Below are 72,089 nucleotides of genomic sequence, written 5' to 3' on the forward strand. Positions count from 1 at the left end.
GCTCGCAGATGAAGGGAGGAGCTTCACCCAAGATGATATCCAAGTTCCCGCTAAATTTATAAAAACTATGGAAGGAGCAAACAATCTTAGGAGATGGAAAGTCAGCACTTTGATGCATCTATGGTCCAAGCATTCTGGAGGATAACTGACAGTATAATTCAGAACTTTCTTTATTGCTCATACTCCTCAGCCTAGCAATGCTATAACATGGTACAGCCAGGGCCCCCACAAAAAGGGGTTTGTAACGCGGTCCAGAACTCAGGGTGTCCAGGAAATATAAATATATAGGATATCCCCTCTCCCACAAGTCTGGACTGGGGGATGGGACACATAGAGCAGGGCCATTGAGAGTTGTTTTGCATATTAACAGTTGGCCAGCTTCATACCTGATATGCAAAAATGCTTATTTTGCATCTCTATAACAACTGGCTAGCTTCATAGATATGTTAAGTACCTGTGGCTGTGCTTTGAGCCCAGGAGATGAGAGTGACTTCAACCCATGCTGTGACTGGAAGGCAGCTCCCCTTTACAGCACTTGCATGAGAGCTTGGAGATGGTTGGCTCCATGCCATGGGGCTACGCCTGCCCAGACTCACTATGGCAGCCCAGAAAGGCTAGAAAAACATGGAAGTGCTGGCAGGTGTAGCTAGTTGTGGGAGGAGTAGGAAATGGGTTTGCAGAGGAAGATTCCCACCAGGATTTAAACCCAAGCATGACAGGCATCCAGGGACTAACCTGAGGTTTTGGGTCTCCCTTTACCACCTGGCTTAGGAAGCAGGAAAGCAAGATGTACCAGGAATGCAGAGCCCTCTTAGTAGTTTAGAATAATGCAGGAGAGACAATGCAGGATTAGGAATGGAGACAATGCAAGACCTTGCAGGGAAGGAAAGTGGTGAAAGGACTCTTGTTGGTGGACCATGAAAAGGTGCCATGTGGGTTTGGATTAAGAACTGGAGATCAGGGCAACATAGCTGATGTGGTGCTGGGAACTGCAGGAGGCCTGTCAACTAAGCACAGATTACTGACAGGAACCAGGAGCTACCAGAGCCACAGACTTCTATTTTTTTTACCTGAGATGTGGTATCCCTGACTGGCCTGACTGCGCAAAGGGGGGAAGGAAGGAATGTGTCTTTGTGGGTGTTTTAAGGGCCTTTGAGAATTTTAATAGTGAATTCCATCATTACTCTAAATCTGTATAACTTTTGAATAAATAGTTCACTCCCTTTTCACCAAACTCTGGCATTGAGAGCTATAATTCCAATTCCCTGGCAGTGGGCAAAGAATCCGTTGACAGAGGGACCTCATAACCCCTGGGTCCATTCTATAACAATGCTGTTGAAACAAAAATTTCCCCAAATCAATTAAGGATGTGCACAGATACTAGCTATCAAAATTTTTATTCAAGTATTCAGGATGTTTCATTAAGAAACAAACTAAATCCCTAATACTAGAAGGGTTTGTTATAAGCCCTTGGTATAAGTAATGCATACCATGGAATACAACACAGCCATTATAAATGAAGTGGCATCAGCTGTATTGACATGAGAACGAATCTCAATAAAGGGTTGAATGAAGAAGGTGGGTTGTGAAACAGTATGTATTATATTTTAATTTTTTCAAACCATTATATAAATGCATAGGAAACACCCATAAAATTATATACTGAAATACTAACAGTGATTACCTCTGAATAGTGGTGAGTGGGATTAGGTAGGATTTTAATTCCATTATTTTTATTTTATTTATTTATTTAATGCTTTACAGAAAATACATATTTACTGTATTATTGAAAGGCCAACAAAATTATTTAAAAAATAAATGCCTCTAGCTGTCCTCAATTATAAAATGTGTTGATAAACATAAGTCTTTTTTCATTAAAGTTACCCAACTCTCAAATAATCCCTATTTCAAAGACAGAACATCAACTTTCCTCATTATATTTGTATTTAACTCTTGTCACATGTATTTAGGTGGAGAAATATTTGAGTGAGAAAAATAAATTTTTGGTCCTCACAGAAAGGCCAACCTCAATATTGTGGGCTAATGTTCATTTTCAACTTTTTCACAATGAATAACCAAATGGTGTCCTGGTTAATCCTTATCAATGAATCAAATTGATATGTGTGCCTGGTTGATTAAATTTTTGTGTAATAATCAGTATATTATTTAAATATTCAAAGTAAGCAGTGTTTATATTTGTAAAGCCACCTCTAGGCTCTTTTTACCTTCTTTTGCACTCAAAAAAAGTTTTCCATAGTATTTTTTCTCCTTTTCCATGGAGAGTTTCATTTATAACCCACCTCCCCTAAAGAATTACTACTATGCTGAGAAGGTAAACTAGGCTAGCAATGCCTTTTAATGGCCTTTCCTAAGTTCTTTAGTGTAGAAGCCATGCTGAATACCCACCTGGCTTCCTTAAGGTCCAAAGGGGTTTCTGCTGATATGGGGTTTCTGTCCATACAGCAGATATGGACAATGAATATTTTATTGATACTCTTGGGTAGGTCAATCTATTGGATTCCTTTAACTCTGTTGACCAGGAGTAGCAGTGCAGGCGAAGTTACACTTTCAGGGAGAGATGGGTGTTTGTTCTCTTCTTCCCCTCTCACCGACCCACACACCTCACTTCTGTGTCCCACAGCTATAGGGATGAAAGAAAATTATTTGTTTAATTATCCTCTCTGAGAAGCAGGGACAATGGTACATCTAAAGGAGATTTAACTCCTAAGCATTCAGACTGTTCTTTTACATTCCTGAGTAGTGTGAATGGACAGGTGACCATAGTCACCTTTTCCAGACGCAGAGTTGGTGTGTGGCAGTAGTGTCATAGCAGACTGATGACCAGAGGTTTTGGATCTTCCACCTTAGGCCCACAGCCTCCTTGAAAGGACCAGCAGAGAATCTTGGCCTCGGGTTACCTATGATGTCCTGGGAAGTGAGACAAGCACCACAGCCACAGGTGTAAAGTACTTGGGGTTGACCAGCTGGTACCTCCATCATGACAACAGAAACTCTGTTCTGGTGCTACTTAAAGGGTGCTGATGGGAAGCATCATGAATATTAAATCCAAGTATCTCTACCACGGCATGGTAACCAGAAAACAAGGATCCAGACATTGTTTGCCTGCCTTTCCTTTTTATTTATTTATGTCAACATTATCTTATTTTCTAGAGTTTATAGCTAAAAATGGAGCAGAAAGATTTTGTTTTTAAAAAAACTCATTACAGTTTTCCATACCCTACTTTTGTAGATTGTTCAGAAGTCCCCCTTTGTCACAAATATTCTTCTACAAATAATAAACACATAAAGATCTTTTAAACATTCATTCCCCTTGCTCTCCTCCTTAGATAGAAGCATATTTTCAATCACATTTTTAAAAATTGCTAAGACTCTAACTACAAAAATCAAACTGAAAGAAAACATATTGTAAACAAATTAGGTGCTTTGTTTGCAATATGGCATTTATTTTACCATGCACATACAGGTCAAAATGAAAAAAACAAAAGCACATTTTCTTCCCAGGTGGAGCTCTTATGGAGTGTGCACACAGGGTACTCCGAAGACAATACACCTTTTTTTTGATCAGCTTTTGTATACCTTCCATACCAAAGGGCATTTCTACTGCTATGGCTTGTAGTGGCTTAAAAAGGAAAAACTGAAGCATATCATTAAGAAAAAATGCTGTGGGATGTGTCTATAAAGAGTACTGTTGTTAAGACAAGGGGTGTGTGGCCTTCCATAGTCTGGGCAATGCCTAGCCTCATCCTGAGAGTAAGTCTTCATTTTATAAAGCAGATAGCTTACACTCTTTTCGGGTTTGTTCTCTTTTGGGCACTTCTAGCTTTAATGTTCTTCTTGGGGATGGCTGGCTTGGGAGCAGGTGGCTTTTCCTTTGGTTTCGGAGGATTACTACGACTGGTACGCGCGGCTGTTGGCTTCTTGGCCTGGATTGTTCTCTGCTGTTCCCGCAGCCTCTCTTCCCACTGCTGGGAGGCATTTGCAAACATGACTGTCAAGTACATCTCACCCCTTTATGCTATTAATCTAATATCAGAACTAATGGAAAATTTCCACTGTTACATATGAATCATGACGGAAGTTACAATAGCTACTCTACATTGTTGAGCACTTATGTACCAGAGACTGGGAAGTGCTGAATATTTGACATGCACTCATTTCATTGAAACTCACAACAGCCCTTCTAGGTGTGCACCATTGTCACGATCAGGAAACAAGCACACCAAGGTTATTTGCAGAAGGTCACATGGGTGATAAATGTCAGAGGTAGAATTCGAATTCACCAGTCCAGCTCCAGAGCCCAAGGACCTAACTAATTCAATTTTTCCAATTGGCCCACTAATGCAACATTCCTACACAGCAAAGCCTTATAAAAAGGGTTGACAGGGCTAAAAGCAGAAATTTATCCAGCCTCACCAGAAATCAGGGGCCTCCTCCCACACTTATAGATTCACTTAATTCTCTCACATCTAATAGAAGACAGAAGTGCCACCCACATCTGATAATCCACTCAGTGTTAGCTATCCAGAACTGATGGTAAATGTGTCACTCTGGACAGTCAAGTTTCCTTGATAGAAAAGGACTTACTATTTATAGCATAAATTAATACGATTTATTTAAATAGCTGCATATAAGAAAAAATGAAAAAGTGAGTCCATTTAAATAGACATTACTTTTTATTTAATACACATGTCCCTACTTTGTTAGAATGTATCTCAATCCACAGAGTTTGAGCACAACTGTAGGCCAAGCATTCTCCTAGGCATGAGAAACACAATGAAATGGAAAACCCTGTCCCCATCCTCCTAAGGTGTTCTAAGTAATAAACTCATTACTATACATAACTATTGTGTGGTAATATTTTCAAAGTCTTACTGAAGTATATTGTTAATGCTTGTTGTCAAAGGAAATGCTCCAAACAGCTGATTTTTTAAAGCTTTCTTTCCCTTCAGGTCCTTATGGTGGACTTAACTTCTTCACTGATGCTTCTAATCTACTGCAGTCTTGGAAACCAGCTAGCTAATTTTTCCAGAATTTTCTGTCTAGTGACACTGAGGCATACTCTTGAGCAACTAATAAATTTTTAGCTCAGATATAACAATAGTGTTTGGTTCTTTTATTCAGAAATGCACTGCGTAGGAGAGACTTTGTTACATAACTCAGTATTAACATACGGTCTCCCATTAACCTAGTGTTTTATTTGTGCAAAGAAATCATAGTCAGTGGCAATACCTTTGTGAACCTTAAAACAAAATCTCCTGAATATATCTAAACATATTTCAAAAGAGGAGATATTTAAAAAATTTCAAACCACTGACTTTATTTCCTAGGTTCTAGTATGTATGACTTCACATGTCTGGGTAACAAATTATTCTAATTCCTCTAATTGAATTACCAGTATGTTGATGATATTACCACTTAAATCATGGATAGTACAAAATACAAAATAGTTACTTTTTGTATATGATTTATTTTGATAAAAGTCTTAAAATTATTTTAAATACAGGGAGAGATTCTGCTTTGTACAGTGATAGGATGAGTTTTAGAATTAAGTATTCACACCTCTGCACATATGAATAAAACATATGTCCATTTTAATCCCTCTGGACATTAATTCTGCTCAAGTAACTGACTGCTAAAACAATGAAATGTAATACAATAAAGAAACCAAAAAAATTTTAATCTGGAAATAACCAATAGGTCAGTATCAAATGCAACCAAATTGACTTTGAAGTTGAGAGAGATTTATAATAAAAATTCCAAGTGAGAATAGTTATACTCATAACTACCTTTTCAAAAGAATGGGAAGAATTCCTAAATTCTACAGAATTTCTTTACATGCACTCACATCCATATTCCCAGTATTACTAATTATACTTACTATGGATCTTTTACTAAGCTGGTCTCTCCATTTTTCAACTAAACAATTTTCAAGAAGCATCATCCTGAAAAAGAATAATTTATCTTAATAAGCGACTTCTGATTATGAAAGTAAGAAGTTTAAAATTGCAAAAATTTAAAAAATTCTTCAATAACCTCACAATCTACCATTTGTGTTTTATTGATATATCTTTTCATTCTTCCTTATACCTACATATTTTATTTTTTCTCATGTAGAAGTTATTCTTTATTTTTATTTCTATTTACTGTATGTCTCTATGTATTATAGACCACACTGTAAATTTAGATCATACTGTACCTTTCTTTTTATCACTGTATTATACAGGGTGGACAAAAGTAGGTTTATATTTGTTCATATGGAAAATAACACAATAATTAATAAATAATGATATAAGAATAAATTTTGTTTTATGTACTCACAACTATAAACCTACTTTTGCTCCACCCTGTATGCATTCTCTGATATATTTAGAATTCAAAAATATAACTTTAATAACCAAATAATATACAACCATGACTATCTAGAACATATTCTATTTCTTCTCTCTCCCTCCCTGCCTCTCTCTCTTTATATATATATATTTTATATATATACAAAACTACCTTTACTTAATATATATAAAATTTTGAAAATAATCTGGCACTATGCGTTGTGTATACATTGTTTTGTGTATCTGTGTTTTCAAAATGATTGAATGTTCATTCAATTCACTAACATTAAGACTAAGTAAAAATTAAATCTTGTTTTTATTTGGATGGGAGAATTAAGGACATAAAAATTTTTTTTATGAGCAACCAAATGTCTTTTATTAAGGCAGACATTTACAAATTTGAGCCAGATAATTTCTTTTTTTTTTCATTTAATTGTTGTTCAAGTACAGTTTTGTCTTTTACTCCCATCCCAGCCCCGCCCCCACAGTGCTCCCCACCTCCCTCCCATTTCCACTCCACTTAGTTGTTGTCCATGTGTCCTTTAGGACATATAATTTTTAATGTTTTATTTACTAGTTGTATTTCTTGTGAATCATGTCTCTATAGACATATGTCCACAAAGTGAAATAAGCCATAAAGTGAAGGCAAATACCATATGATCTCATTTATATGTGGAATATAGTACACAAAACAACCTAATGTACAAAATAGAAACAGAAGTGTGGATGCAAGGAACAGACTGACAGCTTTTGGAGAGGAGGCAGGGATGGACTGAAGGAAAGAAGGTGAAGGGATTAGCCAAAGAACATATTTGCATGACCCATGCTTGCTGACAACATATTGCCTGAGGGCAGGAAGGGTGGGGATGGGTGAAGGTGGGCAAAGGGGGAAAAATCAGGCATGACTGTAATAGCTTAAACAATATAACGCAATAAAAAGTTTTATGTACACATATTTTTTATGTTGCAGACTTAATGTTTTAAATATTAACTTATATGAAATCTTTAGAGAGTAAGATTACCATTCTTTAGTCATATCTGTTGTATTTTCTCAATTTTGGTCTTTCTATTTATTTATATTTTTTATTTTTGTTCAAGTACAGTTGTCTCCATTTTCCCTCTACCACTCTCTGTTTTTCTATTTTTATTTGTGATTTTAATATACATGCTAATGTGTGGTCAAATATGTGTACTGACATTTTCCTTTGTAATTTCGTTTTTAAAAATTTATTTCCTTGTAATTTCTGACATTACTTTTGTGTTTGCAAAGTATTTTTCCATTTAGATATTATACATTTATTTGCTTAATTTTATCTTTTTTGATTATTTAAATATTTAATCTCTTTAATATATTTGAAATATATTTTAGAGCATAATGTAAAATTATTTCGCATTTTTCCAAATAAAAATAATGGCATCTTTCTTTTTTTTTTTTTTTTTTTAAATTTTATTTGGTTACTTTTCAAGTACATTTTTTTTTCTCTTCCCCCCCCCGCCCGGTCTCCCCCCTCCCTCCCATTCCCCCCCCCCAGTCCTCATCTCTGTGTCATTCATATATATTTTAATTTTTTATTGACTTGCCACATTGTTTACATAATATAGGTTCTTTATGCATCAGAATCTGTTTCAAGACTTTTGCCTCTGCTTTATTTATCTTTATGTCTACTCTTATACCACATTATTTTAACAAGTGTAGCATTATACCAATCTGACAAGATCAGACGCATTCAGGATGGTATGGCTATAGATGCATTACACCAATCTGAATGTCTTATAATGCAAATTTCCTCTCATCCCTCTTATTTTCATAATAATACTCTTTACATGTTCTTACCAGTTTATTCTTTCCCAATGACCATTAGTATCATTTGTGAATACATAAATTCCAATTGTCCACAAATTTTGGGGGGACTTTGATCAGAATGACATCAAATTTACAAAGTAACTTGGGAAATTTAATTAATTTATATTCATCCATTTTTTTAATAGAATTTAATGACTAGCAACATGGTACATCTCCAGAACTGCATCTAATACTGTAGCTGATACAAATACCATGCAAGAGATAAGATCAGAAATATTCAACATTCATTCATTCAGCTTCTTTAGAGGGACAGGATATAAGTAGAATAGCTTTAAAACCAAGAACACAAGGTGTGGTATGAGGAGGATACCCAAGTACTGGTAGAGTACAGAACAAGAAAGTTTTCAAGTGAGGTGAATTTTCAATTTTTTTCCTGAGAAATAGAGTTTTGCTTGAGCTGTATCTAGAAGGAGCAAACAGATAAGCATTGACAGAGAATCAAAGGGAAGACCTGTTATAAAAAATGAATAAGACTGCTGGAGAAGTATATTACAGCAAATATCGGGCTCATCCTGGAACCTGTGCTGAAGTGTTTGATTTTTATGCTGTGAGGAATACACTGACATATAAAAAGATGCCAAGAAAAGAAATGTGGCGAGGCACACTCTCAGTTAGGGATATGAGTACATATGTTTGTGAGCATATGTGTGTGATACTGTAGCAAAAATTGTAAACTAAGTGCACATAAAAGAAAAAGTGTGGAACTACATTTTCAAATGGCCATCTTTACTTGATCTGTAAGTTATTAAAGAGACCTTTAAAAATTTAGTATTTACCACAGTAGCATTGATTTGAATGATTTGAAATGAATTGGTTTTACTCAATTTATCTTCCTATATATTTTTGAAATCATATAATAAATTCTGAAATTCATTTTTAAAGATTCTACTCAAAAAACTCAAATTCTACTTTTTTTAATTCTATGAAGAATTAATATTTAAAATATATGTTATCTCAACAATGGCATCTATTGAAATAGCTTTTTAAAAAGCTGGTGCCATTTTTTTATCCATGGCTACTAAATAAGGCTCATATTTTTGTAAACCGTGTTGCAATTTCTTCTACCCACCCAATGCCTACCGTGAACGCCACTCATAACACATGATGAGAACATCTTGATGAGGCAGGATATGAGGACACTGGCAAGAAGAATTCGTAATGAGTGGGACTTGAGTTCGAGGGATGGGTGATGAGGACTTGAAGATCTCTTTCACATCCACCACTGTTGTTACTTCATTACAGCCACTCCTCTGTACAGCTTTTATTTTGGCATGGATGACTGAAATTTAAAAATTGATGTAAGTGTTGTTGAAGTCTTTAGAGAAAAATAAGGATAGCATATTCATGCCAACTCCGGAGTCTCTCTTAAAGAATCAGTCCTGTAATTATGGTCATGTCCAAGTTGCCCAAATGCAGAGAAAAAGCCCACAATTCCATGCTAAATATAGGCCTCACATATTGTCAACATTGTCTTGAAAGTTGTGAATCATGCTGCAAGACATACAAGTAAATTGACAAGCAGGCTTATTTGGGTCAGTGACTGCTCACTGGGCAATAGATAGGCTTTGATTAGAGAATTCCTTAGGTTCTTCTGAGCTCTAAATTTCTATAGTCCTAAAATTAGGTGTTCTTTTTCTTCTTCTTCTTCTTTTTTTTGTCAAAAATATGTCAGGAAATTTAGTTACATAAAACTATCAATAAAATTTCATAGAAATAGATATTTGTTTATAATCTGCCTTATGATATTTGAAATGAGAATCATATATTCTAGGACTCAGAAGCCAACTTAGAGTTTGTGTGGTTCAATTACCCATTTGAGGCTTGAACTTCCTCTGTTCCAGTGTAAGTCATTAGAGTCAAAACATTTTAGATTGGAAGGAGTCTCCAAAGACCACTGTTCTCAACCCTTAAATTTCCCACACTGTCAAAGTGAGGTCTGTGGTGAGTAGAGGCAGAACTGTTATTACAGATGGCTGTTTATGTTACTGTGTCTGATCAAGCTTTAAATTCTGTTTTTTTTTTGTCCCTTGCTCTTACTGTATGCCATGGGGTTCTAATCAGACTAGTATGAATCTGTTTTGGATTCCATCCTTGGAAGATAGATAGTTGATGAAGACACCAAAGGATATAAATAGAAATGGTTTCATCATCAGAGTAGTTATGAGGCCATGATGCCCCAGAGAACAGCATGATAGTAAAACTCAGATGAATGGACTAAGTAGATCAGATTAAGACAATATGAGTATATTTACACAGAAATGGTTTTAAACAACAGCAAAAAGCTAATAGAAAATAAATTATTTTTTGGTTGAATTACCTACATTAGTTATGATGATTCTCAAATCTGACAACCTAAAAGGAAGGTTATTTTTTCAGACTTTAATATTGCCATAATTTTCTTACTTTCATGTGTATATATAGTATAAAGATTCTTATGATATAAAATATCACTCCAAATATGGAAACAAAGTTAGCAAATAAAATGAACATTTTTTCCCCAAAACAATTTTGTTGTTTCAGCAAAATTATTTAAGAAATTCAAAGAACCATAAAAAAGCCCAAATGGATGTTTTAAAATAAAAACATATTTTAATTAAATTTACTTTTAAATGATGATAGCAGAATTAATTTTACTTAAAGCATTCAAAATAGAATGATTGACTTATTCTTCAAAGAAAGTGCTGACTGGTTTTGTTTTTTCAAATAAAAGAGAAGAGGACATTGAAGCTATGTTAATAATTGTAGCCATAGGCTCTTGTGATTAACATATTTCTACAGCTTTTTTAAGATGTTAAATATTCATAGCTATTTATAAGTAAAAAGATATGAGGCAGATCTTAATTACTCAGTCTCTGGAGCCTAAGATAACCAAACCCATGGATCACTTGCCTATCCCCCCTGTAGCAACTAGAGCTTATGAAAAGAACAGGTGGGGTATGCTGTCCTGGCTGAACAGGACCTCTTACCCAGACAAGTAGGACCAGGATGTCAACCTTGCAATCTGAGCCACATCACTATTTTCATCTGAATAATTTACTTTTGTATTTACTTGATTTACCCAGAAAAGCAAGAAAGTTTACAGTTGTTAGTTATGCCATGTGAAACCCTCACAGTTAAGCAGAAAAATCACCAAACCTCTTGTTTTACTTTCTGACCAGCAGATCTGGTTTTGGAATGTGCCAAGTCCCAAAGAGAATGGTCTCATTAGATAACTTACCATAACTGTAGTTTTTGCTCAGATACGTTGCTAGAGTTGGTTTCACTTTTCTGCACTTGCACCTGTCTAAAGAAGACAAGAAAGAAACAAATTTTGGAAAAGGATTCAGAGAAACCATTCTGGGAAGGAGGAAACTGAGCACTGAGGACAAAGAACTCACCTGGGCTTAGGTGTTTACAATCAATGTCAAGAGGCCTTTCTTGTACCATCATGTCTGGTGTAATATCTATCCACTTAGCATCTGAAACACACAGGGTCACATGGTGTGGTCAGAGATTTGATCTGTTCACCCAGCTGGAATAAGGAACTGTCCAGAGACATAAACTAATACAGAGTCACACACACAAAAGATGTGATTGTCAACTAGTTCTTTCATATAGATCGCCCTGGGCTTAGGAAAGACTTTCAGGTGAGACTGCCTATCTAGCACAAATTGATGTGAATGCACATCAATTAACCTGCCCGATACACGCAGCCAACCTGGACAAATTATGTCATTCATTTTCAAATCCATTTAAAATGTTGATCTCATATGGTGACAGCTTACACTCACAAAACAACAAGAGTGTTTCCTCATCCCCATCTTCCATTTTGCAGACACAGTCCGCAGCCATATAATCCAGAACAAGCACAATCCTTTATTGTTCATGTAATTTAAGCAAGAAATAGTTTTTCTCTAAAATTGAGTTAGAGAGGAGTTTCAATCTTTCCCTTCACTTTACTTCTTTTTCTTCATATTTTGGGCAATGCCGTGAGGTACGAGTAACTTGAGAAACTACACCATAATCTCTTCAAATGTTCAGCAATCTGAGTCAGGTATAAAAAAATGCAAAAATATTCTTAGGTTTTACTTCAACAAATGGGTTTAAGCCTGCTCCTTCTTCATAGGGAAAAAGAAAAGCCAAACCAAAACAAAACAGCAAAATGACCAAAGAGAAAAGAAGGAAGTAGAAGATGAGATCCAGTTAACTAAGATGCCACAGATGCTGGCTCCTGGTCAAAGACCATGAGACAGACATCACAATTTTCCAGGGCGGCTACATTTACCAGCTGCAGTGCTGGTGGAGAGTGATGGCTGGAAATGGTTTTTCAAAAAGAGCTTTCAAGGACTAACATTAAATGGAGAATACTGGTGGGGTTGCTTTAAAGATTTTAAGGATTAAATGATACATGTAAAGTGCTTAACACTGGCTCAGACCCACCGTAAGACCTATATACCTGTTTACTCCTCTGCTGCAATTACTATCCTGTTATTACTGTAAGTGAAACTGTCCCCAGTGGCTCCCTTTGTAAGCAAAAGCCCCTTTCCCTTTATGGGCCATGTTCTTCCTATCCAGAAATCAGACTCTTCCAGAAGTAAAGTCACCAGCCCTTCCCAACTCCTCCAACCCTCAGAAGTGGGATGGGGGAGGGGGCTGACAGACCACAGGTGGGCAGCTGTGGGTGTGGCAGCATGGTTCTCACGTGGCAGTGAGAGCCAAGGGTAGCTCCACACCCCCTCAGTCCTTCCCCCCGGCCTCACCCTCTGGCAGGTCGGTGACGATGGCCTCCGGTGAGATACACACTCCTCGGTCATAGACTGGCAGGTCATCGCAGGCTAGGCTCTCGGGCCAGCTGTGGTTATATATCTTCATGAGGGGCTCGCAGTCGTCGCGCGCTCGCTGGCACACCGACTTACAGGGCTTGATGGGGTCGTGCAGGAACTCCAGGGTGCAGATGGGAGCGTACATGGCACAGAGGAAGAAGCGCAGCACGGCGCTGCAGTTCACGTCCACCAGCTCCTCGTACTGCTCGATGGCCAGGATCGCGTTCTCCTGTGTGCTGTGGTGCAGGTGGTTGGGCATCCGCGTGATGTTCCAGGGCATGTGCCTGCACATGGGGATGCGCACCGCCTCGCAGGGCGCACCACGCACACCCAGGGCCAGGCGCAGCCAGAGGCATAGAGCGGCCAGGATGGAGAGAAGCATGGCACTGTCCTCCTGCGCTGCGACTCCAACAGGCGGAAAGGTCTCTTCTCTTCTGTTCTCTCCCTCTTTTTAATCTTTCTCTCTCCCCTCTCCAAGGAGGTAGTTTTTTAGGGCACAGGGCTCCCCAAAATCTCGTAGGCAGCGACGCAAAGCTGCCGGGGCTGAAGGGAGAAGTCCACTGTCTAGGGCACAGTGCACCAGCAAAGCCAACCCTCAGCCTCCGGGGCTTGAACCCCGCCAGGCAGCTCCAGTCCCGGACGCGGCAGCTCCCAGCGCAGCCAGCCACGGCCATTGCAGGACCCTATTTATCCTGATACTTCCCCTGACGTGGGCTCCTAACACTCCCTTGGCAGTTGCAGGCGCGGCAAGGGCTCCCCGCTTCACCCCCTCCGTCGCTCCACCCCCAGTTCTTTCTTTGCAGAAGTGGTGACATCATCTCCTCCGGGCCGCAGCCCGGGGCCGAAATCCGGCTTGCCCCCGAAGTCCCACCTTTTTGATCCAGCCAGTCCCTTCTCCTCGTACCTAGTAAAAGCCTTTGGCAGTCGTTTTGGACACCGGATCCAAAAGAGTGTAAGAGCACTTCAAGAGAGGAAAAGACGCTCTTTTGAGTCAAAGCTGAACTTTGCGTCTTGTGCAAGTATACCCTTGAAGAGTACTGGGAACTTCAGCTGCCCTTTAATTCTCAAAAATACTTGCTTCGTCCAGTAGGGGGCATGAGAAACGCTGTGTAGTGAGATGTGTGGGATGAGAGAGTGCGGTAGTAATTGCTGGAAGAGGATGGACACGTTATGTAAACAAACCAACCCCACCCCCCAGCATGTTGTATAGAGTTTGTTTTGTTGTTATTGTAGTGGCTAATAGACGTTAGTTGGGGCGAAGGTTTTTCCAGAATGGCATTTGGTCTGTTCCTGCTCCAGGAACAGAACAGCCTGAAGGTGCAATAGCATCTTTTGGTTTGAAAAATATCTTCCATCTGCCAACTTTCCCCCTATCTTCTTTTAACTCCCTATTCCGCTCTCCAACGTAAATGAAACCCAGGAGAAAACAAAGAAAAGTCTGGATACCAAAGCCTGAAAGATTTTTTCCCCTTCATGCCAAGTGATTCCAACCCAGCAACCTAAAATCTTGATTTTTAATGTGCTTGGAAACTGTTATTTAAATTGAGTAAGAAGCCATGTACGATGGAAAACAATTATGCATGTTTTGTTTTCTGTTTTATCTCAATTTGAGTAAGAAGAGGTGGTAAAACCACTGCTGGCTAGCTCAGTTGTCCACAGAAAAGGGCAACATTACTGTTGCAAGGATACATGAATCTTCGGGCAGTAAAATTGCTGGTATATGTTATTCTCTTTGGGCATTAGAATATGAAGAATGTCTTCTCTGGATGTTAATCTTTAAAGACATAGTTTCACTGGAAATCTGAACTCAAGGCAGACTGGTATTTCTCTCCAAAACTAGAGCCACCAAGTTAGTTTAGTTTTGACTCTAATCAGGACTGAGGACTAAATAGCCCAAGGAATGAAAAGCACCACTGACATTTCTTGAGCATTTACAATTGGCTAGGCATGGTTTCAAGTACCTTAAATAAATTGTCTTATTGTGGGGGGAGGGTGGTGGAAGGGCATGAATTAAGCATGTAAGTTTAAAGGGTAAATGAGACAAATGTATTTCAGGATTCACCCCAGGAGTCCAGTTTTATTTAGAGGAATTCCCAGCCAGTCCAGAGAGGTATTTCGGTTTTCTATAAGACAGATACCAAGTTTCAAAAATTCCAAGCCAACCTAGTGAGATAGCAAGCAAAGGGGAGTGCCCAATGAGATTTCAAGTATTTCCTGCAGTAAAGTCCAATGAGACTAAATCCCTGGCTTAGTGAAAAAATATTTCCAACCTGAGTTCCTATGAGGGAAGAAAATACAGTTTTGAGAAAGAGCCGAACTGCCTGCCATTTTCCTGTGAGCTGGTTGAGGAGGGAAAACTTGGAGAGGGTTCATACATATACCACCAGTTTGAAGCTGCTGCATTTGTTTAACTATGCAAGTACCAATTCACATTTCAGGTGCTTCCTTGATGTTCTCCATGGCATGTCTTTTAAGAAAAGGTGAGAAGTTAAGAGTTCTTCTCCACAAAGCTCCTCACTCACCTCATTATGTCAGTTGGTAGTCTGTGGCTAGTGTTTCAGGCCAGGGAGAGGAGGAGCAGTGAGGGCTTCATCAAGGAGGTTCTGTCGACCCACTTCCCTTTTCATGTCCTGCTTTAGCACTCAAGCCATTAGTTCATACTTGACACTGATTTGTTAAAAGCTTGTATAACTGAGTTGGTTGCCTTGGTCATTAGCTTTTCTCTGGTGATTTGCCAACTGTTTCCTTGGGGGACAAAGTCACCCTGTGTGGATTGCCACTGTTCTACTCTTTGGCTTCATTGACCCCCTAGATGCCAATGGTTTCCCATCCAGACCCCTACACCTGCTTATTCCATTGTCTGGAAGTGCTTATTCAACTGTCTTTGGGCTTTTTCCACCTATACGTCCCATAATCATCTCAAAAGCAACCAATTCTAAACTGCTTTTATCTTTTCTAGCTCAAGACTATTAGAATGTCAGTGGCCCGAAACCAGAACTCTCTCTGAGTCTAAATCCTCCATAGGTCACTCTGTTCCACACTCTGCCTTCTGGCCACCACCACCTCGCTTCTGACAGCATCTCTTGTCTGGATTATGACAGCATCTTCTTCCCTCCTTCTGCCTTGCCCTTCCTGTTCTCCACAGTGGCACCTGAGTGAGCTCCCTAAGGCATGTATACCTGCTAATGCCTCTCCCTAGCTTTGAATTTATCCATGGCTCCTACCACCCTCATAATTAATGCTAAATCTTTAGAATGGCTCTCAAGGCTCTGAATGATCTGGCTCCTTGTTGCCCTCTGCCTCATAATTGAACCCCAACATTACACTCATTTTCTCTTGTCCCCATGTCTTTCATCTGGAAATATTCTCTCCCACTTTCACCTGGCTCACTCCCCATCATCCTTGAGATGCAGACCAACACAAAACTTTTTAAAAAGTTGCTTCTTTTTTCTTGATTCCACGTTATAGATCCTAACATTACATAGACATAAATCATAAACCCAATGAAGTTTGTCCTTGAAGATGCCAAACTCCCAGACCCACACATATCTAGGCTTGAGGTCTTGTCAGACGGCGGTGCAGGAGGGCAGCAGTGTTACTGCAAGTGTGTCGAGGAGGTAATGCCCCTGGGTCCTCAGGCTAAGGGCGAGGGCCTATCCCCTAGTCCCCTAGGCTCTATGCTGAAAGCAGGAATTAAGGTGTGTTTATGAGTGATTGGTGTCATTTCTTCAGCAAAGGACACTTCTTTACATTTTTAATTTGGTGGAAGAAGATAGCAATTTTAGCAAAAAAGAAACGCATGTGGTACATAATAACAGGCGCAGCCGCACTGCTTTCCTGACCTTGACTTTGGCCCCCAGTATGTGGGTTACCTGCTGAACCCTTAAATTATTGGAGAAACCTCTCCCTTCTCACCATCCCCTCCCCCTACGTGGATGCCCTTCAGGATGCTAGTGGCACCACTGCCACTGCATTTCCTGTTGGCAGCAGAGAGCAAGTGAAAGCGAAGCCGCAGTGGGCAGCAGCCGGGCAGAAATAGCTCCTGCGCGCTTCACCAAAGCCTTCACAGGCCCCTGGCCCCGGCTCCTGGCCTCACGCTTCCCGATTCCCACAGCTGTAGAGGCAGGCGGTCACCGGAATAGACAGCAAATTGGCCGAGACGACATTCGGGCACAGCGCAGGAGAGCCGCCCGCTGCTTAGCCGCCCCTTGGGTCCCAACTGGACTTCGGGGGTTGGCGGGCTTGGTGGACCCCGATGCCAGGGCACACACCCCTCCGCGGGGCCCAGGGGCCCCTGGGCGCCTGGCTGCTGGGCGGCCTCTGGGTTTGGGTGCTGGGCAGTCTCTGCGGGCTAGGGGCAGCAGCGCTGCGAGCGGGAACCTGGGGGTCTCCGGGGACGCTGAGCCCTTGCCAGGCGCCGCAGCAGTGGGAGGGGCGTCAGGTGCTGTACCAGCAGAGCACCGGGCGCAACAGCCGCGCCCTGCTCTCCTACGATGGACTCAACCACCGCGTGCGGGTGCTGGACGAGAGGAAGGCGCTGATTCCCTGCAAGAGGTACGTGGGAGCGGGAGGGGGCGGGCGGCCCAGTGGGGTAAGGCTTGGGGGCTGCTCTAGGGCTCTCGATTCCTGCGATTCGCGGAGCCTCCCATCTATTAGAAAGGAACTTCGCCAGGAGGATCACTCCGAGGTAGCATTATTGGGGGGGGGCGGGTGGGGGGTGTGGAGGGGCTGACCAACCCAGGGCGGCCTGCCCTCGGGCACTAAGCAAGACCTAGTGGGGCGGTGGCTGGTGAAAAAGGAGTCCAGCAGGAGCGGGCTGCACTGCCCGCACCCTGTGCACAGGCCTGAGGTTCCTGCGGCCTTGTTCAGCTTAGGGTACGTCTCCTGCACTGCCACATTAATTCCAGAACAATCTGCGAGGAAGCACCGAGAGCACGTATTTTTAAAGAATAAGTCTTTATATTTTAAACGATATGACACCACTACAAAAAGTATGGGGAATCGACCAAAGAAAACATCACACACAAATTCATCACCCTGTTACAACTATTAAAATTTTGGTCTACTCCCTTAAATTTTTTCAAAGCAAGTTTTACATATTTGGATCAAAAACATGTATTATCTGTATCTTTCTTTATATAACATAATGTCTTTGTCATTCGCCATTTTATTAGTTGGCTTCCTCTCTATTTTTAATGGCAGCACAATATTCCATTAAAGGGCTATACTTTGTGTATATATTTTTAAGCACTGGTCTCTAATTCACCTTTCCATATCTGTTGTGACAAAGGACAACCCCTTTCTGAGGCCTGTCTTACTTCTGACCCCTGTGAGCCCTGGTTTCTATTTTGGGATTGCCACCTGTCAGTTTTCCAGTCTTCCCATTTCTCTGTGTGTTCCTCTCCAGTTATATTAGTTTTTCTGGGTGGTATCTGCCTCATCAGAAGGAGGAGCCATGGGAATGTCCATGGTCTGAAGCCCCAGTGGGGAGTAACATGTGCAGCAAATCCTGATATTAAATCCACCTAAAAACTTTTGTTGAGTGTTAGGCAACTGGGAGGAAATGCGGGATCCTTTCAAAGCAGCACTTTGAAGAGTACACGATAATGCATTATAAACTGTAAAACATGAGTGCTGAGGAGGCCCAGCACAGCCGAGTCATCCCGGGGTCTGGGACTATCTGTGAGGCCTTTCACAGATTTCAGAGAACATGAATGTTTTTTGTTAGATCTCCAAGGACACAGTAATAGTAATAGTAACAACTGAATTTTGAGCATGTTGTATACCAAGCATAGTGCTGAGGACTTTCCACATACTATGTGATTTGGTTTAAAGCTCACAAGAACTTGACAGTTTAAGATTTATGATCCTTATTTTACAGAAAATCTGAGGTCTAGGAAGATGAAGCAACTTTATTAAGATCACACAGCTGGGACTTGAAGAGGAGGGGTAGATTTTTACACCTGTCATATACCAGCTTCTTGTTTGTATTCATTCATTCATTCTACATGCACTCGTATGTGTGGGGGGGCACTGTTTATAAACAGAATGGGTCCTGGGATTCAGGGAGGTCATAGTCTGGGGCTGGAGTCACATAAATAAAACATTTCCATACAGCGAGATGAAGGATGAGCTACAGTGATGAGATGCCTCATATGGCCACCTAACCCAGGCTTCCTGGAGAAGGTGAAACATGAGTGAGCCCCGAAGCTCCCGTGTTAACTGACTAGAGGAGGTGTGAAGGGAAGAGTGGTTCGGGGAAATGTGAGTGTATTGCAGGCTTGCCTTGTGTGTCATCCTGGAGCAGACATTGCTGAATATATTCCAAAAACTGTAGGCCTATCACTGTTAGAACTGAAGCACAGAGTATGACAAGTGGTTGGGGCTTCACTGAAGGATTTCTAAACAGGGAAATGCCATGATTGGATAATATAGAGATCACTAGATGCATGGTTGAGAATGAAGGAGAGCAGGAGTAGAAAGAAGAACGTGCCCAGAAGACTTTTGTAGAGGTCCAGGTGAAAGACAGCTGGTGGCAATGGTGATAGAAGTGCACACACTAAGGAAATGTTGAAGAGGTATATTGAAGGATGTGCAAATAATTCAACAGTGTGCGGCTGAGGTGGTGATAGGGAGGGAAGCATCATTTGATTTCTGAAGCTACCCATATGATGGCATGGAAGAGATGATGCTGGTGACACTGTTCACTGAGACAGGGTTTGGCTTTCTGAACTTCTGGTTAAAGGTTGATTGGTACTCTTAATGTGCATTGATGTGAAGGCTGGGAGAGTAGTGGTGAGTGATGAATAGTCATGCTGAAGATGGACTGGATGGCCCAAAGCACACTGATAAAGCAGAGGAGTGAAGCCAGAAGGATAGAGCTCATCCTCCAGAGGTAGTATTTTCAAAATTTAGAAGAATAAGGTTTAGAGTCAGACAAATCTAGTTCTGAATCCAGATTTCTAATGTGGGCCTCTGGATAAGTTACTAAAATTTCCAGAGCCTTAGGTTCCTCATTTACAACATAGTAATGCCTAATTTGATTGTTGTAGGGATTAAATGGGTTCAAGTGTGTAAAGCACACAATGCAGTGTCTGACACATAGAGGTTGTTCAGCCATGGCTGTAGTTGTCCCTGTCACCACCATCATCATCACCACCCTGATATATTTACCATGGCCCAGAGACTTGCTGCCAGCCCTGTGGTCTCAGAAACCTAATCTCTCAGGGTACTCAAGGGCCCTTCCTTTGGGAGCTGAGTCAAGTAAACAATCCCAAATGCTAAACTGTTTATTTCAATGAGTGCTGTAGCTGGCATGGGGCCAGAATTCTCAAATCTGCAAGACCAAGTTATTTTCTCCCTGTAGGCAGAACTGTATGGGAGCCAATTATAATCAGGAGATTGTGAGCAAAGAGCTGGAACAAATTCACTGACTCGAACATTTGCCCGCTTTAGGCTAGGCTGTATGCTCAATATTGAGCTTTCCATCATGGATAACACAGCCCTGCTCAGAGAAATCTGGCTAAGGTAAAATGATGCACTCATTTTCACCAAAGAGATGCAGTCTCACTGGCTCATTGCTGGTCCAGATTCTTTTGACTCTGCACAGAGCTTTGGTGGAGTGAGTCTATGCAGGCCTGTCTTAGCAGCTCTTCTTCTATAGCTCCATGCTTGGCCTATGTGGTTTTTAGATGTGCATATTGTATCTTTATTGGGACCACACTAAACCTTGCTGGTCTAGAAGCTTTTTTTGTCTCATGTGGTATTATCTTATTTCCCTGCCTTGGTCCATCAATTGATTTTACAGTTTAACATCTAGAAGACAATTTTATTCCCCATCTTTCCAGTTTCTTGGCAAGGTTCTGTCTCATGGCCGAACCTCTGGCCCTAGATCAGACGTAGAAAAGAATGTTTAAAGCATAAGTGAATTTTAAAGCTCCTTAAATGTAGATTGGTTGAAACAAACTCAGAAACTTTTTCAGGTATTAGCAGTCTGGCCAAAAAAAAAAAAAAAACATGTTATTTGAAGAAAATATGGGTGGGTTGTCTCTTCATATTTATTCCTAAATTGACAAGTAAGTTTTAGAATCGGATCAACTTCTTAAGATTTTTATTTTGCATTCAGATAGTTATGGAAAATCCTGCTGGTAGTTATTGTGGAATGACTAGGATTTTCCAGGCTCTCTTTATCCAGAGAAGATGGAAAAGATTAAACAACTTTATAAGCTTGAGATAAGACAAGCCTTAGCAGGGAATGGGAAATGTTAGTAATTGATACTGTTTTGTTTTCTGGTTCCATCTGTCTTTCCTGATCCCTTGACTAAACTCATGAGTATTCTATTTGAAGACAAGGAAAGCAAGAAGATTTATTTTCATTATCAGAAGGTAATTTTCAATATTTCATAATCAGTCAACACATTGAACTTTTTTGAACAAGCAATGTAGATATTGAATGAATTTGTTAGAATATCAATAACTTACTGCTTCCATTACAAAATAATGCCTTGGGTTGTGGTGTTGCAATTAACAAAGCTACTTATGTAGAGTGAGCAGAGAGGCATTAAGATAATATATATTGACAAGTCAAGGATAAATCTTACAAGACTATTCAGCAAACAATTCTAAAATGAGCAGAGAACCTGAAGGAGTAGACACTTCTCCAAAGAGGACATACAGATAGCCAATAGGCATATGAAAAGATGCTCAATGTTACTAATCATCAGAGAAATGCAAATTAAAACAACAATAAGGTATCACCTCACACATGTCAGAATGGCTATCATCAATAAATCAAGAAACAAAAAGTGTTGGAGAGGGTGTGGAGAAAAGGGAACACTTGTGCCCTGTTGGTGGGAATGCAGACTAGTGCAGCCACTGTGGAAAACAGTAAGGAGGTTCCTCAAAAAATTAAAAATGGACCTACTATGTGACTCAGCCATCCCACTTCTGGATATATATCTGAAGAAATTCAAAACACTAATTTGAGAAGATATATGCATCCCTACCTTCACTGCAGCATTATTTATGATAACCACAATATGGAAGCGACCTAAGTGTCCAATGATAGATAATTAGAGAAAGAAGAAGTGGTACATATATACCATGGATTTTACTCAGCCATAAAAAAGAGTGAAATCTTACCATTTGCAACAACATGAACGGACCTAAAGGGTGTTATACAAAGCAAAATAAGTCAAACAGAGGGAAACAAATACCATATAATATGTACAAGTGGGATCTAAAAATAAAATAGAGGAACAAACTAAACAGATACAAACTCATAGTTGCAGAGAACATTTAATGGTTGCTATATAGGAGGAGGTTGATGGCTGGATGACAAAGGTGAAGGGATTAAGTATTACAAATTGGCAGTTATGAAATAGTCATGAGGATGTAAAGTACAACATAGAAAATATAGTCAGTAATACTGTAATGACTATGTATGGTGTCAGATCTAAATGTGAGATTTATAAGGGGGATTACTTTGTAAATTATATAAATGTCTAGTCATCATACTGTATACCTGAACTAATATAATATTGAATGGGAATTGTAATTGGAAAATTAAAGAAAAAAATCAATCAATTCTACCTATCTGGGTATTTTTTTCTTGGTAAATGATGAGAAAAAATATGTCTTAGATGTATTGGCAACTAGTTTTTATTCAAATTCTGATCAGTCCATGACTGCCTTAATTTTCCCATAATATTTTACTTCTTGGAGAACAGAGTATCACTTCTTTTATCTATTTTTTTTTAGCAAATCACCTCATACAGTAGAGAGAGGGTGGGATTCTATTTAGATAGTCAGGGGCTGCCAGCGTGGCTTCTTATCCTGGCTTCACAACAAGGTCCTTAAATTCTCAGAACATCAGTGTTTTCCATCTTTTGATTTGATTTAATGATACCTACAATGTTGATACTAAATATTTAGGTTCTCTTTCATAAGTTAGGTTCAGATAAGATTAAATGATAGAACAGAAGCTAACATATTATTACATCAGGCTAATTCTTGTTTATACGGTGATGTGATGAATTTGACATAGATTCTGAAATTTTTCTAGATTTGTCTCTTCATGTAGTTAAATTCAGTTCTTTTTCTTCCTTCTCCTTTTCACTTAAATTTGTGTTTAGAGGTAGAGAAAAGATGCTTTGGATCCAAACTCAGAAAGCTCTCCTGTCTGTGGAACTCCTTGTATATACTGAAGGACTGAATGGGGCTGCTCACAGAAGTGTTCCTCCAGGGATCTGCTGAGGAAAATCAGCTCGAAGGCATGCTATCACACTGGCTAACTTCAGGGATCATATGTGTTTAAAAATCAAATGAATCATTTTTCTCTAAATATATAATTTTATTTTGAAACTATCTTGTACTTACAGAAAAGTTGCAATTATAGTCCATAGCCACCATTTTTCACCCGAACTATTTGAGTGAGTTGTCAACTTGATATCTCAATAACTCCCAATTACCTCAGTGTGCATTTGCTATTATTAAAGACATTTTTCCTGCATAACTGTATCACAAGTGTAAAAATCAGGAAGCCAACATATGATGAGGCCTGTCCAGAAAAAGTCCAACCATTGTTAATATAGTGAGAATGGTTTGCATGATATCAATGTAACCTGGCAGCCAGGGAAAGTGGACTGGAATGCACTTGCATAAACAATGATGACTTCACTGTACTAGTCTGTGGAGGTGGTAGACACTGTTGAGTGAGCATGAGTACTGTGTAGACATCACATTCAAAATGACTGAATAGAGCAACAAATCTGCATCAAATTTTGCATTGAGCCTGAACATTCCTCCCCAGGAGCTAGCTATTCAGATGACTCAGAAGGCCAGAGCCATAGGCAACTGGTGATTAGCAGCTTCATCACAGCTGCTAAGACTGAGACTTCTGGCTTTTCCCTAAAATCACCTTTGAATGGGGAGAGATTTCAGATTATCGATGAGGTTCAGGAAAATACAACAGGCAACTATTGGTGATGGGAGAATTGTGTGAGGTCCCAAGGTGTCCAATTTTGAAGGAAACTGAGGTGTCATTGTCCTATGTACAATGTTTCTTGTATCTTGTATCTTCTTCAGTAAATGTCTCTATTTTTCATATTACATGGCTAGATACCTTCTGCACAGACTTTGTATATTCATTTCTACCATTTGCAATTAAAGTCTCACTCAGACTTTGGCAGTTGTTCTTTTTATGTTCTTTACAGCAAAAGGATACAGTTTATAGTCGAGCATTGCATTTAGGTGTGTGTTTTTGATCTCTTTCCATCTGGAACAGTCACCCATTCTTTCTTGCACTTCAGCACTTTTGAAGATTACAGTACATTTTTTTGGTAGAATGTTCCTCCGTTTGTGTTTATCTGCTGTTTCCTTATAATTAATTAGATTCAATTACTCACCTTTGGCAGGAATATTACAGAGGTAACACTTTATTCTTTATAACCCTGATATTTACTTTGATCACTTGATTAATTGCTGTTGGGAAGATTTCCTCAATATGAAGTGACATTTTGTAAATAGTATTTTGTAGGGAGATGTTTTGAAACCATGTGCATATTCCATTCTTCATTAAACTTTCAATTTATCCATTTATTTATATCAGCATGGACTCAAGGATTGCCAATGTATATATTTCATTTGCTTTTCTTGTTTATTTGATGTTTCACACTGATCCATATTTGGCTGGTGGAAGCTTCTTCAAGTTGGCTTCTGTGTTCATTTGATGTGCTTCTCTTAGTCTTTAAGGATTTCCTTATTTTCAGCAACCACAAGATATTCCAAGAGCACCTGTACTTTCCCTGCCAGAGTCCTGGAATAACCCATTTCTCAAGAAGCTTTGGTTACTTTTACTGGAGAATAATATTTGGAAGCCAAGATTTCTGCTGTAGTTATGATCTTGGCTGTTGGGTGGGGCTGCTCCAGGCTCTGTCAGTAGACAAAGCAAGAGGCTATAGGTTTAAACACACACACACACACACACACACACACACACACATAGTCGCTTACTCACACACACACACACATTTACATCTACATTTATTTCTAAGCTTCCAATTCTAATTCATAGAGATGTTTATACCAATACCACTAATTCTAATCTACTACCACATGGTATATTCTAGTCATCTCCAGTTCATTTTTGTAACTCCTTGCTGAGTGGAAACTGGTTCTCATTTTTCAGTTGTGATAGGTAACCAATCGGGCACTGCTATGATGTTTCTCCCTGCATGGATGTTTTTCTCACCCTGCTTGGGCTCTGCACACCAGGCCAGGCCATGGGGTGCTTACCTTCTTTGGCACTATCTAAGGGCTTTTCTTTGTTTAACAGAGGAATGGGGAGATCATGTTATTTTTTTACGGTTGTTTCCTTTTGGATCTCTCAAGGTAATAACATTGTAAATTCTCAGATTGTGTCTCTGTGGCTGAGGGAGGTAAATTAGTATGAAGTGCCCAATAAATTATTTGATCACAAACCCTGTTTTGCATGAATGGGGCTTTCATTTTATGAAAGTATGATTTTTAGAATTTCAGAAGAATAGATCCTTTTGACTTTACTTATTCTTCTAGATCCCTAATGGCTGGAGCCAGCCTTTTTTATTAGCTCAGAAGTTTGACTGCTTGTGGTCTTTTGATCCTTGGAAAATAAACCAATACTGAGTTGCAATACTGAGTTTTTCTTCAAGAGTTAGATATTCTTGGAAGCACGTAAAATTTGCTTTTAGTCTTAACTAGATGGGTCTGTTGACTGTGGATTTCAAAGATTGATGTTGGATGATGTGGAGAGGAAGCAGACAGTGAAGAACAAGAAATTTCAAGGAAGATAAGTCCAGGAAAGTAAAAGGACTGGCCAGGTATAAGGCTAACATAAATAGAAGCTGGAAGTAGTCGCCATACTGCTCCAAAAACATAATTTACTTTTCTCTGTTAACCTTGAGCTCTTCCTGATTCTGACCTCAAAGATGATGGTCAGGGGCAAAGTGCCCAAAGATCTGAATATATTCCACCAATTAGTGGTTTGTTTTTCCTGGAGTAAATGCGACGGTCTTTTATTTCCCCAATTCCAGTAAAAATCTTCCATTTCCCCCATTTATAATTTCTTTGATTTTACCCGTCTTTAAAGAACAAAATATTTTTCTCTTGATTCTACTAGCTGAACCCCCATTTTCTCATTATTTTGAAAGCAAATCTCATGCCAACTCCAATTTCTTTCCTTCCATGTTCATTTGAACCCCTTCCAATCAAACTTTACCATCTGAAACTGCTGAGGTCAAGAGAAATGTTCTTTACATTACTAATCAACTGATATTCTGTCAGTTCTTATTTTACAGTTCTTTCATCTTGATATACATTCTTCACCTGACTTTCAGGATACTACACTCTTCTGGTTTCCTCTTGTACCTCCTTTTCTCTCATTCTCGGTGTCCTTTGTTCCTCCTCCTCTTCTCTAGAACCATTAATGGTAGAATGTCTCATGGCTTAGGCTTTCCAGCTCTTTGCTTTTCTGTCTATACTCCTCTCTGTTGATCTTGTCCAGGTTGTGGCTTTAAATGCCATCTTTGCATGGAAGACTCCCACGTGTATATCTCCAGCCTATACATCTCTTCTGAATATGCTTTGTTGAGTTCTTCACTTGGATCTCTAGTAGTCATCTCAAACTCAACTTGTCTAAAACTAATGAATCTCCATAAACAAATAAATAAAAGTTCTTTCTCTTGTTTTTCTTTTTTTAAATCTCAGCCAATAGCAACTCCAGTTGCTTAGGATCAATCCTTGGAGTCATTATTGATTTATTTTTCTCCCCTTGCCACAAGTAATCCATAAATAGATCCTACTGATTTTAATTTAAGTATAGACCCAAAATCTTTACTAAAACACAACTTTACTGTAATCTTGGCCCAAAACTTCACTATTCTTTCCTATACTTTTTGCAATAGCCTCTTCATGAGTACCCCAACTTTTGCCATTGCCTCTTTTGGTCTCAGCACAGGATCTCAAATGATTCTGCTGAAAAATGTTGTATCATGTCACTTGTATGCCCCAAAACCTCCAATGCCTTGCTATCTCTCAGAGTAAATGCCCTTACAATGACCTGACCATCCTGTGGGATCAGCTCCTCCATCCCCTTCACACCTTGTCTATGACCTCATACTCCATTGTGTATCCATTATTACATCATCAGCTCACTCACTTTAGTCCATGACCTCAGCATGCTTCTGACTCTTTGGCACTGTGTTATTGCTCCCCCTGCCCAGAAAGCCTTTTTACTAAAAAGCTGCATGGCCCACTTCCAAATAAGACTGTCTTTCTTCTTCACATTCTCATATACCCCACCTTACTCCCCTAATATGTTCAAGATTCTTAACCACTATCAAACATAATATTTAATACTTTTAAAATTTTTCCTCAAAACATTCTGCCAGCTCACCCATACCAACTAGTTTATTTTTACAATTTTTCAACTCCTGACTCCTCCTCCTTTAGTTTTTTGAAGTATATTTTATTGATTATGATATTACAGTTGTCGCATTTCCCCCCCATTCCCCTCCACCCTGCACACCCTCTGCCATCCACATTCCCCCTGTTTAGTTCATGTCCATGTGTCATAAGTTCTTTAGCTTCTACATTTCCCATACTATTCTTGCCCTCCCCCTACCTATTTTCTGCCTACCATCTATGCCACTTATTCTCTGTACCTTTTCCCCCCTCTCTCCCCCTCCAAACCCCCTGTTGCTAACCCTCCATGTGATCGTCATTTCTGTGGTTCTGTTCCTGTTCTAGCTGTTTGCTTAGTTTGTTTTTGTTTTTGTTTTAGGTGTGGTTGTTAATAATTATGAGTTTGCTGTCAGTTTACTATACATGTTTTTTATCTTCTTTTCCTTAGGTAAGTTTCTTTAACATTTCACATAATAAGGGCTTGGTGATGACGAACTCCTTTAACTTGACCTTATCTGAGAAGCATTTTATCTGCCTTTCCATTCTAAATGAAAGCTTTGCTGGATAGAGCAATCAACTTGTCTAAAACTAATGACTTGGAATACTTCTTTCCAGCCCCCTCTTGCCTGCAAGGTCTCTTTTGAGAAATCAGCTGGCAGTCTGATGGGAACTCCTTTGTAGGTCACTGTCCCCTTATCTCTTGCTGCTTCTAGGATTCTCTCCTTCATTTGAATCTTGGCTAATGTAATTATGATGTGCCTTGGTGTGTTCCTTCTTGGGTCCAAGTTCTTTGGGACTCTCTGAGCTTCCTGGACTTCCTGGAAGTCTATTTCCTTTGCCAGATTGGGGATGTTCTCCTTTAATTATTTGTTCAAATAAGTTTTTTACTTGTTGCTCTTCCTCTTCTCCTTTCAGTATCCTTATGATTCAGATGTTGGAACATTTAAAGATGTCCTGGAGGTTCCAAAGCCTCTCCTCATTTTTTTTTTTAATTCTTGTTTCTTCACTCTTTTCTGGTTGGATATTTCTTTCTTCCTTTTGTTCTAATCCATTGATTTGAGTCCCAGTTTCCTTCCCATCACTATTGGTTCCCTGTGCTTTTCCCTTCATTTCCCTTAGAGTAGACTTCATTTTTCATCTAATTTGTGACCAAATTCAACCAATTCTGTGAGCATCCTGGTCACCAGTGTTTTGAACTGTGTATCTGATAGGTTGGCTATCCATTCGACGTTTAGTCGCATTTGCTCTGCAGTTTTGATCTGTTCATTTGTTTGGGCCATTTTTTTGTCTTGTGACACCTGTTGCATATGAGGGGTGGAGCCTTAGGTGTTCACCAGGGTGGGGCAACCCAGTCACTGGGTTATGATGTTGTATGTGGGGGTGGGGTCCAAGAGGGAACAATGGCACTGTTCTGCTCTCTGCTGGATTTCAGTCCCTTCCGCCACTTCCCCCAAGCAAACTGGGCCCTTCTGGTGCTGATTTCTGTGTGGGCAGGTTTGTGTACATTCTAGAATCCTGTGGGTCTCTCCAGTGAATTCTCCTGTGAGGCTGGGAGTCTCTCCTGGCACCTCAACCACTACAGATGTTTTTTATTGGTGTTTTGAGGCTTTATTTCCCTATGCTGGGCCCCTGGGTTGTGTAGTCTGTCTTGCTCCCCAGTTTCACCCGGTTTATCTGCATGCAAATGTTGGACTACTGGTCAGCCAGCCACCCTGAGTGCCGTGCCCCGCTTTCCAATCACCGCCTTGCAGGTCTGCCCATTGCCACCCTGCGCCCAGGGTTTGCCAGCTGCTGTCTTGCACACCCAATGTCACTGCTTTTTTTTGCTGCCACCCCTCTCCACCTGGCTTCACCCCTCCTACTAGTCTGGATGAATATGTCTATTCCAACTCCTTGATTCTCAGACTTTTGTACAATTCAATTTTCTGTCAGTTCTGGTTGTTACTTTGTTTCTGAATTGTTGTTGTCCTTATTTTGGTTGTGCCAGAAGGCACAGTGTGTTTACCTATGCCTCCATCTTGGCCAGAAGTGCCCTCCTCCTTTAGTTTTCATTGTCATCTCCTCAAGGGGGACTTCTGTGACCATTCCACAAACCTGTCCCCAAAAGCCACTGTACAGTGCACCTCATTCTGTTTTTCTCAGGATGCTCTCACTGTGTAACATTGTCTTATCATTTCGGTCGTCTGGTATTTATTGTCCAGCCATCTCACCTCCCTAAAATGAGGGAAGGATGTTATCAAACTGGTTACCAGCAATTCTCACCTAGAACCTAGAGGTGCTTGGCACATAAGAAGTCTCAATAAATGTGTGTTAAATGGATAAATACTATTTTTATGGTTTTCTGGTTACTAGCATTATACATGTTTGTGGTGGAAAATTTAGATAACACAAAAAAGCAACATAAACAGATTAAAAATTGCTCATAATCTTGTTATTCAGGTTTAGCAACCCTGGTAAATGTGCTTCTGGATTTTTTCCCTATCTTTATATATACAATTTTAAAATTAAAATGGAAACATGCTATGCAGTTTTTTATTTAACAAAATATTGCGTGTATTTCTCATGCCACTAAGTAATCTTTAACAGAATCATTGTTAGTGGCTGTGGTATTCTAGCTAATGAATAGAACATTGTTTCTTTAAGCAGTACCTTATTATGGGACAATTATCTTTCTTTACCCTCAAATTTTCACTAGTATAAACAACTGCATGTATAACCTTGTGTAATATATGTATACCATTTAAAAATATATTTTGGATAAATTCCTAGATAAAAAATGATAGAAAAGGGATTTGCATATTTTAAAAAAATTGATGACTTTGCCCTTGAGGAAAATTGTTCTAATTGACATTTCAACTGGCAAAATATGTGTGCTTGTGTTTCCCATGCCTATAAGGAGTCTAACTATTAGTGATTTCTAACATGATAAGAAACAGAAGGGCAAATTGATGTACCCACAGTGATGTCACACTTCTTTGTCATGATCCGCAATCTAATGTGAATGCCTTTAATACTACAGTTACTTTATTAATACAAAGCTACTCTATTATGCTCGGTAAATATTTTATGAGCTATTTTATGAAGAATTTATTCTAATCAGGAGGATATTAAACTTTAGCAACCTAGTGATTTTAACTAATAGATCACTTTACATTAAACTATCTTTGCATTCCTGAAATAAATTCTAATTTATCAGTATATATAATACTTTAATAGTTTGCTTGATTTGATTTGCTATTATTTTTCTTAAGACTTCTTTTTAAACCATAGCCACAATTTAGCTTGATCTGTAGTCTTTATGTTTATGCTTTATATATTTTAATGTGAGGTTTTTTGTATTTTTGTAAAAGCATTGGCAAGCTTTCTATATTTCTCTATGCTCTAAAGCCTCAGTGTTGGAAAATACTAACTCATAAAACCATTTGGACCCAATTTCTTTTGAAAAAATATCTCTGATTTATTTTTAAGTTCAAAGATCAAAGATGTTAAGATGTCATTAGGTCATTGTAAAGATTTCTCCCCCTCTGGTTATTGGTCCACTTAACTTTCTGCTTCAGTCTGAGTCATTTTTGATGACAAGTATTTACATTTTTCTATGAAATCTTCTATTTCACACAGATTCTATTCATCATATTTGTACATAACTCTAAAACAACTCCGCCCTGTCTAAGTAATTGGTATCTATTGATACCTTTTTCTTCTCAATTACATTTTAACAATACACTAATGGATTTGTAGAATGGTTTTATGGTGTATTATTCATTTATATTTTATATCATATAGCTCCTTTATTAAGAATAGTTTTTGACATCAAATTACACCATATACCCATATTTTTTAAGTTTATAAGCAGAGTTGTAGTGGACCCCTCCCTTGGAGGGCATCTCACAGCTTCCAAAAATGGATCCCCCTTGTTCCTTTCATGCATGAGCCTCTCCCCAGCTGTTCTCTCATCAAACACTATCCCAAGTGTCTCTCTTGCTCCTCAATCTCAGTTTTGGGGTATTTTCCCCAATATGAGTATGGAATGTTTTCAAAGTGTCAATGGTTTTCTTCAGAAGCCATGTTTATTTCCTCTTTTCTTCGTTCCTCTTTGTACTGAGAGGCTATCTGAAAAATCAGACCCCCTAACAGGTGCCTATGTTGCTCTCAGACCCTCCAAAGACAGAAGAAGCTCTCAGGACAGATAGACTCCAAACAAAAGGTAGCTGCCCCAGGAAAACTCTTTGCAGAGAGGCTCTGGAGGAAGTGGGGAGGCCAATGCAGCAAATGTGCAGAAAGCACAAGAGGGTGGAAGCTCTAATTTCAGGAGAAACAGGACAATGGACCATTGGACAAATCTATCAGCCCACACTCCTGGGAGAGAATCTACCCCAGATTTGATATCCATTGAAATACCACATCATGAACACAGAACACAGAACACAGAACACAGGTGCAGTGTTCTGGTGAGGTTCATATGTTTCCTCTGGATGTGGGAGTCCTCTTTCTTTGAATTGAGCCTCTACTTGTCCCCTTTGTCACATACTCTGTATTTTGGACAATTTCTCCTCCTGACCCAGCTCCAGGTGTTGTCTGTCTTACCCATGGGACCCCAGAGGGGCCACTCTTGTGAGGTGTTGGTTATTTTTAAGGAGTTAGAGAATGAAGCTTGGAAATATGCTTTTCTGATGCCAGGAGACAGATTTGCTGTGGCAGTTGTTGTTGTTTTGGTAAAGAACAAGTATTTATTTCTATATCACTAGGTATGTTGAAAAGAACTTAAAGTGTTTGTGTGGTTTCTGTTCTTTTATCATGCAGTTCAAACCTCTAAAAGGTCAAATCCTTTGCCAGTTGAAACACAGTTAAATTTTTCTAATGTGTGTATTTGTACAAATGTATAAGTAACTTTACCACAAGGTCTACTGTTAAAAAAACACATTATTTTACATATTTTATTTGTCACTGTAATTTCTTTTGTACTAATATTCTTATTTACCTGAATCCTTTGTTTTGATTCATGTTTCAGTTAACTAAAAAACATATTCAATTAATTTTCTTCAGACAGAAAACTTTCAGAGACTTTGAATGTCTGAGAACATCTACTTACTGCTATCTTAGATAATGGTGATTTGGGGAGTACACAATGCATTAGATAAAAATAAAATTTTTGCTTAAAAATTTTTATGGCATTTAGAGATTTAGAAGGGGATTCTGATTTTAAAGTAAATTTGGTTTAGTGTTAATAATTTTTTCTGCCCACATTTTTGCAGGTTGTTTCCAATATCCTTGAACTTTATTAATTAATATTTCCAGGGTATGTATGGCTGCAGGGAAGTTTTATCTACTATTTCTGGAGGTTTAATACTCTCTCTTCTCTCTTTGTTCCTTGCAATATTTCTCTACTTACATGTATTGGTTCTCTTACATCTGCCCTCCAAATTTCTTCTCTTTTCATTAACCTTTCATCACTTTGTTTTTCTCTTAGCTGTGGTATACCATCTAATTCACTGCTGCTGTTTTTTTTTTTTTTGTTTTGTTTCCTGTAGACAGTACACTGCCTCTTCTGCATTTTCTATTTTGATAAATCATGTTTTTCACTAGAAAGCTATTCTTGTGGTCACACATTATTCCTTTTATGTAGCATTAAATACTACATAAATGTAGCATTATCCCAAGTCCCAGTGAATGTAAAAAAAATAACATTTATATTTTAGTTTCATTAATTGTTAGCTGGAAGGGTGTGTGTATGTTTGTTTGTATTTCAGTGTGCAGGGAACTGATATATGCTTTTCTACTGAAAAGCATAGTGCTGGTTCTATAAACATGACTATTCTTGTGCCCTCCCAACTTGTTTAATACCACTTGACATGTAGTTCTAGAAATCATTATGTACCAGAGCAAGAGAGATATCTCAATATTAATGAAGCTGTTTCTTTTAGTGGTAGTGGAAAGACAAGTTATGTTGACCTGTTGTCTCATGAGAAGTTTTTTATTATGTTTCATTGGATGAAAGAATATATGCCTACACATCACCAGTATTCATCCAGATACATTTTGGAGGAAATTTTTTCAATTTCTTGAGCAGTTTTCTTCTTTTGAACTAGGATCCAAGTAGTACAGATCCATCACTTTACACATTCTTAAATTGCACACATAATCACACTTTGATTTTACTTTTCCTAGGGATGAATTCTCAAGTAACTTAACTTTCCTTTTGTTGTATTTGGTTGGCATCAGCCTGCACAATGAATTTGTGTCTAACACCACAATTTCAAAATAACGTTTTTTCTTTTATGTTTCATAATCACTGCAGGGTGTAACTCTGTCTTGTTTTACTCCAGAATGGCAAGTGGCTGCAGCTCAATTCTTCCTGCTAAGAGTCAGAGAGCCGGCATGCATTACTAATCTATTATGTTGCACACTAAACAAATCCAAACTTTGTCCAATGTCTTTTATAAAAGCCAAAGTCCTTTTGTAATCACAATATAATATTTGTCCAGTCTCTTTTCTGTAATTTAATATACCTCGGTAGTCAAGAAATTTTACATGGATAGGAAGAATCATTCTTTCTCCTTGTGGAAGGAGGAAAGGAACATGGTGTTAATGCATTAGAATGAGGCTGGCTGGAGATCAGATCTTCGGTTAAATCTTGGCACAATTATTTGCTATTAAGTTATGCTCTGAGCCTCATATTTTTCTCATTTGTTAAAAAAAGAGAAAAAAGTTAATAATGTGTCAGTCAGCTGAATTTTCCAGTGTTTAGACTATTTTTCATTTTTGGTTGTTTGCTTTTTTGGTTTTGTTTTGTTTTGTTTTTTTCTGACTGTACTAATTCAGGTCAGGAAAACAAATGCCTCTTGGCTGTAAAGGCAGTAACTGTTCAGGGTCTTCTGTGCCCAGCTTAGATTCTGGAGTTTTGTATTCTAACATTAGCCAAATTCTTGGGCCCTGCTCATTCTGGAAGTGAAGACTTTCATAGACTTGTAAAATTATTATAAGGAACCATATAAATAATACCTTGTAAAGCAGTGATTTTTACTTATTTCATTTCAGGTGTTTCAGCTGTAGCAAATCTGACTATCAGAGGTTTAAACTATGAGGATGTTTGGTTTCATCAAGGCCCAAGGTTTTTCTCCATTCACCTACTCTGACCTTCTTAGAATGTGCTTGGAGTTGGCTTTTAGTTGCAAGATGACATACTGACTTGTTGCCTCATTGTTTAATGGTGGCTGCCACCACTCTAAGCACATGTCCTTACCCAACTGTGTTCAAAGACAAGAAATTGAGGAGGAAGAATAGGACAGAGACTCTCCTCTTTTTGTTTCTTTTTTTTTTGCACTGAAATTTTTTTAATTTAATTTTTAAATTCAATTTTTAAGGTAATATTGGTTAATAATATTATTTAATGTTCAGGTGTACAATTTCATAATACATCTGTACACTCCATTGTGTGTTCACCTTTCAAAGTCTAGTCTCCTTTAGTCACCATGCATTTGACCCCCTTTGCTCTTTTTGTCCTCTCCCTCCTTCCCTTCACCATTCTATGAGTTTGTCTATTTTGATTGTTTTGTTGCTTTCTCTTTTGTATCCCATATATGAATGGAATTATACAGTTCTTATCCCTTTATGTCTGACTTATTTCACTTAGCAAGATCCATACTTGTTACAAATTGCAATATTTCATCTTTTTATGGCCAAATAGTATTCCATTGTATATATGTGCCACATCTTTATTCTCCTTTTCTTTTGAGAGAAGAGAAACGTCCATAGGATTTCCTCTTCCCACATGTGATCATGTTTTCTTTAGGTTTCCAGTGCCAGAATGATATATAGTCCTAGCTCCAAAGGAAACTAAGAAAATGAGTGTATGAGCATACTTTGTCAGCCTCTATATTAAGAAGCCAGCAAGGGAGAAGGGGTGGGAATGCCTGCTGGTCTTCTACAAAAGGATTCACTATAGCACTCAGAAATGTTCTCTCCTTACCTCTCCATCTCACTTGGATGAGTTAACCCTTCTTTATTACATACTAGATCAAGTGTTAAGTACCCAAGTTAAAAGAGTAGTTTCTTTGTTAAACATTAACTCATTATAGTAAATACTGTAAATAACCAGGCTTTCCTATAAAGCTATAGAAAGTAACCAGGCTTATAGTAAATAGCCAGGCTTATAGTGAATAACCAGGCTTAGAGTAAATAACCAGGCTTTCCTATAAAGCTGTACATCCTTGCATTTATATAACAATTTTATAACCATTATCTCAAATCATATATATAATAATGCTATGACCTTCAAAATTTCAGCCTCTCTTTACATATGATAAATATATTAAAACTGTGATCATACGGCGCATCCATCAGTGGTTGACCAGAAACCTTGATTCTTTGACCTAAGCTTCTTTACAGCACTTTTCACATTGTAAACCTTAACCTTAAGTAGAAAAACTATACGTAAAAGTTTTCTCACTGACTTCTGGTCAAGATGGAGGTATAGGTAAATGTGGTACTTGGATCCTCCCACAACCACACCAAAATTACATCTAAAGCACAGAACAATCATCATTCAGAACCACCAGAAATTTAGTCAAACGGAAGTCCTACTAGGGATTTAAAGAAGAAGCTACCTTGAAACTGGTAGGAGGGATGGGGACATGGAACTGGCTGGTCCCACACCCATGTGTGGCAGATACAAATTGAAAGGGATATCACAGCTGCAGAGGTGCCCCCCTGAGGAGTGAGGAGCCCCAGCCCCACACCAAGTCCCTTAGCCCAGGGTTCCAGTGCCAGAAATAGAAGTCCCTATAAACTTCGGGCTGTAAAAACCAGTGCAGATTATGCCTCTGTGAGACAGAGGGCTTCTGGAATCCCCGGCAGTTTCTCTTAAAGGGCCCATGTGCAAACATACACATACTCTCCAGCGCTGGGGCAGTAGCTCAAAAGGCACCAAGGATATGTGGGGAGGAACTGAATTGTTTGACATCAGGTTGAGAGTTGCAGGTAAGATTTCAGCCAGACAGAAATGTTTCCAGAAGCCACTATTCCTTTTCTGAGATCCCACCTACAGTGCTAGCAGGCAGGCATCATTTCTGAGTACCCATCCATCTGGCTCACATTCTTTGCCCCACACTGGTGATGACCTGAAACCCTGCTATACCCAACTGCCTGGCTCATCCAAGCTGTGCCCAGTTGCTTTTTTTATATGAATGGCATATCTTGGCTCATGCTTCATACTATCCTAAAATCTCTAAAACAAGCACCATCTGGCCTCAGGATGTCCCACACCCCTTGCTAAGTGGCCCCAGGCCTGGCACTAGCAGCAGCCAGCGTTGTTTGGCATCTTGGCCCCACCTGAGCACCTCCAAGACCAGCATAAGCAGCAGCCATCTGCAGATTGCTTTGTAGCTCATGCCAGGTGACCTTTAGTAAAACACAGACAGCGGCTGACTTTGGCCTGCTCCTTCTGGGAGGCCCCAGAGCCAGTGCACCCAGTGGACAGCTTTAGACCACATTGGTATATCACCACCCAACCACCTCTACGGTGACATGGGGTGGACTCAGCATGCACCAGAGCCCTGCTGAAGTAAGTCCTACTATGTGGGGGGTGGGCCCCTGCACAGCTGATCCTCCATAGTAGTTTCAGCCAGTTCTTGCAGCCAATTGGCCTGAGGGTAAATCTCTCCCATTGATGTGTCAACAGCAATCTAGGCTCAAATACAACAGGAGATTGTACACAATTCATGGGGGTGGGGTACACCTGGAGAAGCCAGCTTGGGTGATCAGGGAGGCTCTGCCCCTAGACCCTACAGAACACCTACCACATAAGGCCACTCCGCCAAGCCAGGCAGTTGTAGCAGCTTTACCTAATACACAGAAACAAACAGAGAGGCCGTCAAAATGAGGAGACAAAGAAACACATCCCAAATGAAAGAACAGAACAGGATTCTAGAAAGACAAACATGCCCCATATGAAAGAATAGAACAAAACTCCAGAAAAACAAAAGCACAAGCAATCTAGTAGATGCAGAATTCAAAACACTGCTCAGTGAACTTAGAATATCAACAGCATAAAAAGAACATGGAAACCACAAAAGAGTCAGAAATGAAGGCTGTACTAACTGAAGTGAAACATTTTTTAAATCCGCACCTGAGGACATGCTTATTGATTTTATGTTTATAGAGAAGGAAAGAAAGGGAAAAAAGAGGGAGAGAAACATTGATGCAAGAAACAGCAATTGATTGCTTCTCATATGTGCCCTGACTACAAACTAAGCCTGCAACCTAGGCATATGCACTGATTGGGAATCAAACCTGTGACTTTTTGGTTTATGGGATGATGCTTCAAGCAACTGAACCTCACCACCAGAGCTTAAATGAAGAGTAATTAATCAAAGAAGAGTAGACGAAGCCAATAATCAAATCAGTGACCTGTACTGTAAGGAAGCAAAAAAAGACCTATTAAAATAGCAAAAAAAAAAAAAAGAATCCAAACAAATGAGGTTAGTGTATGGGTTGCCCACTCTGGGACAACATCAAGCACACCAACATTTGCAGCATGGAGATACCAGAAAGAGAACAGAGAGAGCAAGGAACTGAAAACCTATGTGAAAAAATAATAATGGAAAAATACCCTAATCTGGTGAAGGAGATAGACATACAAGTCCAGGGAGCAGAAAGAGTCCCAAACAGATAAAGCCCAAAAGGACGACATCAAGACACATTATAACTAAAACTCAAGGGTCAAATGCAAAGAGAGAACCTTAAAGGAAGCAAGAGAAAAGCAGGTAGTTTTCTACATTGGAGCTCTTATGACTCTGTCAGCTGATTCTGTAACAGAAACTTTGCAGGCTAGAGGGATTGGAAAGAAATGTTCAAAGTGTTGAAAAGCAAGGACTAACAACCCACATGACTCCACTTAGCAAAGCTATCATTTAGAGTTGAAGCACAGATAAAGACCTTCCCAGATAAGAAAAGCTAAAGGAGTTTATCATCACACAAACCAATATTACATTAAATTTTAAAGGGTCTTCTTTAAGAAGAAGAAGAATAAAAGGCTAAAAATGTGAATATGAATAATAAAATGGCAATAAATATATATCTTCCAAAAATTGAATATAAAAAACAAAATGAACAAGCAGGATAGAGGCAGATCACAGACACAGAAAACATTTTGATGGTTGCCAGATGGGAGGGGGTTGGTAGAATAGTGAAAAAGGTGAAAGGATTAAGGCACACAATTGGTTGCACAGAACAGTCATGTGGATGTAAAGTACAACATAGAGAATATAGTAAATAATATTCTAATAACTATGTATGGTGTCAAATGAGTACAGGAATTATTGGGATGATCACTTAGTAAGTTACATAATGTCAAATTACTTGGGTGTACACCTGAAACTAATGTAATGTTGTATATCAACTGTAATTGAAAAATAAAAAATAATTTAAATTAAAAAAAAGGTTTTGTCTTATCATAGTAAGGTAAACTTTCAGATTTCTGGTCAAGATGGAGGGGTAGGTAGATACACTGTGCCTCCTTGCACACCCAAAAGAAGGACAATGACAAATTTAAAAACAAAAAATAACCAGAATTGCCAGAAACTTGAACTGTATGGAAGTCCAACAACCAAAGAGATAAATAAGAAACATTCACCCAGACCAATAGGAGGGGTGGAGATGGGAAGATGGGGCAGAGAGGACTTGAAGCAAGGTGTTGGCTGGAGGACCAGGGTGGGTAAGGTGGTTACTGGTGGGGTGATCCCATGTATGCATGCAGATAAACTGGGAGGGAAAACTAGGGAACAAGACCACATAAACCAGAGTTGCAGCAAGAAGAGATAAAGCCTCAAAACCTTGGAGTAAAAAATACCTGTGGGGGTTGAGGCAGCAGGAGAAACTCCCAGCCTCACAGGAGAGTTCATTAGAGGGACCAACAGGTCCTGGAACATACACAAACCCACCCACCTGAGAATCAGCACTAAAAGGGCCCAATCTACTTGTTTATAATGGAGGAAGTGACTGAAAGTTGGCCAAGAGCTGAACAAGCAGCATTGTTCCCTCTCTGACCCCTCCTCCACATACAGTGCCACAACACAGCAATGTGGGTTGCAATGCCCTGCCCAATACCTAAGGTTTCACCCCTTACTATGCAACAGGAGCACTGAGACAAAAAATATGGCGCAAATGAAAGAACTGATCAAAACTCCACAAAAAATACAACTAAGCAATGAAGAGATAGCCAACCAGTCTGATGCAGAGTTCAAAACACTGGTAATCAGGATGCTCATGGAAATGGTTGAGTATGGTCACAAAATGGAGGAAAAAGTGAAGGCTATGCAAAGTGGAATAAAGGAAAATGTACAGGGAACCAACAGTGAAGGGACGGAAACTGGGATTCAAATCAACAGTTTGGAGCCGAAGAAAGAAAGAAACATTCAACCAGAACAGAATGAAGGAACAAGAATTCAAAAAAAAATAGTAGACATTTAGGAACCTCCATGACAACTTTAAGTGTTCCAACATGTGAATCATAGGAGTGCCAGAAGGAGAAGAAAAGAGCAAGAAATCAAACACTTATTTGAAAACATAATGAAGGAGAGTTTTCTTAATCTGGCAAAAGAAATGGACTTCCTGGAAGTTCAGGAAGCTCAGAGGGTCCCTCAAAAGTTGGACCCAAGGAGGAACACACCAAGGTACATCACCATTATGTTACCCAAGATTAAAGATAAGGAGAGAATATTAAAAGCAGCAAGAGAAAAGGAGACAGTTATGTACAAAGGAATTCCCATTAGACAGCTGATTTCTTAAAAGAACCCTTGCAGGCAAGAAGACTTTAGAAAGAAGTATTCAAAGTCATGAAAGGCAAGGACCTACATCCAAGATGACTCTATCCAGCAAAACTTTCATTTAGAATGGAAGGGCAGATAAGGTCAACTTGAAGGAGTTCATCATCACCAAGCCCTTATTGTATGAAATGCTAAAGGGCACTTATCTAAGAAAAGATTATCAAAAATATGAACAGTCAAATGACAACAAACAACTAAATCTAAAAAGAACAAAAACAAGTACATAAATGAACTAAGCAAACAGCTAGAACAGGAACAGAACCACAGAAATGGAGATCATATTGAGGGTTAACAGTGGGGTGGGGAAGGAGAGAGAAGGGGGGAAAGGTACAGGGAATAAGAAGCATAAATGATAGGTACTAAAACAGACGGTGAAGTTAAGAACAGTATGGGAAATGGAGAAGCCAAAGAACTTATATATGTGACCCATGGACATGAACTAAGGTGGGGGAATGATTGTGGGAGGGGGATACAGGGCAGAGGGGAATGAAGGGTTGAAAAAAATGGACAACTCTAATAGCATAATCAATAAAATATATTTTAAAACTTTTATGTATTGGATGGAAATTAATGAAGCTGTACATTTAGTTAAAAATTACGTGTTTTTTGGGGGGGGTTAACAGTATTATCTTACAAAATATATAATGGGAATTTCCTTTGACCCAACGATATCAGTTCCTAAATTTTCCCTTTTGTTGTAAATACAGGCAAAAGGGTTTGTCTCCCATTTTTTAGTCACCATTGTTAATGTTGTTAATATTGACAAATTGTAGAAATAATCTAATCTCATATATTTCTCATGTAGATGAGAAATATGCATTTAGTAAAATTCTTGTAAATCAATCTCATTTATGAAAATTAAAAAAATCATTGATTAATAATTTCCAAATGCCAAACTGAATCTAGCAGCACATAAAAATAGAAAAAAATACATTATGACCTAGTGAGGCTTTGCTCAGGAATTCAAGGATAATTTAATTTTAAGTAATCCACAAACATCTATGAAAATAAACATGCAATCATCTCTTAGTCTCCAGAAATTCAGTTGATGCAATTAAGCAAACATATCTGATACAAAATATTCACTAGCAATTGATGGACACTTCCTTAATATGATACCATCTGTACAGTTCTTAGTTTACTTAGTATTGGAATAATAGCCTCTTTCCCTACTAAACCCAGGAAGGAGGCAACGATGTGCATTACCTCTATTTTGTTTGATATTGTGTTGGGCTTATTGACCAATATAATCAGAGAGATAAAATAATTAGAGGTGCAAAAGTTATAAAAGAAGAGGTAAAAAACTATCTCTGCCATTGGGTGCAGTATATTTGGAAAACAAAAAGGAGTTAGAAAATAAAACATTCAAACAACAATATATTCAGTAAGGTAGCAGTATATAAAATTAATGTGACATATATTAATTAGTATTCTTAACATATAAATTAGTTATTCTTAACATATAAAAGCAATAATCTGCTATAAACTATAGTGGAAAAGAAGATTTTATTTAAAACAGTATCAGCACCAACAAAAGCCAAACAATTTAGGAATACATTTAAAGAAGATGTACAAAATCTATACAGAAAAAAAATTAAACACTCCTGAAATATACAAAGAGACACAAACCAGTATTTGAAAAAAATTGAAAGTTTTTTGGGGTGGTAGGATGACTCAATGTCATAAAGATATCCATACTTTCTATATTAATATATAAATTAAACTCAATTGCCCTTCCCCCAAATGCAAAAACAGTTAGGTTTTTGGGAGGTAAGTAAGTGGTAAGGCCCTCTTGGAACTGTATTTACAGTGGTGTCTGGTCAGCAAGGAGGAATTTGCATGCTGTTGCTGAACCAGGGCTGGCCTGCCTGCCTTTCCCTCCACATCCATTCCAGCACCTCACCTTGCTTAACTGTACCCCAGGGGCATAGTTTGTGACAGCTTACTTTATTTCAGAGCCAAGCTTTGATCTCACCTCCCAGAATCCAGTTTCTGTTGAAGTTGGTCAGTTCTTTGGGTCTATAGTTATTACCCACACAGGATCCCAAGCTAATGACTCATTTCAACTCTGGCTGACCTCTGCATTTTGACCTTGTGGCTCTGTTGGGTTCCAGGCCCTGTAACCTATTGGCAATGGAGAACCTGAAACTTAATTGTGCGTGTGTTCACATAAATGTACAAGCCACTACAGCATCATGAAGCTTTTTCAAAACTGTGCAGAGCAGTACTCATATTTATATGCACATGTATTTTGTAAAACAAATTTTACAGTTCTATTTTGTTTCTAATTAAGTTAAATTTTTTCTGTCTTACCTAAGATACTCTTGACATAGCTCAATATCAGACTATGCACTCATTAAAATATTTTTTATTTTGAAAATAGAAAAGAACAGAGAACAGTATAACAAACACCTGTGTTCAGACCACCCAGAATTAACCAATGTTAACATCTTGTAATGATTGTTTCAAGTCTAGAATTCTCATTTTAAAATTAAATTGTACTTTTTGGTATAGGCAAAGCTGGCCTCAGGGAAACAGTGAAGTTGGCCATTCCACTCCTGCTGTCACCTTCCCTTCCCTGTAGGGTGACTACCCCGGCGTTGGTGGCCCTTGGTTCTGCAGTAGGTTGTGCTGTGCCTCTCCCAGAACAGCTGTGCTGACAGCTGGGACCCAGGACTCTAGATGGAACAGTGGAATCCTCAACTATATTAGAAATGATTCCTGCTTATGAGTCACACAAAAAGTTCCAACTAGAAAAAGGAAAGTTTATTAGAACAAAGGAAACATACAACTTCTTTGCAAGGGTATCTCTAGGCACTGGGCCTCAGAAAAGAAATGCATCTATGAACTGAACAGCTGTGGAATCCAAGCTTGCTCGTGCTTCTCTCTGCTTCAGTCTTTGTTCTTATTCAGTTCACATGTTGGAAAATAGCCTCCCATGACTTCTGTGTTTACATATGACATATCCAGTCACATGAGACGGACTGGCGAAACTTCTGTTAACATTCCACATGTCTGAGGGAGCGAAACTGATTGTCCTGTTTAGGTCAGGTGTCCATCTCTTGTTGAGTAAGCTCTGCTGAGTTTGACCAAGTCATGTATGCAAACTTGGCTGCCAGGCCCTCACTTCTGTGATCTTGGATTTAGGGGCTGCAGACTATTCTCAAGAAGGAACCTCCTCTCCTGAACATGACTGTACAGCTTCCAAGGGACAATCATGGCAGTTTGAGAAGCACTTGACTGGAGTGTCAGCAAAAGCTAGGAATGACTCTCTTGGTTAAACACCTTAAATTTAGAAAGCACAAGACAATGACACTAATGATGAAGAGAAGAATAGCAAAGGCCACCCCTGAGGGCAAAACATACAGGCATTTTGTGGGGGCCTGCTGCCATTAAAAGGACCATGGAACAGGATTTGTGTAGGCACAAAAATTCCCATGTTTATGAATGGATTATGCTCTGAAGTTGATGCTGTTTTTGTATTCCTTCCATGAATGCTTAAACCCTGAAGTGCCAGGGGCCTAACAAGAATACAGTGACATGAGAAAACAGTGATGACCCAACCCCAACTCCTCCAAAGGGCTTATAGTTTGGTGTGAACCCTGGGTGTGTATTATAAGAGGCTGACTCCATTTTTGAGCAATGTGGCATGAAATGAACACTACCTTTTCTGTCTACATACACTCTCACTTCTAAAGGAGTGATTGAGTTTTACCCTTACAAACCACTTCAAATATCTTCTGTAATAAGCAGGATAGATATATTTAAATATATAAAATGAGGTCACATATATATTTCTATACCAGCTCCTACGAAACAGAAGCCCTAATGCTATTTTCATCATATAGACAGTGATCATTTATAATACTTTTTCTTGAAGAAACTAATTTTTGTGCTCAGACTTGGGATGGTGAGCAGGTACCCTCCATGAAGGCTGTGAAGTGGAGTTACTTGCTCGTGAAAAGCCTCTTCTCTAGGCTCTGCCACCCCCAGATGCTGCAAATTTCACTTTCTGAGGTCAGAGCTGCATCCTCACTCGGCTCAATCAGAAGCATGGCCCGCGTTCTGGACTGACGGTCAAACACATAGAAGCTCCATTGGCATATGATTTCCTTCATGTGGAATTTGAAAAACAAAATAACTAAACAAGGAGAATAGAAACAGACTCATAGATACAGGGAACATTTTGATGGTTGCCAGATGGGAGTGGGGTTGGAGGATGGGTGAAAAAGTACAAATTGGTAGTTATAGAATAGTCATGATGATGTAAAATACAGCATAGAGAATATAGTCAATAATATATGTGTGGCATCAGATGGGTGTGAGATTTATCGGGATGATCACTTAGTAAGTTGTATAATATCTAATCACTAGGTTGTATACCTGAAACTAATATAATATTGTATGTCAACTATAATTTAAAAATAAAAAATATTTAAAGTAAAAAAAAGAAACTCAGTGGGCTTCACTCAGGATCGCTGAGATTTAAAAATGACACGATATGGTTGACAGCACAGTATGTAAATGATCGCAGGTGGTCTGCTGACTCCTGGCACAGCCTGGGAATAGGGAGTGCACAGGGCCGTGAGAAAGGAGGCAGAGAGTGTGCAGACAGTCTGCATGGGAAGCCATTCATTTTGGGGCCCCCTCAGCTTTTGTTCTTGCTTATCTAAGTTTCTTCCCAGTATTGTGAAGTGTGTCCCTTCTCATTGCTGCTGTGTCTCCTCACCAAAGCCTTTTCTTTACTCACGACTGACAGTCTAGACAATGAGGCTGAGGTGCCTGGACCATCAGTGTGTTCTTGTCATTATACATTCAGTAAATGTAATTCCTTGACTTAGTGCTATAAGGAGAACTCAACCAAGCCAATGATCAAATCCTCCTGTATCTGTGTTTAAAGAGGCCACAAATGTCTGTTAATCCAGGGTCAGGTCTTCCTCATGTTTGTATCCTAAGCACAGAGTGTGTGGCATATGGTGCTTGATGAGTAATTGCCCAGTGAATATTCAGTTATGGGCTCTGTACTCATATGTACTGTGTTTACCTACAAGCAAATGATTGCCTACAAGCTATTTTCTATTGTAAGAATAATTTATATCAAAGGCTTTTGGCCTCTGTGCTGATAAAGTCCATGATAATTATCATGTAAATTCCTGAACTATTCTCTTTTACTCTGTCTTTCAGATTATTTGAATATATTTTGCTCTATAAAGAAGGAGTGATGTTTCAGATTGAACAAGCCACCAAGCAGTGCTCCAAGATCACACTGACAGACCCATGGGATCCTCTTGACATTCCTCAGAACTCCACCTTTGAGGACCAGTACTCCATAGGGGGACCCCAGGAGCAGATCACTGTCCAGGAGTGGTCTGACAGAAAGTCAGCTAGATCATGTAAGTGTTCAAAAAATATGAGATGGTTGCATCTCTGAAAGCATCATGGGAAAAAATATTTAAGCCTATTAAAGAAGATAGTTGTTAGGGAAATTTATAAGCATGATTGAATTGTTTAATCCCCATTGACGTCCCCACAGATACTCTACTAGTTGTATAGAACTGGGAACTAAGCATCCTATTTGAAATACCTCAGCCTTCTAGCACCACCTGTACCTTTTTGCCACATTAGCTCTTATGGACTTGGCCTTGACTCTGATATTTAATGGTCTCCCTCACCCCACTTCCCCGGACCAGTGACATGGAAGGTGTTTATCTAAGGCACACATTAGAATTGAATGCCTCCTTTTCCTTCCTATATGCTCACTTCCTAATGTTATAGTGACGAGATTTACTGCCATTATTTTTAGTTTCTGCTTTTATACATAGATGTGAAGCTCCTCTCTGTTCTGTTGCCAATACCGTACCCCAAGACTGTGTCAAAAACGCAGGCCTTTATGCTGTGGAAAATCATATGGCAGCTTGCAAAAAACAAAAAAGCATAGAATTACCATATGACCCAGTAATCCTACTTCTGATCGTATACCCACAAGAATTAAAAGCAAGGACTCAGATATTTGAACATTTATGTTTATAGCAGAATTATTTATAATCACCAGAAGGTGGAAACAACCCAGGTGTCCATCAGCAGATGAATAGATAAATAAAATGTGATATATTCATATAATGGAAGATTAGCCTCAAGTAGAAGGAAATTCTGACACAGGCTACAACATGGATGAACCTTGAGGGCATTATACTAAGTGAAATAAGCCAGTCACTAAAGGACAAACACTGTATAATTCCAGTGATATCAAGTACCAAGTAATCACATTCATTGAGACAGAAAGAAAATGGTAGTTGCCAGGGGCTAGGAGGAGCAGGAATGGGGAGTTAGCATTTAATGGGCACAAAATTTCAATTGGGGAAGATGAAAAATTTTTGGAAAGGGTGGTGGTGATGGTAACACAGCAATGTGAATGTACTTAGTGCCACTGAACTATACTTAAAAATGGTTAAAATGGTAGAGTTTATGTATAATTTACCAAAATTAAAAATACAGGCATTTTGCCTGTTTTTTATATTAAAGAGTCAACTTTTCTTCCTCTTATAGATGAAACCTGGATTGGCATTTACACAGTCAAGGATTGTTATCCTGTCCAGGAAACCTTCACCAAAAATTACAGTGTGGTACTGTCCACACGCTTTTTCGACATACAGCTGGGCATTGCAGACCCCAAGGTATTTATTCCCCCAAGCACATGTCAGACAGCCCAGCTGGAGAGGATGAGCGAGGACTGCTCCTGACAAGCCTGAGAATGCAGGAATGACAGCATCGGACATCAGACACTGGTGGCCTTAGTTCAAACAGATTTGAGACTTGAGAGATGAGAATCATCTTTGGAGATATACAGTGATTTTTTTTGTATATGATGTTAACTACTCAACCTATGTTTACAAGAGAGAATAGGATGGAGATGCTGTGGTAATGTAAACTGGAGAGATGAATACAGGGACTTGGGTAGCCTATCTGGGTGTGCTGCTTTCTACACGCGCAGTGTATAGGAAGTGCAACGTCCTACGCAGGGGTGAGAGTGAGAGCAGTTTGCCTTGACAGAGAAGAATGTTTTATTACTGACATTGTTGAGAACCTTCAGATTCCTGGCACATGGTGATAATAAAAAGCAGAACAGTTCTGGTTAGTTTTACCATTAATTTTTAAGTTCTTTGCAGATAATGACCCCCTTATTGTCTCCATCAGGGAGTTGGCTGGTCTCCCTGGGCCCACCCCATGCTCCCTAGGCTACTGAAAGAGCCTTAAAATCTCAGCAACCTTAAGAATTAATGGCATGAGCCAACTGATATAAACATTTTGGGAGGAAATGAAATGCTATAACACAAAGTAATTACTCCTGTAAAGGGACATTTTAGACAAGAGAATTTGAAAATCTTGATGCCTGTCACTGGGTAAGCATGAGTCATGTCTTTTTCCTTTTTTCCATGCAAGTGTATCTGTACTTGTGCTGAATCATCACATAACTTGTCAGCAGACCTACAGAGACAGGTAGTGTTCTAAAAATAGAATTGAACTGGGAGCAGGATGACTGTTGTCTCCAAAATCCAGGACTAACATTTCCCTGTACAGTAATGCCTTTGGCTAACTAAATGCCCATGCTTTTTCTCACCTTGGCCTTCCTTGGGTACAACCTCTTTGTCTACTTGATTTCTGCTAATCCTTTGTAGATCAGCTCACACGATACCCTCAGAGAACTTCTTCCAAGCCTGGATTGGGTGCACCTTGCAACTTGAGCATGCTGTTTTCACATTACTGATTTAGGCTGCATGTTAATTTCCTGTTTACTGGACACTATCACACACTAGCTTGGCTAGGAGCTCCTTCAGTACAGGAACTGTGCTGTTTACTTTTATATGCCCAGCACCAAGTAAGTGCCTGGCACGTGGTCAGTGCCCTAAAAATTAGTACAGTGGGGAATGCCAGCCTCTCTAGTTCTTAGTTTCCTCACCTATTAATGAGGTTTGGTTTGCTAATCTATATGGAGACTCCCAATAATAAAATTAATTATTCTATAATACTGTATTATTGTATTTCTTCAGCCTATCTATCTATTATCTCTTACCAGGACAACTGTGTGACACCTATGTTATGCTGAAAACAATCTGTAGTACCCACTGTTTATGTTATTTCAATAAACAAACTTAATTGTATTTCAAAGTGTTCCTTGATATATTTGCTTTTGTAATAAATATAAATTATCTTGGTTATAAGGGAGTTAAAACTCTTTAATGAATAAGGTTCTCAATGTGATCTAAACCAAGTTCATTATCTCCTCTTGCTCTTCTGCTTAAATTCCGGTTGCCTGGGTCAGAAGGGTTAGTCATTCTTGACCCATTTTTCTTCTTTAGTTCTCACAATCAGTGTCCCAAGTCCTATCAAAATAGTTCTTAGAGCTGCTGCCTCTTCTCCATCCCCTCAGCCACTGTTTAGGTCCAGGGTATTAGCATCCCTGGATTTGCAAGACCTTAATACCCTCTGTCTTTTCCCTCGTCTTTTCTTCTAGAAGACATCCTCTGCTCATTCAGTCAGACATAAGCCAATACTGACCCTTGTTATCTTTGATGCACATGCTGGTTCTTAGAGTCACAGAGCAGAATGAAGCCCAGATGAAGAATGCACAGATGGCAGACCTTCACAAAGGCCTTCAAGATGGGCAAGTCTGACAGAGCCTTTGACAATGTTTGCCCCACTTCTTATCACTCAACCTGCAGGATGGCTCTGCTGCTCTCCAGAATACACATCTCCCTTAGCTGTGGATCTTTGCTGTGCCTACTCCATCCACACTCCTCAAAGGACAGAGGAAAGGGACTCCTTTTATTTTATTCAGGAACATAGAAAGTGTGTGGCCTTTCATTCTTCAGTTGGCCTGTTTTAGCAGTTAAGCTATTTCATAGAAATGATTATAAAGTCCCTCTTCTAGAAGGATTTTACATCCGGTGGGACCTCTATACACACTTGATGGTGTCCTGTTCCCGTGGTTCTCCGCTGCCTCAATGTAAAGCAGAGTCTCCTTAGTATGATGTCAAGGCCCTTTCCATCAGGTTCCTGACTCCTTTTCCAGCTTCAGTGTTTGGCACTTCCCTCTTTCCCAATTCTCACAGAGCATGAGAAGTGAGGCCTGTGTCACCTGTGGGTGGCAGGAGGGTTTCCTTGGTCACCAATCTTATGTAAAACTCCTAGTGGCCACTATAGTCAGAAATAGAAGAGCTCTTAAGCCCTGGCTGGTGTAGCTCAGTGGATTGAGCATGGGCCTGCAAAGCACAGGGTCCCAGGTTCAACTACCACTCAGGGCATGTGCCTGGGTTGTAGGCCAGGTCCTTAGCTGGGGGCCACATGAGAGGCAACCACACATTGATGTTTATCTCCCTTTCTCTCTCCCTTCCCTTCTCTCTAAAAATAAATAAATAAATAAATTCTTTAGCCCTGGCTGGTGTAGCTCAGTGGATTGAACATGGGCCTGCAAACCAGAGGCAAACCAGAAAGCAAATTTCTGAAATGAAAACTTCAGTTACATGCTAGTTATCAGACATACCCATACTTAAATGACAAAGAATGATTAAAAATAATGGAACATAGCCCTGGCTGGTGTAGCTCAATGGATTGAGCCCAGGCCTGCAAACCACACGATCTCGGTTCGATTCCCAGTCAGGGCACATGCCTGGGTTGCAGGCCAGTTCCCAGCAGGGGACCCATGAGAGGCAACCCATACATTGGTATTCTCTCCTTCCCTTCCCCTCTAGAGATAAATAAATAAAATCTTTAAAAAAAGAACTAGAAGAGCTCTTAAATAGGGCAGAGACGTATCCCATGAATAAAGAGGAGCATCCTGTGTCTCACCTGCAGAAATGGTGTTCCTGACAATGGGCCTGATCTAGGAGTGGGTGCCACTTTGTGGATACCCTGGCCCCTGTGTCTCTGAGCTTCTATGCTACAAAAAATAAAAACAACTTTCTTCCACCTTTCCCAAGGCAAATTGCCAGCATCCATGCAAATGCCAAGGTGTTTACTATCTTCTACCTTCAACTCTGCAGGCCCAGTCCTGGGACAGAGCTGTTCTTTCCTCTCTTACACTGACCCATGTAGAGTCAAAGGGGCCTGGCCTTTCTGCCTCCAGTTGCTCTGTAATCAGGGTGAGTTTCTTAGATGACACTGCTAATTCAGATAATGCTATTTTTCCTAAAATTGTGTTTACACTTTTAAATTATTTAAATATTTTTATAATACTTTATTTTTTAAGATTTTTATTTATTTATCTTTAGAGGGGAAGGGAAGGAGAGAGGGGGAGAAACATCAATGTATGGTTGCCTTTTGTGCATCCCCTGCTGGGAACTAGCCTGCAGGGAACTGGCATGCAACCCCAGTATGTGCCCTGACTGGGAATTGAACCGTGATTGTCTGGTTCACAGGCCCGCGCTCAATCCACTGAGCTACACCAGCCAGTTTTTTTTTTTAAATAAAATTATTTAAATATTTTTAAAAGCAAAAATGTTTAGGTCTCTGAGGAAATTTCCCATGAAGTACACTTAATTTCTTACCAAGCTAAATTCCATAGCATGTGAAAACTCAACACCCACCTCTTGCTGGATTTTCTTTACAAAGTCTACCCTTTCAATGTTCCTGCTGTTATTTTAAATCAATTTGTCTGTGTACTCACCCATAATACATGAGGGTGTTTTTCCATTTTTCTAAGTATATAGCTCTTGTCTTTATCTATGGAAGGCTCCTCAAATGCAGAAATAGTGTCCTTGCCCTTCTTGTTGAGTGAAAATGACTTCAGTTGGAGGAGAGAGTGAGCCATCTCAGCCAGTCTTGTGAATAAATTTATGACATTTAAAGGCCTTATAAATAAACATCTCTTTAAAAGACAATCTTAACTTTGTATATGAATATTCTAGAATCAATAATACTGTCTTTTAAGAACTATGTTAGAATAATAACTGAAATGTATATTTATTTGTCTTAAAGCAGGATTATTAGCTCAGTTACATGTGTAGAAAATTATCGGGCTTGTAACTTGTTATTTATTTTGTTCAGGGAGAGTGATGCTTAATTTTGTGATATCTCAATTTAAAAATTTATATTGCTTTTCATTAGAGCAAAACCTAACATATATTTATAATATCTTTTTCATATTGAAAGGTGGAATATGTAATGTAGCTTCCGCAATTAAGGAGTGGGCTATCATTCTATAAATTAGGAATAATTTGCAGTGGATATGGCATGCACAGTATTTAGGTAACCTGAGTATGTGTGTGTGCTATGCAGCAGTTGCAGCTGTGTCACTCCCAGTGGCATGCTGCATATTTACTTTAGCATATATTTGTTCAAATCCCATAGCTAAGTGCTCCTTTCCCACATCAAAATAATTTTTATGGCAAAATAGGTGCTCTTCTTACCAAAACATGTCTGCTATCATAATTTTCCATTGAGCTCTATAGTTTAAATAAAGAAAATTATTTTAAAAACCACAAATGATCTTATCTTTTGAAATTCTTTTTCAAACCTGAAGTATGTTATTTAGTAACCTCTCAGCCTGGTTGATTAGTTTTATCAGCCTTGAGAAAGGTTGGGAAAACACTAGTATTGGTTTCCCACCAGTTTAAATTACTGGAAAGTTCTCTGTTAACTAAATACAGATATGGAGTAACCTATTTCGTTAACAGTATAGTTTTAGGCTAAGACATATGCAGATTATATACATGTGATATAATAACACACACATATATAAACTTATATATATGCTATATAATATATTGTGTTATACATAAATTGTGTATATTATATAAATATAAATATATAAAATTATACATAAATATATAAGCAGCAAGAGATAAGGAGATAGTTACCTACTAAGGAGTTCCCATCAGACTGTCAGCTGATTTCTCAAAAGAAAATTTATAGGCAAGAAGGGTCTGGAAAGAGGTATTTGAAGTCATGAAAGGCAAAGACCTATATCCAAGATTGCTTTATCCAGCAAAGCTTTCACTTAGAATGGAAGGGCAGATAAACTGCTTCCCAGATAAGGTCAAGTTAATAGAGTTCATCATCACCAAGACCCTATTATATGAAATGTTAAAGGGACTTATCTAAGAAAGAAACATGTACAATAAAATGATAGCAAACTCACAATTATTGACAACCATACCTAAAACAAACAAACTAAGCAAACAACTAGAAGAAGAACAGAACCACAGAAATGGAGATCATGTGGAGGGTTAGCAACAGGGCAGTGGGAGAAGGAGAGAGGGGGCAGAGCTACAGAGAATAAGTAGCATAGATGGTAGATAGAAAATGGACAGGGGGAGGGTAACAATAGTAGGGGAAATATAGAAGCTAAAGAACTTATAAGTATGACACATGGGCATGAACTAAAGAGGGGGAATGTGGGTGGGAGAGGGTGTGCAGGGTGGAGGGGAGTGAAGGGGAAGAATAGAAAAACTGTAATAGCATAATCAATAAAATATATTAAAATATATAATTTAGGGTCTCTTTGTTTTGTTTCATTTCTAGTGGCAGAAATGGCTCCTTTGTTATTGAGTGTTGGTACATCTGTCCTGTCTTATAAACAAGTATATCTTAGCCAAGCCAAGTTCCTCACTAAATTTCATTATAAAATGCAGATTTCTCATACAGGAAATATAAAGTTGTGTAAAGAATAAAGTGAAAACTTGTTGATGAGAAAAAGACTAAGATAAATGTTTCTTTTGAAACACTTCTAATCACCTTATTTGATGAGCATGTGTGATTGGCAGTTGCAATTTAGTTTCTTTTTAGTAGGGCCCCTGGTTTTTGCAGACATTTTTCATTCTAAAGTGACCTTTCCTTAGTAGCTCTCTCCTCCCTAAGGGCTTGGGGATAATAAAGTGAATACTTATATAGGTCTTCTTGCATGATCTTAGGAAATTATAATAAACTATGGTGCCATTAACATAATAAGAATAAGTCAAGTAATGTAGCAAGTCCAAAAAGAGTATGTTTTTAACAAAGTGTTTTGGTGAAATATCCTTTCACTTAACAGCATTCATAATATCCCCTGAAATCAAGAACTCTACATGTGTTCTTATTGCCATAACTCATACTATATAAAAAGCAACCAATAGCACTGCAAAGATTTCAGATAGATTCTAATATGCCTGAGAATTTGATATTAAGGATATTGTTTATATACTTATGTGTCCTACCTAATATCAACAAATATGATTATAGCAATCCTACAAATTCTAGTTCAAACTATGTTCTAAATAGCAAAGATAATTGGAGAATAAGTATATGAGGAGGAGGAGGAAGGGTAAGGAAGGCGAGCAGAAAGAAGAGGAGGAGATGCTATTTGATTTATCATCATAAATTCTCAATCCAAAATTGTTGACAACTATTGATGAATTAACATGGGAACAGTTCAATCCAAACTGTACCAGCACTTTACAGATTTTCAGTTCAGGTATCTCCCCTTTAAAGTTATCCTAATACAGAGCATTTCCAAACCAAATGTTCTTCCCTAAACCACAGACCATTGGCTCCTTCTATCAGAAATTCAGAATGATTCCCATGCCTGTGGCTCTATGCACACCGTAGAAGATATTGCCACTTAATGAGACAGGAAAATAGCCTGAATTAGAGAGCCTACTGGTTTGCGGAATATTGTCTCTGCTTTTCAGTTCAACAAATTTAAAATGATCTTATTTTGTCTACTTAGAACAACTAAAGTTCAGTATTTTGGTGTGTTTATGTGTGTAGAAATTGAACCTTGGAAGACAGTTTTCAATTTAGCTCTGTATGGAAGTTACACTATTCTGTAGATAGTCTTTGGATACTGATAGGTTACCATGTAATTTTGAAAACTCATCAGTCTATCTCACTATCCTAAACCCCTTACCTTCCCAATTCAGTAATGAGAATTTTGCATTTCCTAGGTTAAGGTTTAGAAAAAGAGGGAAACAATTTCATTTAGATATGCAGGTAGTTCAGATAATACAAGAATGATAAAATTTATTACGCTATTTGCAGTAGATGCTCCTGGAATGGGGGTACATTTCCCCCCAGATTCTTGCCCTCTTTAATCTTTCAGTATAACCAGTCTGTTCAAAATGTTTGTTAATAAATTTTCTGTTTAGTTGAATCAATGTGTCTTTAGGAGAGTGTTAGTAACAAATTTCAGTAAGTCAGACATAAATAGGCTAAACTTAGCTGTCTCTAAACTTGAAAATAAAGTTAAGCTATGTAATCGAAAGATTAGGACCAAAGATTAGGAATAGGTAAATGATTGATTTATTTCATTTTTAACTTTTATTGTTTTTAGAGAGGGGTTAGCGAGAGAGAAAGAGAGGTGGAGATACATCGACGTAAGGGAAAAACATCAACTGGTTGCCTTTTGTGTGTGCCCTGACTGGGGACTGCACCCATAACCTAGGCATGTGCACTGATGGGGAATTAAACCTGAGACCTTTTGGTTTGTGGGACAACACTGAGTCATGCTGGCCAGGAATAAATGAGCTACATAGCTATTTAAGCCATGGAAAAAAAAAGTCTGCCTGTTCAGAGCTGAAAAAATGGTGAAATCATGAAGACCTAATAAAGCAAGATTGCCATTGGAATACCATCTCATTAAGTTGTTGTCAGAATGGGTTTTTCTGTGTTTATATTATTTTGTCTGAAGACTGTTTTATCAGAAGGAGGTTGAGTTACATAGAATTTGGACAGGAAATCTAAGACAAAGGATTTGTTACTGTTAATTTAACTGTGTTCAGGAGAGAAAATTATGGAATTTGACAGGATGTTGGGGACAATTTTAAGACAAATGTCATGTGTTGTTACTTTGGCCAAGATCCAGAGTACCCAGATTTTACTCCCTTCTCTCTGTCAAGGATTCATAACCAAGCAAGCTCAGAAGACAGAGATGTACAAACCATCACCATTATACAGCTGGAACTTAACAAAGCTAAACCAAGTGGAAGAAGGTCAAAGTAGCCATGGCCAGAGAAGGCTAAATCACTAAGTTTGTCCATTCTACTACAAATGCTAACTCAAATAGATCTTATAACTCCCAGTTCAGGGAAAGGGCCCACAGAGCAGACCTGCTGACACCAGAGGAAAGGAACAAGGCCATGGAAAGAAAGTATTTGCTTTAATGCCTACTGCTACCTTCCCTTGACCTTGGCTGGTCAGACCAATAGCCAAACTGTATGAAGTGGAACACCCAAAATTGAGACAAAGATTTGGCAAGGCCTGTGAGTCAGCTGAATGACCTAAATGGCAGATTTAAATATTCCACTCACTAGAATATTTTAAAAAAACACCATTGTAAAATAACATAACAGGGTGCAGCCCTTAAGAAGAGAGCCCCAAATAAGGATTTGGAATGGGGTCCAGGATTCAAGGTGTCCAGGAAATATTAGAAAGATATATAGGATGTCCTCCCCCCACCACAGGTGTGAGTTGGGGTAAGGGACAAATGGAGCAGGGCCATTGAGAGCTGTTTTGCATAGCAACAGCTTTGCAGCTAACCTCTGGCATGGTCATTTAATATATCTATAACCTTTAACTGGTTGCATAGATATGTTAAATAGGTGTGGCCATGCTTTGAGTCAGGGAGAAGGGAGTGACTTCCACCCAAGATGTAACTGGGAGGCAACTCCCCCTGGTTACAGCACCCACATGAGAGCTTAGAGATGATTGACTCCACATAATGGGGTCACACCTGCCTAGACTCATGATGGCAGCCCAGTACAGCTGGAAGGATATGGGAATGTGGGCTAGTGTAGACAATTGTGGGAGGAGTTGGAAATGGGGCTGTAGAGGAGGATTGGCACGAGGATTTAAACTGAGACAAGGCAGCCATTAAGGGGAGAACCACATGGCTTTGGCAGAGTGGAGACCCCCTCACAGCTTTGCCAAGGAGAACCACATGGCTCGATCCTGTCCAACAGCACAGCTGATGGTGTTGGGAGCCTGAATCTACTTCTTTTCCTGAGATACAGTACCCCAAATTATGGTAGAGGGAGAAAGAAGGACTGTGCATCTGTGGTTATCCTAAAGGACTTTGATATTTTAATGGAGACATTAGTTAAGTCTATATAGCTTTAAATAAACATATCCTTTCCTTTTCACAAATCTCTGGCATTGAGAAATGTGTTTCCTCCAGCAGTGGACAATGTGAACCTAGCGGGGCTCCTTTCACTAATAGCATATTGTAACCCCCTTGGACCTGTGTTCTGTAACAATAATACATTGTTGTTTTGGTTTATACACTACTCTCGTATCAAAGTTAAGCCACTTAATAATAAATGTCAGTTTCTGAGAGAGGCTACATAGTGTAATAGAAAGGACCAGGGTTTGAAATATACACATCTGAATTCAAATGCTGATTAGATACCTTATCTAAGACAAGTTATTGCAACTTTCTATGAGCCTATATTTTCTCCACTTCCTACTTTAAATGGTTTTAATATGACTAAATGAAATAGTATTTATAAAGTATGCAGCAGATGGTTTTGCAAGGAATAGGCACTCCAAATTTTAGATACTTCCTACCTTTACTGTTTTTCCCCTGAGAGTTAGACCAATCCTCCATGGACCAACACATTCACACTTTTATGACTGTGGAAATCTGCTAAGGCTGTGGTGAACCTTGAAGACTGTGCCCTCTTTGGGCTCCCCTTGGCTTATTATCTGGTCTCACTGAGGCAATTTTGTTTTCCATTGCTTCACACCCATTGGCAAAAGTGTGTACCTATCCCCATACTCGGGTACCATCAGGAATAATAAAAGCTTAGTTTTTAGAATACCAATGACTTTCTCTTAAATATGACTCTTATGGTTCTTGGAATTTTGTACACAACACCTTAAGAACAGAAAAAATAAAAATAGTATCAATCTTAATCTTAGAGAACATTACTAACACTTGCTTTGTGTTAGGGTTTTATCAGAGTTTTATGCTGATTATCTCATTTACTCTCACAGGGCACCCAATCCACGGGCTGCAGGCTGCATGCAGCCCAGAATGCCTGTCCATACAGCTTGACACAAAATCATGAATTTACATTGTGAGATTTTCTTGTGATTACATGTCACAATATATTTAATGTGTGGCCCAAGACAGCTCATCTTCTTCCAGTGTGGCATAGGAATGCCAAAAGTTTGGACACCCTGCTTTGAGCTAGATGACATTATTATTATTATTATTATTATTATTATTATTTATTAATTATCCCCAACATGGAAGTTAGACGTCTAAAATTTAAATTAAATGTCCTTAACTGAAGAAGATAGCTGGTAACAATCTTCAACTATTATTTTACCTACTAGGTGTATGTTATTACTGTGTTACTTTTAAGAGTCACATTTGTTAAATGCAGAAACACTTAATGAATACATTAAAACACTATTCTCTACTGCTGGTTTTGAACATGGTCTCAATATAAACTATGTCAAAATCATCTTTGTTTGATTGACAGCAGTACCTGTGGACTTCTGGGTTGTCATGGCACCTTCTTATCTTTTCCCAAGTTTCATGGTCAAATGATTACTTAAACAAGCAAAGAAACAAAGAAAGATACAAAGTCACAATAGTGCGGGAAACAAGAAATATCCATCAGCAGTTTGCCAATTTGTGCAAGAGTTATCATTAACTAGCCAACAGAGGGGCTAGCTGAGCAGAGACCATGACCATTCCATGGCTAGTCCTTGAAAAGCACCATAACAAGCTGAAATAACAGAAAAATGTTCCCACCCACTGTTACCACTTCTGCCAAAGGTCTTGCTTGATCAGTCAGAAAACCAGCATGTGTCTTCCCTACTGGGAGAGAAAATTTCTAGGACAACTGAAGCCATCCATTCATCCTCTATTTTCACTCCTCAATACCATCACTTTACTGAATCAATTCCACGTAATACTATTTCTAACAGCAGCCAGAGATTAAATAGGACAGGTAAGGTTCTGAGAACTGTAGTTTTCAGGCTGAAGAAGGGCTGCTACCTGTTGAAAAGATAGGAACCCGTCCATTCATTCAACTTTACTGAGACCCTCCTATGTGAGAGATTCTCTGAAGTACTGGAATACCATGGAGGACCTGTTGGGTAAGGACCTGACATCAGAGAACTTCCATTTGGGTGTATGTGTATTGGGGGGTGGCAAACAGAGAAACCATTTAAAAATCCAGAGAGTGAGAAGAACTAAACAGAGAATGAAAAGAGAGTAATGGCATAGAGTGAATAGTTACTTTAGATGATGGTCAGGGAAGTCCTCTCTGAGGAGATGCATTTTAACTAGAGATTTCAACATCAAAGAGAAATAGACAAAAAAAACTGTACTTGAAAAATAACTAAATAAAATTTTTTTAAAAAGCAGCTAGTCATGAAAAGATCCAGAATCGGTTTACAATGAGTTCAGGTTGCTTGAGGAAACATACAGGCCCAAGAAAAAGGAGATTTATCATCAAGACCTTCAAAGAGAGTAATTACGGATGACTATGAAGAGACAGAAAAGGGCAGGATCCTGGATGCTAGTAGAACAGAGCAAGGAGTCTGACTTTATTCTGAGGATGATGAGGAGACGATGAAAATAAAAAAGTCTGATGGTGAAAATGTTATGATGAAAATAAAAAGACATATTTTAAAAAGATCATCTGTCTGCTGTGTGAAAGAAGATGGTAGGGGGTGGGAGAGAAAGCAAGAAAAGTGGAGGCTATTGCAGTCACCTGGGGAGAGAGGAAGGCAGCTTACACAAAGGTGGCAGCAGTGACCTGGGAAGAAGGGGGAGCATCAGCATATGTTTAGAAGTCAGGAGACATGTTTTTTTTTAATTAAATTTTATTTAGTTACTTTTCAAGTACATTTTTTTTTAATCTATTTCTCCCATCCCACCCCACCCCCCTGCCCGGTCTCCCCCCTCCCTCCCATTCCCCCCCCCCAGTCCTCATCTCTGTGTCTTTCATACTTGTTCCTCAAAATCCCTCCCCCTTTTTCCCCTTAAGTTCCCTTCCCTCTCCCCTCTGGTCGCTGCCCACTTGTTCTCTATTTCAGCGTCTTTGTTTTTATTCTGTTTGCTTGTTTGTTTTATTCTTTAGCTTCCTGTCAAAGGTGAGATCATATGGTATTTGTCCTTCAATGCCTGGCCTATTTCACTCAGCATAATGCTTTCCAGTTCCATCCATGTTGTTGCAAAAGGTAGTAGCTCCTTCTTTCTCTCTGCTGCATAGGAATTCCATTGTGTATATGTACCACAATTTTTTGATCCATTCATTTACTGATGGGCACCTAGGTTGCTTCCAACTCTTGGCTATTGTAAATTGTGCTGCTATGAACATTGTGGTGCATAGGTTCTTTGAAATTGATGTTTTAGGATTCTTGGGGTATAATCCTAGCAGTGGAATTGCTGGGTCAAAAGGCAGGTCAATTTTTATTTTTCTGAGAAAATTCCATATTGTTTTCCATAATGGTTGTACCAGTCTGCAATCCCACCAACAGTGAACTAAGGTCCCCTTTTCCCCACACCCTCTCCAACATTTGTTGTTTGTTGCTTTGTCTATTATAGCCATCCTGACTGGTGTAAAGTGGTATCTCATTGTGGTTTTAATTTGCATCTCTCTGATAGCTACGATATTGAGCATCTCTTCATGTGTCTCTGGATATTCTCTATGTCCTCTTTAGAGAAGTGTCTGTTCAAGTCCTTTTCCCATTTTTTACTTGGGTTCGATGTCTTCCTAGAGTGGAGACGTGTAAGTTCTTTGTATATTTTGGAGATTAAACCTTTGTCTGAGGTATCATTGGCAAATATGTTTTCCCATACAGTTGGTTGTCTTTTTAATTTAATACTGTTTTCTTTAGCCATGCAGAAGCTTTTTATTTTGATGAGATCCCATTTGTTTATTCTTTCCTTTATATTCCTTGCTCTGGGCACATATCCGTAAAAATGTTGCTGCGTGGAATATCTGAGATTTTCTTGCCAATGTTCTCCTCTAGGATTTAATGGTTCATGGCTTATATTTAAGTCTTTTATCCACCTTGAATTTATTTTGGTGTTGGTGTAAGTTGGTGCTCAAGTTTCATTTTTTTGCACGTAGCTGTCCAGTTCTCCCAACACCATTTGCTGAAGAGGCTATCTTTACTCCATTTTATGTTACTGCCCCCTTTGTCGAATATTAATTGACTGTAGAGGGTTGGGTTGATTTCTGGGCTCTCTGTTCTGTTCCATTGGTCTATGTGCCTGTTTTTATGCCAGGAGAGACTTGTTTGATAGAGTTTACAGAGAGGGTGAGGAGACATGTTGATGGATTAGGTGCGGAAAGTGAAGAGGAAGAAGGAGTCAAGAAAATCACAGTCAAGTGTAAAGTCATGATTGAATTTACGTCAGATTCAAAGATGTAGATAATGAACAGGAAAAAAATCTTCCCTCAGTGTAGTATCTAGCTGTGTGTGTGTGTGTGTAAACTATTCAAACTTTGGAGAACATTTTATGGATAATATACATTGAAATCCAGAAAGTACCCAGCCATGTGATTTGAAAAATAGAGACATTTATTGAAGAAGATACAAGATATAAGAAACATTGTACATAGGACAATGATTCCTCAGTTCCCTTCAAAGTAAGCACCTTGTGCCTTCACACAGTTCTCCCAGTTACCATCGAGGTGTCCCATCATATTGTCTTGAATCTCATCAATGGTCTGAAATCTCTTTCATTTCAAAGGTGATTTTAGGTTTGGGAAAAACCAGAAGCCACAGGCCATAAAATCTGAGCTATTATGGACCTGAGTCACCTGGATGATTTGGTATTTTGTCAAAAAATTCTGCATGAGATGTGATGCATGAACAGGTGTGCTGTTGTAATGAAGCTGCCAATCACTAGTTGTCCATAGATGCAGCCTTTTGGATCATATGAATAGTTTCTGTGGGGAGGGGAGATGTTCAAGCTTAATGCAAAATTTGATGAAGATTTGTTGCACTACTCGCTCAGTCATTTTAAATGCTATGGCCACAGGACACGTGCTCACTCAATGGTGTCTACCACCCTCATTGAACATTCACTGATAAATGTGAAGTCATTATTGTTCACATGTGTTCATTCCAATCCACTCTCCTTGGCTGCCAGGTTACATCAATGTTGCACAAATCATTCTCATTATATTAAGAATGGCTTGACTTTTTTCTGGACAGACTTTCATCATATATGCATGACTGTGTCTGTCTGTAATACTGTGTAATAAAATATCAATTCAAATTTTTCCTAAATTCATGGAATTATGCTAATGCTAAAAGCTGAGGACAACATTTAGAGGAAGGGTGTCAAACTCATTTTCACCAGGGGCCACATAAGCCTCACAGTTGTCTTCAAATGGCCAAATGTAATTTCAACTACTTAACAGTAAAGGAGTAGTTACATTTATACAGTCCTGAAATTATTTTGGTCCTTTGAAGGCAATCACGAGGCTGATGTAGCCCCTGGTGAAAATAAGTTTGACACCCCTGATTTACAGAGTTACCAGCAGTTGAGGCCAGTCACTTTCTTCTTTTAATAATGAAGAATTGGTCTGTTACAGACTGAATACTGGTGTGCACCGCCCTCCCCTGCATAAAATTCATATGTTGTACATATTAGGAAGTAGAGGTCTTTAGGAAGTAATGAGGTCATGAAAGCACGGTCCTCATGAATAGGGTTAATGCTCTCATAAAACTGGCCAGAGACAGCTCCCTTGACTCTTTCATCATGTGAGTTTGTAACAGGGCACAGCCAAGAGAAGGGCCCCCCAAAAAAGGATTTGGAATGGGGTCCAGAACTCAAGGTGTTCAGGAAATATTGGAAAGACATATAAGATGTCCTCACTTCTTAACCCCCCCACAGGTGTCAGTTGTGGGAAGGGACAAACGGAGCAGGGCCATGGAGAGTTGTTTTGCATAGCAACAGTTTTGCACATAACTTCTAGAATGGTCATTTAACATATCTATAACCTTTAACTGGTTTCATAGATATGTTACATAGCTGTGGCTTTGCTTTGAGCCAGGGAGAAGGAAGTGGCTTCCCCTCAGATGTAATTGGAAGGCAACACCCCCTGGTTACAGCACCTATGTGAGAGCTTGGAGTTGATTGGCTTCACGCCATGGGGCCACACCTGCCCAGACTCACTGTGGCAGCCCAGTAAATCTGGGAGGATATGGGAGTCCTGGCAGGTGTAACCAATTGTAGGGGGAGTTGGAAATGGGGCTGCAAAGGAGGACTGGTGCGGGAATTTGAACGCAGACACGGCAGCCATTGGAGGGAGAGCCACGTGATTTTGGCAGAGTGGGGGACCCTCGCAGCTGTGTGAAGGAGAGTACCACGCACTTTTGACCAGAATGGGGACTACTGCAGCCATGTGTGAAGAAGGAGGAGTACCACTCGGCTTTGCCAGAGTGGTGACCCTACCCTCTCCACAGCCATGTGAAGGGAGAGCCATGTGGTTTGGAGCAGAGTGAGGATCCTCTTTTGCCCAGGTGGAGGAGAGAGCTGCGTGGTTTTGGCAGAGTGAGGACCTTCTCTTAGCCATGTAAGTAGAGAGAACCACGCACTTTTGGCCAGAATGGGGACTCCCACAGCCATGTGAGAATCACCATGTAGCTTTAGCAGAGAACCACCACTCAGCTTTGCCAGAGTGATGACCCTACCCTCTCTGCAGCTCTGTGGAGAGGAGAAGCACTTGGTTTTGGCCAGAGTGCAGACCCCTACAGCTCTGGTAGAAAAGGCCCACACAACTTTGGGGTGCTCCCTTTGGCCACATAGCTTGGGGAGCAGGAGAGAGTTTGCCTGGAAAAATGGGTACAAAGAACCCTTGCCAGTGAACCATGAGAAGGTACCACATGACTTTGGATTAATTGGAGATCCTGCCTGGACAGTGACCTACTAGACGGTGGCAGCAACCTGAAACATGGACGTGTGCTTCTTTTCCTGAGATATGGTATCCCAAATTAAGGCAGGAGGGAAGGAAAGGCTGTGGGCATCTACGATTGTTCTAAAGGACTTTGATATGTTAATGGGGACATTGGGTCACTACTTTAAGTCTATATAGCTTTAAATAAACCTTTCCTTTCCTTTCCTTTTCACAAGTCTCTGGCATTGAGAGATGTCTTTCCTCTGGTGGCAGACAGACGAGCCCAGTATGTGGTCAGAACAGTATTAGTATACCATCCTTGGGAGGGGCCCCTGTTGTTCTGTAGCAGTTTTTGGCATTTATGGGTGGGCCAAATATTGCCCCCCACCCTTGGACCTCTGTTCTGTAACAAGTTTATAGTGAGAAGAAAGCTATTGTCTGTGAATCAGGTAGAAAGTTCTCACTGAATACAAGATCTGCTGGCCCTTGGTCTTAGAATTCGCAGCCTCCAGAACTGAAAGAAATAAATTTTTGTTGTTTATGAGCCACCCAATCTGTGGCATTTTGTTACAGCAGCCCAAGTAGACTAAAACATGGCCCTTCCACTAACTCATTACATAAAATTAGGACCATGGAGAGACAAAGACAAATGTGGTAGGGAAAGCACAGCTTCTGAGTGTAGGTGTGGCTTCCCCTGCCCACACCACCTGTGAACATGAACCTGTCTGCCCACTGTGGAGACTGGCCTATTGTTCCTCAGTTGAGCATCCATTTAGAAAGAAGAAATTTTAATGACAAATATTTGACAATTCAATACTTTTCAAAATGCCAGACATAAGCAGAAATAGAATGAAAACAAAAATTCTATTCATGCTAGCATCAGAAAAACAAAGACCCTTACAAGAAATTTGTGAAGTCTATATTCTAAGAAAACAAATAAATTTAAACTTTATAAACATGTATCAGTATAAAATGGTTTTAATCAATTTTTGAATTTACCTACTAAGTTGCCTATAGAGAATATTTTTTTACCATTTAATATAAGGGTTAAAAGTCTAATTTCAATCCCCAAAAGGTTTACTTTTAAGGAAGAGGAATGAGAGAAGAAAAGAAAGCACAATTCTGGACTCTACCTATGAAATGTTAGTTATAGACTGAAATGTTAAAAGTTGAACAGAATCTATTACAGGTCACAGATAATTCACTGGGTACATAGTCTTATAACAGATACACAAATTTATCACTTTGTAATAAAGTATTATAAGGCCACATAAGGGATGGGTTTTCTTACTGAAAAAGTACTGGAAAAATTATCCATTCATTTTTTTACTTTAAATATTTTTTATTTTTTGATTATAGTTGACATACACTATTACATTAGTTTCAGGTATACAACATAGTGATTAGACATGATATAATTAGCTATGTGATCACCCCAATACACCTATCTGACACCATACATAGTTATTATAATATATAGACTGTATTCCCTATGCTTTTAATTTACATCCACATGACTATTCCATAACTACCAATTTATGCTTCTAAATCCCTTCACCTTTCTCACTCACCCCCTGATTCCTCTCCCATTTGGCAACTGTTAAAATGTTTTTTTGATCTATAAATTTGTTCTGTTCTTTTTGTTTGTTTTGTTTTTTAGATTCCACATACAAGTGGAATAATATGGCATTTGTATTCCTTTGTCTGACTTGTTTCACCTAGCACAATACCTTCTAGATCCACGTATGTTGGTGCAGATGGCAAGATTTTATTTTTTTCATGGCTGAGGCATACTCCATTATATATATGCACTGCTTCTCTTTATCCATTCATCTACTGGTGGACATTTGGGTTGATGCCATATCTTGGCTATTGTAAGTAATGCTGCAATGAACACATGGATGTATGTCTTTTAGATTTAGCATTTTGGAAATTTGGAAAGTGGAATTTCTGGGTCTTTCTTTCTCTCTTGTTATCACATTTATTTTTCTAGAATTTTTGTTGTTGTTGTTCAAGTACAGTTATCTCCATTTCCCCCCCACCATTTCCCTCCATCCCACCCATCACCACCTCCCACCTTCAATCCTACCCCTCTTTACCTTTGTTCATGTGTCCTTTATACATGTTTCTTATGACCCTTCTCCTTTTTTTCCCTGCTATTTCCCTTCCTTCTCCCCTCTGGTTACTGTCAGTTTCTTTATTTCAATGTCTCTGGTTTTGCTTGCTTGTTTGTTTTGTTGATTAGGTTCCACTTATAGGTGAGATCATATGGCATTTGTATTCCACCACCTGGCTTATTTCACTTAGCATAATGCTCTTCAGATCCATCCATTCTATCACAAAGGACAGGAACTCCTTCTTTCTTCCTGCTGTGTAGTATTTCATTGTGTAAATGTGCCACAGTTTTTCGATCCACTTGTTTACTGATGGGCACTTAGGTTTCTTCCAACACTTGGCTATTGTAAATTGTGCTGCTGTGAACATTGGGGTGCATATATTCTTTTGGTGTTTTGGTGTTTTAGGATTCTTAGGGTATAATCCCAGCAGTGGAATTGCTGGGTCAAAAGGTAGTTCCATTTTAAGTTTTCTGAGGAAATCTCATACTGTTTTCCACAGTGGCTGCACCAGTCTGTATACCCACCAACAGTGTACTAGGGTTCCCTTTTCTCCACAACCTTGCCATCACTTGTTTGTTGCTTAGTTTATTATAGTCATTCTGACTAGTATGAAGTAGTATCTCATTGTATAAGTCACAACACCAAAAAAGTCCTGGAGGAAGGAGTACATCCTTCCTAGGCAGGAAAATCTCAGATATTCTATGCAGCAATATTTTCACTGATATGTCTCCTAGAGCAAGGGACATAAAGAAAAGAATAAACAAATGGGGCTTCATCAGAATAAAAAGCTCCTGCATGGCCAAAGAAAGCATCAGCAAAATGAAAAGGGAACCAACCATATGGGAAAACATATTTGCCAATGATACCTCAGACAAGGGTTTAATCTAAATATACAAAGAACTCACATGACTCCACTCTAAGAAGATAAACAACCCAAATAAAAAAAATGGGCAAAGGATCTGAATAAACACTTCTCCAAGAAGGACATACAGAGGGCCCAGAGACATATGAAAGGATAATGAGTATCACTAACCTTTATTTTTATTTACATATATTTTAAATGTTATTTTATTTTAATTGTTGTTCAAGTATACTTTCCTGATTTTCACCCCAAACCCAGCCCTCCCCACCTCCCTCCCATTTCCATCCCTTCCTTGTTTTTGTCCATGTGTCCTTTATACTTGTTCCTGAAAACCCTTCCACTAATCTTTATTTTAAAGTCTGTTTTATCTGGTGTAAGTTTTGCTACTTCAACTTTTCTGTTTGTTTGTTTCCATTTTCATAAAATATCTTTTTCCCTCCCTTTGTTTTCAGTTTGTGTCCTTTGAACTGGAGTTTCTTGTAGACAGCTTGTGTAAGAGTCTTGCTTTCTTATTCATTCAGCCTTCATATATATTTTGTTGGAGCATTTGATCCACTTTCATTTACAGTAATTGTTAATAAATATGTATATATTATCATTTTATTATTAGCATTTTTATTTTTTATTTTTCTTCTTAAAGAAGGCCCTTTAACGTTCTTGTCATACTGATTTGGTGGTGATGAACTCCATTATCTTTTTCTTGTCTGGGAAGCTCTTTATCTGAGCCTCAGTTCTAAATGATAACTTTGCTGGGTAATCTTGGTTGTACATCTCTGCTTTTCATCACTTTGAATATTTCTGGCTTATCCCTTCTGGCCTGCAAAGTTTCTGTTGAGAAATCAGCTGACAGTCTATGGGAGCTCCCTTGGAGGTAACTAACTGTTCTTCTTTGCTTTTATTTTGCTGTTTTTAAGATTGTCTGTCTTTAACATTTTGCATTTTAATTATGATATATTTTGGTATAGCCATATTTGGTATGGGTTCATCTAGTATACCTATTTCCTTCACAAGATTAGGAAAGTTTTTCATCATTATTTTTCAAATAAGTTTTCAATTTCTTCCCCCCCTCTCCTTATTCTGATATCCACATGATGCAAATGGTGGTATGCTTGAAGTTGTCCCAGAGGCTCCTTATAATATCCTCACTTTGGGGGGGTTTTCTTATTGCTCTTCTTCTAGTTTTTTTTCTTTCTTATCTTCCAAATCACTGATTTTATTCTTGGTTTCATCTACTCTACTGTTGGTTTTCTGTAATGTGTTCTTCATTTTAATTAGTCTATCTTTCATTTCTGAATGGTTCTTTTTTATTGTTTCCATGTCCTTTTCTATGCTGTTGAAGTTCTCACTAAGTTCTTTGAGCATCTTCATAACCATTGTTTTGAACCTGTATCTGTTAGCTTTCTTGCCTCCATTTCATTTCGTTCTTTTTCTGGAGTTTTGTTTTCTTTTTCCATTTGGGACCTGTTTCTTTGTTCCCTCATTTTGATGGCTTCCCTGTGTTTGTTTCTATATATGAGGTAGAACTGTTACATCTCTACTATTGGTACAGGGGTCCAATGTGGAAGGTGTTATGCAGGCTCAGTGACACTGCATCCTCAATCACCTGAGCTAGCACTCCAGGTGCTAGACCCCTGGTTGGATTTCATGCACCCTCCTATTGTTTTTGAGCCTGGACTACTATTGGCACATGGAAGGGATTGTTTCTCCAGGCCCACAGGCTGTGAAAACCATCTGGGACTACTGTGGAGGATCTACTATGCAGAGGCCACCACAGAGCAGGACTCACTTCAGTGAGGCTCTGGTGCCTGTCAAGTCTGCCCCTTGAGATGTTGATCATGGAGGTGGTTGGGTGGTGCCTTGATGTGTTCTTAGCTGTCTACAGGGTGCAGTGATTCTGAGGTCTCTCAGGAAGTGCCAGGTAAGGTCATCTACCACCTGAGCCCTGCCTGGGGCCAGTAGCATGAGCTATACAGTGATCTACAGATGGCTACTAAATGTGCTGGCCTTGGAAGTGCCTGGCACAATCAAAACTGTGAATTGAGGCTGGTTCCTGCTAGTGCTAGGTGTGGGGTCATTGAACAACAACTATGGGTTATGCTAAGGCCTGCCATTGCTTGTTGAGAGATTTTAGGAAAATTCACATGGCATTATCCAAGAGAGACTATGTATAAAAGTCACTAGAAATAGTTTGGATGGGCTCTGAAAACTGGGTCAGATGGAGTCTCAGAAAATCACCAGGGTGGGGCTAAAACAATATTAGCCAGATTACTGGAGACTCAGAAATGGTGCTTGCCTGCTGGCTCTGTGGAGGGCTTGGCAAAGGAACAATCCCTTCTGCCATCACTTCCATCTGGGAGAAAGCTACCCCTCCAGTTCTTGCTCCCAAACCAGACAATTCAGCTCTTCCCTCTCTATCCCTCATACCTTTTGAGCTGCTGCCCCATTGTGAGAGCTCAGAGTGAGTTAGTAGACATAAGTGTGTGTGAGCCCTTTAAGAGGAAAGCCTAGGACTCCAGAAGCCTTCCATCTTACTTAGCCACAACCCCCACTGGTTTTTACAGGCAGAAGTTATGAGGACTTTTTCTCTTCCTGGCACTGGAACCTTGGGGTGGGGTTGCCTGATGTAACTCATCAGGAGGTACTTGTTCAGCCTAGATATCCCTTCAGATTCTTCTCTGACACACATGGGGGTGGGACCAGACTGTGCCACATCTCTGCCCTTCCTACCAGTCTCAATGTGGGTTCTTCTTTAAATCCTTAAGTGTAGGACTTCTTTTCAGCTAGAGTTCAGGTGGGTCTGATTGATATGGCTGTTCTGTACTTTAGTTGTAATTCTGATGTGACTGTGGAAAGATTCAAATACCCTACTTAGCTACACTACCATATTGATAAGTACTCCTTAGCCATTTCTTTCAGAAACAAAATCTGCTTGTAGTTTTTCCCATACCGTGCATGGAAATAAATTGTAGTGCATTATATATATAAACAATATTAAACCACTATAGAATTTTTTAAGCCTACTAAAATTAAATACATGAAAACATATCCTGATCTTGGGTTTAAAAATTTAAGCAAAAAAAAAAAAAGAAAAGAAAAGGCATCGAGAGAAATCACACAGGAGAAACAACTTACTATAGAAAGTTGTATACTTAAAAGTATATGAATAACATTATATATAATGTAGTAATATAAAATGTAATAGATATAGAATATTACATTATATAATATACTATCACATATATAATATCATAAAGGATATTAAAATACAATTCATAACTAGAAGAAAACATTTTATATTGTACTTCCTACATGGTATGACATTTTATTAATCAATTAATATTTATAGTTCATTAGAAAATAAGCAAAAGACACAAATAGACAATTCACAAAGAAAGAAAAATGGCTAATAAGCAATTTTGAATGTCTAACTTTAGTTAGACAAATATATGCAAATTAAACAATATAATGCCATTTCCACCTTCTATGACTTGTAAATATTAAAAAGTTTATATCCCCAAAGATGTTAAAGACTTAATGATGAAATAAGTGCTCTGAAACACAGCTGGTGACCTGCACTTTGGTGCATTTCTGGAATGAATTTTGGTGATATGAAATTGAGAACATTATAAAATTTCCTATGCTTCTGTCTCCCATTCCAATCCCTAAATGATTTTGACAAAGATTTGGCATGACCAACTTTAAATACATTATAGTTGAATTCTTGCAGTATGGCTGTGTGCTGTAGAACTTTTAAGTTTTAATGAATCATTTGACTATTTCTTGGCATGTGTTCCACATTATTTTTTCCCACATTATTTTTTTAAAGAATGCATTGGCACTCAACTCATCTTTGAGAGTTGGAGCAACTTTCCATCCATCAGTTTTCTATTTCTTAATCCTCACCTGAGGATATATTGAGTATTTATTGAGTTTAGAGAGAGAAGGGGATGGATGGAGGGAGAGAGATAGAAAGAAAGAAACAGAGGTATGAGAGAGAAACATCGATCAATTGCCTGCTGTACACTCCCCAACCAAAATCAAACTTGCAACCTAGGATATACCCTGACCTGGAATCAAAGCCACAACATTTTCGTGTACAAGGGTGATGCTCCAACCAGCTGAGCAACCTGGCCAGGGCTCCGTCACTTTTCTATTTTTTTAAATATTTTATTTATTTATTTGTTTGTTTGTTTTTTGTTTGTTTATAGAGAGAGGGGAATGGAGGGAGAAAAAGAGGGAGAGAAACATCAATGTGTAGTTGCCTTTCTCATGCCCCCTACTAGGGACCTGGCCAGTAACCCAGACATGTGCCCTGACTGGGAATCAAACTCGAGACCCTTTGGTTTACAGGTGGGCACTCAGTCCACTGAACCACACCACCCAGAGCTACTTTTGATTAAAGTAGCTTCTATTTTTGATTAAAGGGTGTTAATTCAACCTGATGGGCTATTAAAATCTTGGTCTTCCATCAATTGGCTATTGGGATCTTTGGATCCTCTCTTCTTCAAAACACATATATTCAGGCAAAAAACACATTGTGTCCTTCACAGATCTTTAATATAGTTTGCAATGATTGATCAGAGTAAAATTTCAAGAGCAGTGGTTCTCAAATTGTAGCATGAATTGGAATTACTGGAAAGAGTTGATAAAACAGTTTGCTGGTCCCCACCCCCAGAATTTCAGATTTGATGGATCTGATTTGGGCTTGAGAATGTGCATTTATGACATATTCCCAAATGATGCTGATTCTGTTGGAGAACCACTAGCCTGGAGCAAATTATTCCTAAGGTGAGCAGGACAAGTAATCATCTGATTTTGGGGGGAGAGTGGCACGGAAGCAAAAGTGTGAATTAAAAAATAAAATTATAATGTGGTGGTTTCAGTTATGCTTCAGCCAGTGTGTGAGAGATATTTCAGTATCTTCTTAATATCTCAACCAGACTCTAACAGTCACTTCTACTTTTAATGTGAGATCAATTAGTGGTTTCCCAGCCAGATTTTATTTTCTTCAAGAGCAAGACCCCATCTTTAACTTTTCTTGAAATCCCCAAAGTTATTTACACAATGATCAATACAGAGTTGCTAATTGAACTGAATTTATAAATCATCAAACTCTGAGAAGAAAGCACCTATAGAAAGTTCTGAGTCTACAACCACAGCTACAACTTTGGATTCATGCTTTGACCATTAATGAATGTCACTAAATCCCTATCTTTCCATTACCCCACTTACAGCTGAGGATAAGCTGAATAAACTTTGAGGCTGAAGAATTTAATGACGGTGAGGCTTCTCTAAAATTCTCTGGATGGGTTTTACTTGAGGATGCCAGTAATAATGGTAGATAATCATGGGACAAAGATGGTAGTATTCAGTTTATCCAGATCATTAATGAAATTGTGGGGAAACAAGAGGGGAATGAGAGACGTAAATAAATGAATTAGCTCTTACTGGAAAAGTTTTTAAAAACCAACATTTCTTATGTATCTGCTCTGAAGACTTTTTTTCTTTTCTTTTCTTTTCTTTTCTTTTCTTTTCTTTTCTTTTCTTTTCTTTTCTTTTCTTTTCTTTTAAAGATGATTTCTTTGAATGAGCTGTTGAAGTTGTGCATTGAATGTTGTTTGTCTTGTTCTTTTTTAAATATATTTATTTGGTTATAGATGTATTCACTTTTATCCAAGAAGCCTTGGGCAATATTCTATTTTGCCCTAATGAAGTTGGGACTCTGCTCTCTTTCCAGTTATAATAATAGTAATAGCTAGCTTGTTTATAGCACTTGCTAATCACCAGGCACTGTCCTAAGCATTTCACAAGTACTAATTCACCTCATTGTGGTCCTATTAGATAAATATCTTCCTTACCTATGTCATAGTTAAGGAATCAAAACATAGCATGATTAAGTAGCTTGTCCAAGATCATAGAGCCAGACAGTGATACAGTTACGATTCACACAGGTCAGGCCCTAACTGCAATGGGCTATAGAGAACCTG

At 39.0% G+C, this 72,089-nt stretch overlaps 2 protein-coding genes across 3 annotated transcripts; one reads left to right on the plus strand and one right to left on the minus strand.

Moving 5' to 3' along the window:
* Positions 1-2,308: 2,308 nt before the first annotated feature.
* SFRP4 (secreted frizzled related protein 4) lies at positions 2,309-14,051 on the minus strand. Of its 2 annotated transcripts, XM_037152771.2 has the most exons (7): positions 12,954-14,051; positions 11,592-11,672; positions 11,432-11,497; positions 9,295-9,493; positions 5,900-5,963; positions 3,805-3,986; positions 2,309-2,641 (listed from the first exon to the last, which is right to left on the minus strand). In XM_037152771.2, exons 1-7 carry the CDS (start codon positions 13,396-13,398, stop codon positions 2,623-2,625), a joined length of 1,056 nt encoding a protein of 351 aa, XP_037008666.1. In that variant the 5' UTR covers positions 13,399-14,051; the 3' UTR covers positions 2,309-2,622. The 2 variants fall into 2 exon arrangements, with proteins under 2 accessions (XP_037008666.1, XP_037008673.1); XM_037152778.2 differs by lacking the exon at positions 2,309-2,641 and having other exon boundaries at positions 2,664-3,986.
* Positions 14,052-17,006: 2,955 nt separating this feature from the next.
* Positions 17,007-48,435, plus strand: EPDR1 (ependymin related 1). The gene is made up of 3 exons (XM_037152791.2): positions 17,007-17,570; positions 45,461-45,669; positions 46,823-48,435. Exons 1-3 carry the CDS (start codon positions 17,272-17,274, stop codon positions 47,014-47,016), a joined length of 702 nt encoding a protein of 233 aa, XP_037008686.2. The 5' UTR covers positions 17,007-17,271; the 3' UTR covers positions 47,017-48,435.
* Positions 48,436-72,089: the final 23,654 nt, after the last annotated feature.

Source organism: Artibeus jamaicensis, unplaced genomic scaffold, assembly GCF_021234435.1.
Source record: "Artibeus jamaicensis isolate MK-2021 breed Jamaican fruit bat unplaced genomic scaffold, CSHL_Jam_final contig_924, whole genome shotgun sequence".
NCBI classification, from domain to species: Eukaryota; Metazoa; Chordata; class Mammalia; order Chiroptera; family Phyllostomidae; genus Artibeus; species Artibeus jamaicensis.

What these genes read in the sequence shown, in the direction of transcription:
- SFRP4 (XM_037152771.2), bottom strand. Translation starts at nt 13,398, where the DNA reads ATGCTTCTCTCCATCCTGGCCGCTCTATGCCTCTGGCTGCGCCTGGCC. An exon ending in TTGTAAACACCTAAGCCCAG is followed by an intron (nt 11,498 to 11,591) that starts GTGAGTTCTTTG and finishes TGTCTTCTTTAG; the next exon opens with ACAGGTGCAAGTGCAGAAAA. An exon ending in TGTTATGAGTGGCGTTCACG is followed by an intron (nt 5,964 to 9,294) that starts GTAGGCATTGGG and finishes ATTCTTTTTCAG; the next exon opens with GATGATGCTTCTTGAAAATT.
- EPDR1 (XM_037152791.2), top strand. Translation starts at nt 17,272, where the DNA reads ATGCCAGGGCACACACCCCTCCGCGGGGCCCAGGGGCCCCTGGGCGCC. An exon ending in GCGCTGATTCCCTGCAAGAG is followed by an intron (nt 17,571 to 45,460) that starts GTACGTGGGAGC and finishes TCTGTCTTTCAG; the next exon opens with ATTATTTGAATATATTTTGC. An exon ending in CAGAAAGTCAGCTAGATCAT is followed by an intron (nt 45,670 to 46,822) that starts GTAAGTGTTCAA and finishes TTCCTCTTATAG; the next exon opens with ATGAAACCTGGATTGGCATT.